At 38.0% G+C, this 72,089-nt stretch overlaps 1 protein-coding gene across 3 annotated transcripts; it reads right to left on the reverse strand.

The window, feature by feature from the left end:
* Nucleotides 1–10,593: 10,593 nt before the first annotated feature.
* Nucleotides 10,594–48,895, reverse strand: GNAI1 (G protein subunit alpha i1). Of its 3 annotated transcripts, XM_075144515.1 has the most exons (10): nucleotides 48,749–48,894; nucleotides 48,391–48,592; nucleotides 28,679–28,721; nucleotides 28,460–28,601; nucleotides 23,580–23,737; nucleotides 21,650–21,778; nucleotides 15,688–15,817; nucleotides 14,279–14,432; nucleotides 12,528–12,742; nucleotides 10,594–12,426 (listed from the first exon to the last, which is right to left on the reverse strand). In XM_075144515.1, the coding sequence occupies exons 2-9, from the start codon at nucleotides 48,506–48,508 to the stop codon at nucleotides 12,552–12,554; spliced, it is 1,065 nt and encodes a 354-aa protein (XP_075000616.1). In that variant the 5' UTR covers nucleotides 48,509–48,592; nucleotides 48,749–48,894; the 3' UTR covers nucleotides 10,594–12,426; nucleotides 12,528–12,551. The 3 variants fall into 3 exon arrangements, with proteins under 3 accessions (XP_075000616.1, XP_075000624.1, XP_075000611.1); XM_075144523.1 differs by having other exon boundaries at nucleotides 10,594–12,742; nucleotides 48,749–48,895; XM_075144510.1 differs by lacking the exon at nucleotides 48,749–48,894 and having other exon boundaries at nucleotides 12,539–12,742; nucleotides 48,391–48,623.
* Between the last annotated feature and the right edge of the window lie 23,194 nt (nucleotides 48,896–72,089).

The raw sequence follows: 72,089 nt of genomic DNA on the forward strand, positions 1-72,089 counted from the left end.
CTACTTTTCTAACCTATGCCTTTAAAGAAAGGCTCAGTACCTTTCCAGGCCATAAGGACAATGAAGTGCTGAATAAATTGTCTGTATCATATCACTGCAGCCCAGAGAACCAGATCTCAGAAATGGCTGAGGGACAATAGTGCAGTTTTGGAGATATCCTAAAGAGTAAGGCTGAATACGATTATCTCATATTCACTTGTTCTGCCACAGAGCTCACATGCAACTTAGCGCAAGAAATTTATTATAATGAATTAGGTACACCAGGAAATGGTCTTTGAGAGATTCTACTGAAGTCAATTTGGCCTTTGTTTTCAGTAATAGAATAATACCCCATGTCATTTCCATTAGTGGAAAAGAACTTCCAGTTTGTTCTTACAGAAAACACAAGACAGCACATTACAATGTGCAAAGGGTCTGTTTTACAGGTACAAGAACCATCCTCGCCTGTACTGTACATGGTATTGTTTCTACACTCATACATAATAAATAAAAAGCAATTGAATTAAGCACAAAAGTGGGATTTTAAAGTATATAGCAGAACTATTTAGATTCATTAAAACATAGTACAGGAAGTCTTGTTGCTAGTTGTTATATGATGCTATTGTTTATGACAGCATTTGGATCTAATTGCGTCAGACTAAATAGAGACCATCTTAAATGCCCACTGGATACCAAATGTCTTGCTAAAAAGTACTACTACTAAACCGTTATGCATCAGACAACATCCATTAAAAGTACTGCCATGTTAGAAGGTGATTGTTCACCTGACTTACTAGCCTGCATGGGGCTTTGTGGTCATCACAGGTAAGTCAGCATGATGTTAGCCAGTCATCCTCTAACCTTAGTGGAAGCAGAATTCAGTTGTGTGGGGTAGACAATGTTGAACACAAAACTCTCGTGTATGTCGGCCTCAAAACAACGAGCAGCACTGTCAGGTACATTTTACTGTTGTATTCTAGTTCCAGTAACATTTGCTAGTGTCCTGAGGGAAACTCCCTACTTCTGATGCTGTTTTTTGAGGGATGAAGTGTGATAAGTGTTCTGATGTTTGTGGTTTTTTTCTAAAGAGGATTCATACCCCTCTCAAGACCAGGCTAATCTCTCAAGCTTATCTACTGCAGTAAAATCCTATCCCACCGGTAAATCATGATGTCATCTGCACATGCTGCAGACTCCTTCGGCTGCGATTCACTTTGTGGAATGACTTATGTGTCCCGATTAACTGTGGGGAATTGAATCTTACCCATGTCTTATTTCCATGAAATGCTATTCCAGATAGTTCACCTCAAATGATCATCTATGGAAACAAAGCCAAAAGGATTTTCCATTCTCAGTTACAGTGGGTAATTTGTCTAGGAAATGAGGCAACTTCCAGTTCAGAATGAGTTTGTTCACTTCAAATGGGAAAGATTTAGAAAGTCTGGTTTTGGCAGTCCTCTAAATCCTCTTGTACCATCACCGCTTCATCCCTAATTCAGCATGGTTTCATACTGCCTCGGACCAGACCGACCAGCTGTGACTACCACCACTAAACCAGCAGCCAGTCAGGAGTTCTCTTTTTCCATCAGCAGGGTAACAGTGACTGAGAACTGCACTTTTAGAAGTACCAACCCCAGTAAAGCCACACATGATACAGTTGATAGTCGTGCACAAAGCACTTAAAACCACAACACAGCAAGTGCTCAGAAACATGTGTCAAAACCTCCTTTGATTATACATACGGCATAGAGTTCAGGAGTTGCATGGAAGACAGCCAGAGGCTGTGTATATGTCCATATGATCATCATATGGAGACTGTTACAGAAGAGAGATCTACCCGTAAGGATTATATATTGCTTTAAAAGGGCTTATTCTTTATCTTTCCATGTTGTGCAGATCTGACACTCTCTTTCCATCTGCTTCCTCTCCAGAACATTAAAAATAGCATTCACAACAGAGACGTTGAAGTCTTATTTTTCAGCTATAACAAATCCCTCAGCCACTGGCATCCCCAGCTGCTTCCTCTTCCCCAAGATCCACTCACTGCCTTTCCTGGTACCTCCCCCTGCTAATAAAAATCCCCCTAAATCAATGCATTACTTGGCAAGTGCATTTATTGTAGCCGTAGATAAATAACTAGAGGGGGAAAAAACCCTGTAAGTAAGTAGAAAGGTACACTGGCTCACAGCTTCATTCAACTACTCAGCTTTTACCAAAATCTGTTTCATTTTGAGCTAATGGCCCAAGTTAGGGTACAGAGAGATTTCAGGCAACCTGAAAAAGCCTGACTAAAAAATAATTTGAAAAAGCACTGAAACTTTCAAGTGGAGTCTCAAAACAGAAAAAAACATGCATGACATTTCTAAACTGTGGAGGAAACATTTAATCATTGTGGTCAACAATAATCGTTGCATCACCAAGACTGTAAGTACCTGTAGGTTTTTTTCTCAGTACCTTTAGCACAGCTGTAGTGCTACAGAACATGGAAAAGAGAGCAACACAGAGAAGAATTAAAAAAAAAAAACACAGAAGGAAAAAAACCCCATGAAATATTTAAACCCATAATAGGGCAATGAGACTAGAGCTGTAGAAGGATGGTTATTTGAGGCATTTTCCATATATTGCATAAGATCACGGCTCTGGAAGAAAGGCAGAGTTATGATGGAACACTTTGCAACAAAGACAGTATGAAATTTTTTCAAAGCATTACAAACTCCCACGGCCACAAAACTAACCACCTGCCTCTCGAGCTGAAGAGCCTCCAATAAGCAGCAGCCAGCTGAGATCTAAAGCAAAGATCCATTGAGCAAAACTATTCAAATACCCCACAGAAGTATTGAGCTCTGTCATTTGGCTCTTACTCCTCCATTATCTATAGCCTTTGGCATTGGAAGCAAATTCATCTTTGCGACTCAAAACTCGTTTTGATTATGCTGTTTCATAATTATCGTGCTCCACGGCATGCCCTCCATGTTGTTTGACTGCGATAAAAAAAAAAAAACAGATTTTAAAGATTAATAGATACAGGAAGGTAAATGACGGTAGCTTCTCACCATACTTCTCATGTCATCTCTCCTTCAAAGAAGTCAGCGCAGAGGCAGAATGCAGCACCACCGGGCACCTACTTAGAATACAAGTGAAGACCTGTGCTCATACAATGGCTAACAAAGTACCTTATTTTGGTATAATGAAAAGCTATAAACATCAATTTGCTGTGCTGAAAGCATAGAAGCCTGTATAGACACGTTAACTCTGCTATTTTGCCTTCCAGAATACAGCTTGTACGATAGATCTGCCTTAAAGTCCAGCTTACACCTCCTGGAACATTGCTAAGAAGATAAAAGTCCCCTAAGGAGTTAAGAGAGTTAAAGCAAAGAAGAAAACTGACTTCCTAGGAATCTCTTTCTGAACCCAGCAGTCAAAGACTAATGGCTCTAGAGCAGAATTCTCATTGGCAATGAGGCAAAGAAATGCTTTAGCAATAACCTTTAGTCAAAATCAAATCAGGTAAGGGATAACTACCTTGCAAGGAAGCTAAATTTCTGAATGAAGGCATGCAAAGTGTTCTGCTGTCCAGTTAAACTCCTCCAGTCCTGTTTCACAAGGGGATCGAGTGCTCCCTCAGTAAGTTTGCAGATGACACCAAGCTGGGCGGGAGTGTTGATCTGCTGGAGGGTAGGAAGGCCCTGCAGAGGGACCTGGACAGGCTGGATCGATGGGCTGAGGCCAACTGTATGAGGTTCAACAAGGCCAAGTGCCGGGTCCTGCACTTCGGCCACAAGAACCCCAGGCAACGCTGCAGGCTTGGGGAAGAGTGGCTGGAAAGCTGCCCGGAGGAAAAGAACCTGGGGTGCTGGCTGACAGCCAGCTGAACATGAGCCGGCAGTGTGCCCAGGGGGCCAAGAAGGCCAATGGCATCCTGGCCTGTATCAGAAATAGTGTGGCCAGCAGGAGCAGGGAGGTGATCGTGCCCCTGTACTCGGCACTGGTGAGGCCGCACCTCGAATCCTGTGTTCAGTTTTGGGCCCCTCACTACAAGAAGGACATGGAGGTGCTGGAGCGTGTCCAGAGAAGGGCAGCGAAGCTGGTGAAGGGCCTGGAGCACAAGTCTGATGGGGAGCGGCTGAGGGAACTGGGGCTGTTTCGCCTGGAGAAGAGGAGGCTGGGGGGAGACCTCATCGCGCTCTACAACTACCTGAAAGGAGGTTGTAGCGAGGTGGGTGTTGGTCTCTTCTCCCAAGTAACAAGCGATAGGACGAGAGGAAATGGCCTCAGGTTGCACCAAGGGAGGTTTGGATTGGACATTAGGAGAAATTTCTTTACTGAAAGAGTGGTCAGGCCTTGGAACAGGCTGCCCAGGGAAGTGGTTGAGTCACCATCCCTGGAAGTATTTAAAAGACATGTAGAGGTGGTGCTTGGGGACATGGTTTAGTGGTGGACTTGGCAGTGTTAACAGTTGGACTCGATCTTAAAGGTCCTTTCCAACCTAAATGATTCTATTCTATTCATTGATGGCCCCTCCTCAGTACGCTACCTGAATTCTTCCAGAATGAACAGAATATTCTGATTTTTGTCTATCTTTCCCTGGTCTAATAAAATCATGACTTAATGGAAGTCATCCATTAATTATTCTAGTCTGACCAGAAACAGCATGGAGGCAGAAAGGGGTTTTTGGTATTTCAGTCTATGATAATGTATTTTTCTGTCTTTCAATCTTCTTTTTTAAAAAGTGTATTAAATTGTTTACTAATCTACAAACCTCTCAAGTAATATTTCAGCTTTGGGAATGGAAAATTTTGAAGATTGTTGAGATGATTCAACATGATATTTTTTGGTAAAACTCTCATTTCATATTCTTTCCCCGTCCATTCTACCAAAAGGAAAATTTAAAAAGAAAAAAAAAAAGCTTTCCACTTTTAAATCCTTTTCACTTATAAATAGCTTTGCAATTCAAGATACACAAGGAGAAACGGAAACTGATGCAGAAAAGAATTGCAAGAATGAAGGACTAAAAAAACATGCGTGATACAGAAGGTCCCATCAGGATGAATCTATCCAGCTCAACAAAGAAACAGCTAAAGGATGACTAGATCAGTCTTCAAGTGAGCTCTGTAAGTTTTTCTTGTTTGATGGTAGTTCAAAAATAATTGATAAATTAATTTCAAATTGAATTAGACATTGTAAACTATTATAAATAAGATGGTATCTGGAAAAAAAGGTCTAAAAGGATGATTTTGTTACCATTCAAAGGTGAAGAGGAGGGACACAGCTGAAGTCTCACACAATGTAATATAGCTGGCTAGAGTACTCCTTCAGGATACAGGCAAATGAGTTCAGCATCTTCTTTGGTTCAGAGCAAGGATCTGAATAAAGGTCTAACTCTGAGATCTTCTATTTTACTCCATACAAGATACACACATTTGTTGCAAAAGAATGAATGATTAGGATTGGTAACTGATACATACAGATTCTAGCCCTTGCAGAAATGAGAAGTCAGTGTTATGTGAAGTGAAATAGATTTAGCAGGACAATGTAAAAATAACCATTTCAGAGTATTTACTATCCCACTCATCAGGGCACTTTTCTCAGATTTGAGCAGGCCAGATGTATTTCAAAAATCCCACTGAGTTTGAACCTTAGTGTCCCAGTTGCTAGCTGAATAGCCTTGCAACAGGATTACAGAAAATACTATTAGTGCCATCATCCCCTCACTTCTGTATATAGTAAGACAATGAGAAGTGCCATCTCCAAAAACCTGGCATAGATCTACTTCATAAATGAGTTTCTGAAATCCTGACATAATGTCATCATGTATATAAGTGTTATTGGAAGAATGCAAGCCTTGGTTCCCTAATGAATTTTTAATTTTGCAAATTATTTCCTTAGCGATCATGTCTTCCTCACTTCTTAGATGTACGAGTTTCATTGTGTTTTAAATACACTGAACTACATTGCATTTGTCAAAGGCTAAGAAAACATACACATTACCACATGCCAGTTGATAGGCGATCACTTGACGAACTGTTTTAACTCGAGATGCTGAACATTAAAGTGAGGCAAATTATCCCATTTCTAACAGAACTGCTCATTTCTTTCTGAAGTCCTATTGGAAGTGATGAAACAGCTAACTCCTTTTACAGCTTTCACTGAAAGTCAGTTTATGTAAACAACCCTTCTACAGCAGTCATCACAGTTTGGCCTCAAACGACCTCAATACTTGTGCTCTGGTAGTTTAGGGTCCTATATCATTGATACTATTTTAATATTTCTTTCCTCTTTTTCAAGGATGTCAACTGTCAATGTACTGGATTAAAACATTAGAGCTATCAGGAAGCACTATCAGTTCTTTGCTGCAATTCCACGGAAGACACAAATGCTTCATTCTGCCTCTCTTACAGCCTATGGAAGCATTGTATTTCAGCACTGGTCTCAGGAAGGCTCACACAGAGCACTTTGAGTGCTCCATTAATCTTCCTTTCACAGATTTACTGGGGGAGAAATGAAGTGAAATGAAATAGCTTGTCCCTTTCACTGCACTTTAATATTTAAAACACCATAAAATTCATTTAACAGCCTCAGGATCTTTTAGATCATCTTCGAGACTCTACAACACTAAAAATTCTGGTTTTAAAGAAAAAACTCATTCCAGACTAGCAAACTATTACTCTGAAGCTATATTAGCATTTTATTCTTTCTGGCATGGCTTTTAACTAGAGGAAGATAGATATTCAAGGGCTGAGAATCTGGATAGGACAAGATGTTTCAAGATTAAGTGTACAATATACCAACAACTTTCTCCTAGCAGCACCCAAATACATCATCTCTTCTTGTAAAATTGTATTAAACCCTGAGAGCATTCAAATACAAACTTAATAGACATCAGAAGAGCAGCCGCCTCCCTCTCCCTCCATCTCTATTCACTCCTCTGGGGAGTGCTCCCTCTCTCCTCTCCAGGAGAATCAGGGTGCCTCTTGCCTATTTCTTTTTGCTGTGTAGCTCACAACCCTTTTCCTCAATATTTGTAAGATCGGGCTGCCTGAGCCTTTAATACGCAAACATCTAACAGCCTCACCTGGGAAAGCAGTAAGTAGCTGAGCAACTGCACATGTTGTAGTTTGTATCTACGGTATCTTCCCACAATTACAGCTCCAGACAACAAAAACATACAAGAACATAGCAAAAAACTTCATGCCACATCACTCTCCCAAAGTTGCTTTCTTCAAATGTTGGACACAGCTGTGAAGTTCATCACCGAGTATTTTCTTTAAAGCTTTCCCAGAACATCAGTCTCATATGCCTGACTGACTTCAAACATCTTGAAAGTGTTCTTTTTGTCTCAGTACATAATACAGTTTATGACTTTCTTCCATCCCTTAAATAGTCAGAAGGCCAAAGACTGAGAATTTTATAAAGAATTAAGTTATAAGTAGAAAAACAAGGTAAACTAACAACATTTAAGCCAAACCAACATAATTTGGCTATGAAAGATACTGGCAGAATCTATAAGCAACAGCTTCAGAATTTGGTCAAATGTACTCAAATCTCCATGTGCAGTTTCTAACAAATTAGACTTTTTTTACAATAACATTTCTAGAAGTATGAAGGATTAAAACCGTATTTCTATTGAAGATTAAAAATAGTAGAAAGATGGTCATTAGAAACTGGTTGTGATGAACTATCCTTGCTGACTTACAGGTATCTTAAGACATAATACACAGGACAAAATCACGTTTTGAACACATGTTCAAATATGTTTGCTACAATAAAGTCACTGAATATAATTTGGATATGCTTTTTCTGGTTGTTGGTGTTCAGTTTTATATTCTAAATTACGCAGTTGTTAACGTCTAGTTTTTATTTATTTTAAAAAATCCACCAATAATTCTTATTAAAGAAATTTTAAGTCTTGGTAATTTACACCAACTGAAAGTTAATACTATTCTCAATGGAAAATTATCTTTGTTTTAATAACAAAGCTCTTGATGCAAGTTAGACAAAGTATTTTAAGTTTGTCATTTATGGAATCAAAACAGGAATAGCTGCATCTTTGTTTTAATCTACCAAAAAAGTCCTGGCATACAGGACTTACATACAAGGTCTCAGCCTTTATCAATAAAAACTATGCAACATTCTCAGGGTGACTTAATTTTCCTAGGATTTTTAGAATAAATTTCACCCTTTTTTTTTTTTTAAACACATTGTAAGAGAACCACTACATTGGAACAGATGAAGAGTGAGAATTTGTGACTATACCTAAGCATATTTTTTTCAGAGTAAGACGTTATGGTTCCTGAGGTACACTGTTAACATCCTTGAGCTTATGTGCAAAACTGATTAATTATTCATTTGTTTTAGTTTAGATGACTGCTACTTTATTCTGACAAACGGCCAAACCCTTCTGGAAGTATCTTGGTATCTATTTGAAATCTGTCTCCCACTCAGCCATTTCTACTGTACAGTCTCAAAGTGTATTCTTATTTTGTAGAAACAAGGACACTTGTTTGTAAGAGGTATTTGAGATGTGCTCTGTGTCATACTGTAACAACTTCTGATCAGACTGTGTATCACACTGGAAGCTGGAAGCCTAAAATCCAGAAGGGAGCATGACCAAAGATGGTGTAGCATTACACTATCCCATATGGATCTCAGCCCATTGACTGCACTTTAAAAAATAATCTGAATTATGCCTTAGTCCAAGCAAATTATTACTAAAAGAAAACTGCTCGATAACCCTGATCTGTGCTGTGTCAGGAAACAGTCATAAAGCCTTCCCACTACCATAAAAAAGAAACCACATGCAGCGCAAACCAACTAGGAACGCCTTATCGGGAACCACGACCAACTTTGAAAAGCACTGCTCCTAAATATGCTATGGATAAAAAGCTTGATAAATCCATTTTAAGTCAGCCATTTTTAAATACAGCATATTTTCATGACTTGGAAACATAACTGATTGAAATTCTGCTCCTAGCTTCCTCTATGTCAAAGCAGCTTCTTTGCAAGAACTCCAGAGAGAGAGCTGGAAATGGTTTTCTTGCACCTATGCCACTGAAATTTTAATATTCCTATTCTTCAGAGTCCAAAAAACATAAATTTTTGCAAAAACTACAGGCACTGATATAGCTAATGACTGGTAATTAAGTTACCCTTTCACCAGTCTCCTTCCTCATTCATAGCCTGTGAGTGCACTCTGTCACGGGCTATGAATTATTCGAGGATGAGCTGCTTTCCACCTCTTGTTGTACCTTCTACACTTTTTTCAAAATGAAATAGTCAAGGATTTGAAGTTTACAACCCTGGCATTACTCTTTGACCCACAGGCTCTTAGTTATTAATATGAAGTATAATAACTTCAAGAGACATTCACACGGTAGGATAGCCAGTATCTTGGTAGGGTTTCCTTTTTGCTTGATTTGGAACAGAAACTTATCCTTTCATTTTCCCCAATTCTAAACGCATACTAGCCATCATGCTGTTCAGCATGCTGCAGATTGATCTCTTTTGCTCCCTAAGGTTTTATGTAGAATTTAAATGATGAAGCTGCTAATTGCCTACATGGAAACAAAAATTGCAATCCAGCAAATGCTACAGTGTTCCCATGGTATAATCCTGGACCCTCTTTTAGTTACTAAGAAGTTACTACATTTAACATCAAACTTCCTCCGAATTCAATAGGTAGCATCATGAAGCCAGATACCAAATTTTCCAAACCACGCTTCCTCCCAGTTAAACCCCTTAATAACTACATGTTTAACTATGGCTGCATTTTACTGAGAGATTTCAGCCACAGACAATACGCTTACAAGACCATGGGAGCTGGAGAAGCCTCCATAACGTTATAATTCCCTACATATACTAAATTTAGAATATTTAAAATAATCTGAAGCAATATCTAAGCTAGTAGAGAGAGCTTCCTCATGTAAGGCTAGAAAAAGCAGTTTGCCTGGATACTTTGCATGAAGAAATGAGAGGAATGGAGAACTGGAAGAGAACAGAGGCTCAGGTTGCTGAGGGACAAGACTGTCCTTCTCAGACAGTGGCGGACCTGCAGGGTTTCCTCCATTTTCTGCTGTGCTCTGACTGAGAAGCAGCCTCCTGACAGAACAGAGATGGAATGGAGCCTTATTACAACTGCAGTGAAAACTAAGTGTGTGGCTCCCACTATTGCACATAAATCCTCCTGTAGCTTTTCCTAGAGCAGTGGCCTAGGCTAACAACTTTCATCTCAGGACAAAGATTGATCAACCAGTGCAGAGCATCTATAAGGAAACATACCTGCTGTCCACTCGTCAAGTCACAAAAGACAAGCTCATCTGCCTGGATGAGCAAGCGAAAGTATTTCACAATTTTGTTCTGTGTTAAGATGTAAATACTTCAGAGAACACTGGTTGTGAAATTCCAGAAATTCTCCAATTGAATGTGTTAGGAACAATGGTAAAGGAAAAATATTTAGGAATTAATCAATAATCATCAATTTATGCTCATTTTCATTTTACTGTTTCTTGCATAAAGTTTTTGAATTTACTCAACTTTGTATCTTCTCATTTTTACTACCTAGTTATCTCCACACGATGGATGCAAAAAGATTTCCATCAGGACATTTAATGAAAAACATTTTTTCCAAGCAAGGCACAAAATTTAGATTTATTTATGTAATTTGATTAATCCCAATTTTTGTTTTACATTACGTACAAAAACCAACTTGAACGTAGGTGTAAATACAATTTCCACAAAGTAGTTCAATGAGATTTAAAATCAGTTATGTATCCAGAACTGTAAAGCACAATTAAAAGCAGCCCAGGATATACAGATTGCTTACCATAACTGCTGAAAGAGCTCATAATGTATGAATATATTTAACAACCTCCAGTAATAAGTTATCTCCTTTCTAGTCTTTCATTTGAAACACATTTAGCAATTCTGTACCTAACAAAGGAAGCATTAAAGAATGAGAAGTGCACGTAAGTTTTACTAAAGCTATCTGAGGCCTAAATGAAACATACACACAATCAAAAATTAAATAACAGAACAATGACTTAAATATTTTGGTTGAACATTTCTAAGAACATAAATGCTAAGATAATACAGAAAAATAGCAACAGGTTCAAAGACTTATGGTGTACTGTAGCTGCCTGAAATATTTTAACAATTATAGAAAATCATATTTCCAAGTTCGGTACGTTTGTATTTTCTAGATGACATACATTTAGGACAACCATCAATGAACTTATTTACAAATAGAAGCTTATTCATTTTAAATTCTGTATAAAAAAATCAGTTTTGGCACTACCCATAAGGCAATGGATGATATGTACCTAAGATAGCAAATCACATATGAAAGCATAACCAGAAGAAAATCATATTCTTTAACTTACTATTTAAAGAAACTGTGAGACTTTAATTATAATTAAAGAGGAAATTAAAGAATCAGCATTTGCAAGTCAGTAAAACACCCTATCCAAAATACTGAAGATTCTTTTTATATGCAACAGGAAATTGCTTTAATCTGTGAAGCCACTATGCCATGTCTTGTGGGAGAACCTGATAGTTCTATGGTTATTAAATTATCAAACTAGTTTTACTACCAGAAAATAGCAAGAAGTTTAAGGAGAACATGATTTTACTTCTTAAGTAAGCAGACAAAAAAAATATTACTCTGAAGTCTACCCTTTGTTAACAGTCTATAAAAAAACACCCCAAAGATAATTTTGTCATTCACTCGACTTAGTGAAGACCACAGTTTCAAACTTTTTTCCATTGATATGAATGGTTTTAACAACTTCCTTTTTGCATTTCCATCAGCTTCAATGAGCCTGTTGAACCTTAAAATTCAATTTCTCAGTGTTGCCATGTTTGCACTGCAAAGACTGCAAGCCCAAATTTCATGAACTGTGGACTTAATTTACATTTAAAAAATAATCTCCGCATTTATCTTAAATTTATAAAAAGATTTTTTTCAAAACTTAAGGCAAAAAACAAGTTTTATTGGTTATGTTTCTTTAAATCTGAGCAGGTGTATGAGGCTGTTTAAATATCAAAAAAGCTAACGCCATATACAGTATTACCAACAAAAGTAAAGAATAAGGCAGCATGCAACCTTAAGATGAAAAGAAAATTTAATTTTACAAGATGTTTAAATAATCCAAAGGCAAAAAGTGTTTGTCTCCTCTAAGAGTATCTTCATAAAACATGGAAATTTTAGAGGACATCAAATTACTAAAATATTCCGTTCAACGTTTATACAAATACATTACTACAATTATAAGTTTACATACAATCAACTGACATCTCAGTGTTAACTAATTACTTAAATTTACAAGACAAACATAAATAAAGCTGTTAAAACAGGCAAGTACAGTACTGATCTATCATTCAGCACAATATATTTTGTATTTCTTTCACCTTGAAAAGAATCAGATTAGAATTGTGCGAAGTTGTTCTCCAAACCTAGAAATAAAATAAAAGAGAATTAAGTATATCTATGCAGGTTTTACACAGCACGGGCATATTCCAAATGCCTGTGTCCTGTTTTCAGGCATGTAATTTACCATTTAACAACCTTTTGTCTGTTCTCAGAAGAGGCCACAGTCTTTAAGGTTATTTTTAATAATGACATCAGTTACAGCATCAAAAACAAACTGCACATTTTTTGTGTCTGTGGCACACGTGAAGTGAGTGTAGATTTCCTTTGTGTCTTTTCTCTTGTTCAGATCTTCAAACTGACATTGAATATAAGCAGCTGCTTCTTCATAAGTGTTTGATCCTAGAAGGAGAAAATTGCTCACTAAGCAGGTTTCAAACTGAGAAAGAACAAGATGCATACTATATCTCTGAAGGAAGTGGTTCTCTGGAAATAGTTAACCTAAACCTGAAGAGGAGTAACTCCACAGCCACTGCTTTAAGACACCATAAATAAATCTTGAAGGAAACCTTTTGGACACATTTTTAAGAATAAAAACTATGGACTCGATTCAATTCCCGCTGCAGGAAGAGTCTTTCCATTTACTTGGCACATGGAGCAAGTCATTAATCACAGAATCATAGAATAGTTTGGGTTGGAAGGGACCTTTAAACATCATCTAGTCCAACCCCCCTGCAATGAGCAGGGACATCTTCAACAAGATCAGGTTGCTCAGAGTCCCGTCCAACCTGACCTTGAATGTTTCCACGGATGGGGCATCTACCACCTTTCTGGGCAACCAGTGTTTCACCACCCTCATTGTAAAAAAAGTCTTCCTTATATCTAGTCTAAATCTACCCTTCTTCAGTTTAAAACCATTACTCCTTGTCCTATCACAACAGGCCCTACTAAAAAATTTGCCCCATCTTTCTTATTAAGCCCCCTTTCAGTACTGAAAGGCCACAATAAGGTCTCCCCAGAGCCTTCTCTTCTCCAGGCTGAACAAATCCAACTCTCGCAGCCTTTCCTGATAGGAGAGGTGTTCCATCCCCCTGATCGTTTTTGTGGCCCTCCTCTGGACCTGCTCCAACAGGTCCATGATTTTCCTGTGCTGAGGGCTCCAGAGCTGGATGCAGTCCTGCAGGTGGGGTCTCACCAGAGCAGAGGGGCAGAATCACCTCCCTCGACCTGCTGGCCACGCTTCTTTTGATGCAGCCCAGGATACGGTTGGCCTTCTGGGCTGCGAGCATCACTGTTCCCTAGGTTAAGATGTTTTGTTTCCTTCATTCGAGTTATTCCCTTTCAATTTTTATGTTTTTTAAACAGTTTTGGGTTTTTCCCAAACTCAATTAAAGACATTTGGCATACATATTTCTCCTAAGCTTTTTACCTTCAATGTGCTACTTTCTGTACAATGGAATAGTCTGAAGTTACAAGGAAAATGATACATAAAAAGGCTAAGACTTGTTAAATGAAATCATCCTCTTTTGCTACGCATTTCCTGAATAAGCCACCTACTTCTAACATGTATGTACACTCCCTGTTCAAATAAACTCTCATGTATCCTCAGGGATTCCTGCTAGTGAACAAAATTACATCTAAGTTCAAAAATAGGAGGACATCAGAAAAAAGAATGGGCTAAATAAATTAGGCTGAAAAGAGTTGCAGCAGTAACATGTAAATGCTATCAGTGGACCAGCATCATTTCACCTGGTTAAAAAGATGAATCTGACTTAGCACTATTTTATTTGTGATCCATTAAAACAACACCCCCATCTTAAACTTTATTTCATCTAAATATTTTAGATACCTAGAGTTATTAAACTCCTCCTGATTTGTGCATCAAAAATGAGGTAATTTAAACAAAAATTACTTGACATCTGCACCCCCCTCCAATACCTGCATATTCAGGGTAGCAAATAGTGAGAGGACTCCTTTTGATTTTTTCTTCAAAAAGATCTTTCTTGTTCAGGAAGAGAATAATAGAAGTGTCTGTGAACCATTTATTGTTGCAGATACTGTCAAACAATTTCATGCTTTCATGCATCCGATTCTGTAATTGGAAAAAACCACCTTGTTGTATTTTATCAGACTTCAGTAGTAAAATCAGGATACATATTTCTGATTAGTTACAAATGAACCAGGTAATTACAAAACTAAGTTTCTAGCATACAGAATCACATTTTACCACAGGGAAGTACAAAGAGGCCAAGACGACTACAAAGAACACTTTCATGAGTAGGGTTTAAGCAACTACTTTTTCTTCTTTTTTTTTTCTTTTTCTTTTCCCTCATTTCCAAGCTTAAGCTGTTTAATATTTTAGAAATTTTTGGTGTGTTTTGACATTTTGCAGTACAGATATTCTACAAGAGTTGCTGAGTTACCTGAAGTTGTCTTATACTGATTAGATCTTCTGGAAATTGAAAATTAAATTCTGCACCTAGCTGAGATTCCAGCATAAAAAAAAAAAAAAATAGTTCTATAGAACTAGAGAATCAAGTGAGCAGGTTTTTTTCCCTCTTATCCTAATTTTTAACTCTGTAGAAAAATTATCCAACATGTAAGTACTTTGGCCAAGCTCCAGTCATTTGAGTAGCAGGATGCTAGCTATGACCTTCTTTGACTACATTTGACTTGAAAGGTTTTTTTGTTTCTCTTTCCTCCCCAAGCTATATTTTATAAGAAGTTGCAGAACATGAAGAAGAGCACAGAAGTTTGTTAATGATTCACACACAATAGATAAGCATCACCTTACATCACTCAGATAGTAAAAAGCATGCACTCTGTGCATACTGATACGGGAGGAGTCACACCTTGAAAGAGGAGAAAGGAGTAGAGGGGGTTGGAAGGGAGAAGGAAGGGAAAAATTTCTGCAACTAAGCAAAGAGATCAGGGAAACACATTTAGAAGGAAACAAAAACTGAAGACTGAGAAAGGAGAGGAAAACAAAACATGCGGTAAAGTAGAAACAGATACGTCAAGCAATTTCTTATTATATACTTCTAACATCCATAAAGAGACTAAAATGTGTATTATTGACAATCTATCCTCATTAATTTATGCATCCTTTAAAACTTGAAAGGGTGTAGCCGAAAAGAATAGCTGTCTCATAGTATTCCTTCTGAGAATATGAGGAAATACTCTGAAACCTGAAAGCATTAATTCTATCACCATTTCTCTGAGACCTTTTACACAAAACCCATACATCTTATAAAGCAGTAATACTCTAAAAGATGTATTTATAGATTTCCTTGCAAACTTATTTAGTTTCCAACAACTATTCCTTTCTTCAACATTAAGGTACTTGCCATTTCCTCATCTTCAGCCAAGACCAAGTCATAATCACTTAATGCCACACAAAAAATAATTGCTGTAACACCCTCAAAACAATGAATCCATTTCTTCCGCTCTGATCTTTGGCCTCCAACATCAAACATTCTGCAAAACAGAAGTGCAAAGCAGGGAATGAACTTTGGAATTTCTAGCTTTCTGAATGTTAACCAATAAAATCTGAAAGTATCAGCTCTGTAAATTAGATCACAAAATTTTTAAAAAGGCATAAAAATCTGCAACATTTATTACTATTTAATGTCTCAGTATAAAAAAAAACAATTTTAATAAAGCCTTAAAAGTCTTCCTATACCACATTTTACAAAACATGAGTGTGAGATGAAAGCTAAACAAACTGAGTATTTACAAATAATTTGTACTATATTTCATTAACAAAGTTAATTGTAATCTATAAAAAATAAAAATAGAGAGTTAGCTTTACTAAACATAAACTAGATGAAAGTGTTATTCAACCTTTAGCCCAAATGAACAAAAAGTCTAAAATAATAAAAGGTATTGAACAATAATATAAGATTCTTTAAGAGCAGAGTGGTATCTGTTTTAATACTTGGAAATAATGCAATACTAAGGAAGTTGGATACAAGTAACACTGACTTGATTATTGTTGGTTTAGTATTCGGAATATAAATATATAAAATCTAATATTCAGTGGAATCTCTAAATCCTGGTGAGTTTCAACTCCTCTCTCTCCTAAACCAAATTGCAACTTCATCTATTTTTCAACTGGCCATGTTTAAACGGGATTTTTTTAAGAGACACTAAAATTATTTTCAAAATTCTTTTAAAAGACAAAATAAGCATTACATAATAATAATAATAATCATTTTCTCTCTAATAAATGCATTTTTTGGAAATGCAGTTAAGTGAGAAAACTGAGCTATAAAGGCGAGTCTTGTTTCTTTTGAATTCTTAGCTTAGCAGAAACAGAGCAATAGGAAAAGACCACATTCCAGAACTTAAGAGCAGAGGATCAGCAAATTAGCACGGTATGAATGGATTTGCTTTTCTCTGCTATCTAAATGCTTTAAATGGCCATTTACTAACTATTATGGGCTACAGCCACTCTGAAAGACAGAACTTTCATTAGACATCATTAAATAGCATCCTGATATAATGAACTGTGAATCATGGGGGCCGGGGGGGACAGGAACCAAAAACCAAGCAAACAAATAGTGGTATTCTGAAATTAAGTAATATATACATCATAGGATCTTCTCAAAGAGAGAGAAAAGACTTTTTCCACCTGTCTCTTTCTTATCACAGAAAAAGAAGTTTGTTGTCTCAAATTCTTGCAATGCGCAAATATGCCACAATATTACTTCCCTCGCTATGTCAGTCAATATTCTATCATGCAAAAATTTTCCTCCTACTTACAAGCAAATGCAATTATTCCTTTTAAGAGAGGCCTGACTCTTGTCTTCATGGGTTTTCATAAGTTATTTTAACTTTTTTCTACATTGTCACAAAAAAACAGCTTAGAATTCAGCAGGTATAAAAATGTTCAAATGGGAGGAGGAAGAGAGAAGAGAAAGAACAGAGGACAGACCAGTTCCTACATCTCCATCCTCTTTGCTGTAAGTAGCAGAATGGCCAGCTCTATCATGAAAGCGTTATTTGGGTAAAAACATCATATGAACAGGAAGAGAAATCCAAACCAGAACAAAAATTGTTAAGATCCACAATTATAATTCTTGTAAAGATATTCCAGCATGGCCTAAAATCATTCAGAATTATATTAGTAATAAGGCTATTACACTGAGGGCTTTTGGTAGACAGTAGGGCATGTAGGGTTGAACAACAGCAAATCTCATTCTTTATAGGACAGAACAGAATACAAGACAGAAAAATTAACTGAGAAACTGAAGAAGAAAATTGCTCCTTTTATTTTTTGTGGACACAAGCTTCTAAGGAACATGAGAAATTAAATGCTTTATACTGATGGCAATACCGTAATATCAATCTGCATGGATCTCACCTAGTTCAGTAATATCTCATGGCACTGCTCAACGCAAAAATATTACTAAGATGGTAACTGAGAGATATAAGAAAACATGGCACAACTTGCCATATTAATAAAAAACTGTAGTAAAAAGTATTCTTTCAAAGAACAGCAAAAATATAAAGAAAACAGGTCTGCATAAGAAGCATTGTGTGATTTTGGCTTGTTCAGACTATGTTGCCAGCACGTATCCTGGGAAGGGAGGGAAAATGTAGAAGACAGACAACTACTAGAACATAAAAGAAGTGTAATTTCCAGTTTGTATTTGCAGATACTGATTTTAGCCAGAAATGTTTGCTTCAATTCAGAATAGCCTCTCTGCCAGTGGTGTATTTCACCAGTGATGTTTGTCTTTTTTTGGGGCTGTCATTCTAAGAGTGCACCTAACAAACTCCCAGTTCTTCATGCAACCATCTTTTTGCACTCATCTTTGAAATTTTTATACACTAAAATCTAGTGTCAGATGAAGTCTTGGCACCACAGTTTCACAGTGAACACCTCAACAGCAAGTAATAAGAACCTGATGGATTGTTTTATGTAATGAAGCTTCTTCTCCATACGATATCAGTACAAATACAGGCATACAGAAAAAAAGCCTATTTGGCACACAAAGTTCTTAAAAAACAATATGGCTGCTAGTATCTTTCAGAAAAATTAGCCATTCTGAACAGAGCAGTCTTAAAATTCATGAGCTTTCCATCTGCCCTGTTAGAGGTCATACTGAGGCCTGTTAGGTCACAGTCCCAAAAAACTGAAACACTCATAGAAGCTGCTTAATATGCAGATAAATTTTAAAAAGTTTTGAAAGCATGATTTACAGATTCCACCTTCCGATATGGGAGGGTGTGCACACAGGGTTGTGTGCAAGCCCATCTTTTAAGCACTTGCCTCAACTGCTAAAATTCATAGTACTGTCCATGGTTTGACTACTCAAAAGAACCATGCTTTGCTTATGCAAGGCAAGTCAGAGTCTACAATGAACTAGAAAGAAATACAAGTCAGTGTTGAAAGAATTGAAGTTTGTAACAGCTGAATCTAACCCCCCTTATCTAAAAAACGAAGGTGTTAGAGAAATGCTTTAATGACTTTCCATTATTTAAAGCAAGCAGACTTCTCCAATGAGATTACAAGGTGACTATGCCACATTAAGACAAATTACTTTACTGAACTAAATGTAAAGTATTAAAACACTTCTCCAGTTATCACTTTACTAAGCTACGTTACTTAGCTATATTAAATGGGTAGCTTTCTGAATGGTTTATCTGCAATTGTGCAAATTTAAGGACTTATGCAAGGTCCTTTCATTAGCACAGTATGTTTCTGAAAGCTAGTGTTGCCAGATTTGCTATGTTCTGCTTCTTTCAGACTATTTAAGCAAAGAACATGATTCCAGTACCCATACAAAATGTGATATGGGCCAAAAGGACACCAGGTATTTATTAAGATTGCTTTCACTTCTTTTTAAGGTTATACAAGTTGTTCATTCCAGTCTCCAGCCTTGCAAAAGACTCTGAATTTGACAATTTTTTTTTGAGGCAGGGTGAGTGTTTACAAAAATATGATACATATCTGGAAAGTCTCACATATTACACACTTATTAAAACCGACCTGTCTTTTTTATTATCCCCCTTTCCTGTCTTCCCTGGGCTGTAAGATTGTGGGGGGGGCAAATAGATAAAAAAACCCTACCAATTTAATGTTAGCGTACCACATGACTAGGTAAATTGCACTAGAAGGGATTCAATTACAGTTGTTATTTTTAGAAATCTTCAAGTGTTCTCAGTTGCTAGATATTTATTTAAAAAACCCACATTAAAAATAAGTAGAGAAGGAAACAAATTAGAAGAAAAACAAAGACCCTTGGCCTTCTGATTAAAACCTGTCAGAAACATAACCTCTAACGAGGACTGCTACTTGGATATACTGTCGTGCAAGTGACAATGCTCATTGCCCATTTAATGTTCTACAATGGAATAATGCCATCTTAAAAACATTTTAAAAATTACTCCTGTTAGAATTTAAAAACGAAAACAGGATTCCTTAAAAGTGTTCCTTACCTTCAGAGATATCTTTGAGGGGAAGTCTCCGGATATCACCCTATATAAATGCAAGTCAGCCACCTACTCCTACTTAGTTCTCAAATAATTAGTGATGGCTGTATCCACAGGAAGATATTTTGTACTTGTATACCTTAATAATTAATACCTTAAATTTTAGTCGTTACTTCTGTCAATTCTAATGCTAATGTTTTATAATTTTGTACTAAGATCTGAATTTCCGTAAGAATTTGTTAAATTATCAGAAGAACATTTCTACAAAATAAGGTGTTCTTTGAAGACAAAAGTAGTAAATAGACTCAACTTCTGAAATAGTCTATAGAAACAGGATGATGATTACTTGCTATTTACATTTTAGATTGAATCAATAATCAAAGCTATGTTAAGCGCTTTATAGAGAAGGCTGAAATGAGGCTCAACCTCAAAGAATCTAAACACACGCAGCAAAACAGGAAAGAAAAGATAAAAGTACACAATATTGCACAGATAGTCATGTTTATGTACCCTCACTTTGGTATAATCAAGCCTTTTATGCCTTTAGTTCATCTTAAAAGTTCATTTCAATGTTATGTAAGAGTATACTTCTTCAAGCCCTTCCAATAACTCATTAAGCCTATCTCCTAAGGCACCTAAAAGGCACCTAAGGCACCTGCTGTACAGGTGTTTAAATGTACAACATTACAGGCACTTCCAAAGGTCTGTCTTAAAGTTACACATTTTATAGACGTGTAATCATATGGTCCTTAAAATGGACTTTATAGGACTGTAATCATATGGTCCTTATAACAGTCCTAATAATCAGTACAGACTGGAAGTAGCTACCTGCATGCAAATTCATTGAGAGCGTAGCACAATTTAAACCCATCTACAACAGGGAACTCAACAAGAAACATTAGAATGAGTGAGAAAATGGGCAGCTCCTCAGAATACTGAAGACCTCTTGAGGCTTGGCTGAAGACTACTCTCCTTAAGTTTACAAGAGATTCATTCCCATTTACCAGCTATTATTTTATGGATGAATACGAATTTTGTATACTTAAACTCTAAAACAAGAAAACAAAATGTATTTCCACAGTACTGATGGCCCTGAAGCACCCATATTATACTATTTGCTATGCATTTACATGAAAAAAATATTTGCCATGAAGATACTAAACAAATATATTGTATAGACATGCTGACAACAGTCTCTGCACGGTCTAAATGCAGATGCAATGGGAGTTTTACTGAGTTTTTTTCTCATTCTTCCTGATCAGTAGGAAGTAGCATATTATTATATTTATACTGTCCTATGCTTTCATCATGAATGTCTCTGGACATAACATATTCAGAATATTAACATTATTTTATAAATCCCACACCAAAGAGAATATAAGCCACATTCTTACATCGCTAAATAAAGTACTACCTTAAAGTACGACACATATTTGAATTCAGTTCTTCAGGAAAATGGATTTACTGTTTCACACAACAGCAGCAAACATTTATAAGACTCCAGCTCTCCAACTTAATTTAAAGGGAAGAATCTGATAGAAGAAGAGCTATTTAACATAGCAGAAAATGGAATATTTTGAGATTTAATTTACATATAAAATATCTTTACAAAAAGTTTCCAATAAAACCAAAGCATTTATTACTTAATATCTGCATATTTATTCTGAGTTACTACAGGATTTCCAACGACTCCCACATCCCTTCAGAAAACTGAGCATGAGGAATTTTTTTCAGAAAAGGGGGGTGGGGTGGAAATCAAAGTTGTGGTTAGATTAGACAAATTTGTTAAATTACATCATTGGAAGTCCATCTTCTAGAATTTCACAGAAATTGTAACTGACAGATGAACACGTAACATGGTTTACATACTTAAAATGAAGATCTTTGAAAGTAAAGTGAGTTTCCACTATTCCTGTAGTTTTCACTCTAGTCCTGAGAACATCCTGTTGAGTTGGAATGTAGCTGGTTTGTGCGATCCTGTCCAAGTCATTCAAGTAACTGAAGGTAAAAATAAATACTGCTTTCAGTTATTCATAAAATAGTAACAAGATAATTACAAAGAATTACAGAAGTTCTAGGTCCATTCATTATATTGTGCTTGACTTTTATAAAATAGCTTTCTCTGAGATAAGACAAAAAACAAGACACATTATTCCCCTCAATTTTCCAAGGTTTTTTGAAATAAGCTTTAGAGACACAAAGATATTTCATCCTAGAAGAAACAAAACTTATGCAATTGATTCCACTACAAAGAATTCTTCTTTTGAAATCCCAAAATGCAAACATCGTTCCATGTACACCAATGTTATTTGCACTAACTAGAAGAACACCTTCATCTTTGTAACCTACTGAACTACAAGTTACTTTGAACTATAACCAAAGTCCAAAATTACCCTGCATTAGATAATAGGTAAGAAAAGAACAACTCAGTGTTTTGCCCAGAATTAATGTGTTTAAGAAAATGCTTAATACATAACAATTAACTTTCTATTGAGAATTTCTAATTGCATACATTGTTTACAATAGTATACTTTCATCGCCAAAATTCTTGCGATGCAGGCCAAAAAGCCCATCATTTCTAAAAACCATACAAATCTTATTTGTGCTTTTCCCATAGTAAATAGGGAAGACATTATGTTCTTCTTTCAGTGTAACCAGAAGTTAGCAATTTTAAGGATACAATTGTAGGGCTAGAAGAACAGTTTTCTTATGAAATTGGAGGCAGAGGTATCTAAAACAACAACATAGAACAGAGGAGGTTACCAGAGGAAAGTAAGTGATCCTCCAAATGAAGTGCTCCACATTGAATAAAGTTTATACAAGCGCTCTCTCTTAAGTCAAGAGATCTGTCATTGTGAGCTTAGCTTGTTGCCATCTACCCTCTGTACCCTTAGAACAACTTCAGCAAACAAATAACAATCATGCTAGAAGTATCAGTGTTATTTCAATACAATTTGATCACATTTCCATTCATTCAGCATGCTTATAATTACATTACTCCAGCTGTAGTCTTCTCACAGTTACCTCACCTGCATGTTGTTTATTTATGTACAGTTATTCTAAAGAACAGAAGTACCTCATTTTAAGGAAAGTGAAAAACAACTTTAAACACTACAAATTAATTCAGAACAATAAAGCTTTAAAAAATTGCCCTATAAGGCCAGTATCACTGCTATGCCATTCGTTACCATCTTACCTCTCCCTCAATGGACTCTTTTCTTTGACTGACTTACCATTACTTCCTGCTATGACATCTTATTTCTCACTCCCTTGATTCCTTACTACTTTATTTTTTAATGAAGTACCCTAGCATAGAAGACACATCCTGATTGTTACCTTTGCTCAACACATTTCTAACAGAGACTGTTAATTAACAAAGAAAATGTAGCAGTGTTGCACCATAGGAGAAACTGATTCACGAACATGAAAGTAGTATCCTTGGTAATACAGATTCACATCACATAATCAAGTTTCCTGGACATGTTCAGATACTGAACAGGTACCCGAGTCACGTTTTTGTAATAAAAACGCTATTAAAGCACCTTAAAGCAATTTTTGTCTTCAAGAGGGTGAAACAACTGGTCAGAACATGACTCAAATTCATAATTATACCACACTTCTTCCTTTCCAACCTTGAAGCCTAGTTGGAGCATTTTGACCCAAGTAGACAATACTTTTGTCCAGATACTTCTAAATTTTCCATCCACATGGGAGCAGAATTCCTTAAAAGATGAAGCTCCCCTTATATTCCTTTAGCTACTACTTACAAAGAGAATCTTGTTTGTCACATAGTACTTACTAGGCAGCAGAGTCATTAAGCTGGTATTCTCTAGATCTGTTGAAACAAGCTTGAACTCCACTGTCCTTCCACAGTCTCTTGATAACTCCAGCAAGCTCTGCAGTCATAAATCCTTCTTCTGCTGCTCCAGCTAACACAAAGAGTTGACGAGCATCATCCTTTAGGTTGTAAACAGAAAGTGGAGAGACAAACATTGAGGAAATACAACAGAAGTATTATCACCTAAGAACTATATTCAGCAAATGAGTTACTTTCTTAACCTGGTAAACGTGAATGTAACCAAGCAAAAAAACATGAAGGAAAACAATTAGGTTTAGTGTTCTGCATAGGATATTAATTACCACATTTTTCAACAACAGAAAAAGACTAGTAAACCCAATTTCTCATTAGCTGATAAAGCTTCTTCTGATCTGTTTATAACTTGAACTAAGCTTCTATAAACAGAAGTAGTAACATATTTTGTGCTCAAGTCTAAAGTTAACCTTATTTGCTCATTAAATACCACAAACTGAATAGAATGGTTACAATGCATCCTAGAAACCTTCAGAAATGCAGATGTATATTGATTGACTGAAGAAAACACATTAATCACTTAAGCTTCAAAAAACAACTTTCTTTGAAAGTGACAAATGATCATTTCTTCCCAAATCACGCATCAGGATATAGAAAAATACTTCGTAAAACCTTTCCAGATAAATCAGTTACAAATACCCATTACCTTAATTATTCTACAGAGACCACGTTTTCTCAGTAATGCGGTATCAAGCAAACATCAAGATTTTTAAGAGAGCAGATGCTGGATTTTAAGACTATATATAATAACTGCCTTTGAGAGTGAGACTAATGGAGTACAGGACGTCAATCCATCAGTGTCCTTTAACAGAATTTGACCAGTTGGCTACTTTCATCCAATTTTGACTGAGGAAAGAAACTTAAAAATGTTACACTTGTAAGGCATTGGAAAAAGAAGATAGCAGTTGGGTAGAGGAAAGAGATCCACATTAGTATTCTCCTGTAGGTAGCTGCTTGACCTTGGTTATCAGCTGTATGTGATCTAATGACAAGGTATGTCAGCCAGAAAAATCAGCGTATTTGTGGCTTGTAACTACTGCCCACAGCATGTACTGTTTGTCCAATAATTAAAAGAAAAAGAACAGATGATACTAGAAAGGAGGAAGGAGAAAAGAGAGACTTGGGCACATCAGCTGGGAACTGACAGTATTTCAATAAAGATGATGATTTAAAAAAGCAACATATAACGTTATTCTCACAAAACATTAAGTGAAGATACAGATGTAAATCTGCAGAAAACTCCTGTTCTGTCACCTTTGCTGTTCAAACAATAAGCTGTGAGAAACCCCAACATTTTCAGGATAAGCACAGAAAGTATGATTGTTCTAAAGATATTGTCCGCTGTAGACTTAAATAATCAAAGATTATGACAGCTAACAGGGAAATTGTTTACAGGTGGATTGAGTAATACTGATATTCACAGCTTGAAAACAAAAAGCTTGCAGTTCAGTCAACTCAAAGAAAACTTGAAGAGATTTATATATATCTATATGTATACATACGCAGTTATACAAATGAACTATAGATCTATAGTTCAAAAAGTTTTTTGAAAGCTAGAGTAGTTACAAATCTAAAAATGAACATTTGTCAAACAAATTAACAGAATACTGATTACCATACATGCCCAGGACAAATTGTGGACAACTAATAAAAATTCAATGGATTGCGCTAATAATTACATAAAAAAACAGACCAGTAAAGATCAAAGGGTTGGATAGTCAGATCTCACGGACTGTAGTTTGAGCAATATGCCTGCATAAAAGAAACCTGAATGACAGTTCTGGTCTTGAATATTGTTTGTGGATGCAAATGCCAAGGACCTACAACTCATAGAAGCAGCAGATCTTGAAGAAGAGCCAATATATTAAGACACATGATGGAAACAGCTTAGAAACTGACAGTCAATTTTGTCATGAATGATTACGTCATTTTATACTTGACATGGTCTGACTTTCAAACATACAATATTTACTGTTTCAAATAGCTCTCATCTCTACATGCTCTAAAATGGGGGAGAGGGGAAAGGGGAGCTGGAACAAGAGAATCAATTTCGACTTTTTAAAAGCCCAAACATTAAAATAAATGTGGTCTCTGTTACCCCCATACTTCCTTTTCTAAGGATGGCAAGTACTACAGACACCACAAGTAAGGTAGTATGCAATGATCAAGTCCTATTTTCATTATTAACCAATGCTAGATATTTTCCTTTAATTACACTGGAATAGGGCAGCTTCCTCTCTAGGTGTCACTATTTTTATACCAGATTTCATAAATGCGATAATGTAAAGAAACTAATTTAACCACCTCTCTAGCTAATTACAGCAAATCTCATATTCAGAAAATGGTCCATAGTCCTTTAAAGCACATTCACTAAAAGTCTCTCAAAACTTTAGTTTCTACTTTAGTACTGAAACGTCCTGTGAGACAAAGGAAGATACACCAGTCGTGAGATTGACCATTACTGAAGCTGCTGGTGTAAGCTGTGCTCCCTTGATTCAATAGCTTTAAAAAAAAAAAAACGTTCAACTCACTGCTTTACCATTAGTCTTATGACAGAAATAAGAGTATATGATTTTCCAAACAAACGTATCCCATTTAGAGTAAAACCCTCAGAAATTTCCCTCAGAAATTTAAGGAAAAAAATCTGAATGTTAACATTTTCATGTTAACATTCATGTAATTTTCATCAGGAGTTACAATTTTGAGCTCTTTTTTTTTGCCAAAAAAACGACAAAATTACAACAAAATAGAATAAAATTTAAAAGGCTACACTATAATTATCGAGGAATAGCCATACTTTTTTTTGTTTAAAGAGAGACTTTTTCCATTTCTGACTTAACAATTGGCAAAAATCTAGTACTGACATTCCATAGCAGTGTTGCTCTGAAAAAAGAATTTGAACCACCAAGACCTGCCTAAGTGCAGAGGGATGGACAGCTATTTTAAGATTATCCCTGACAAAAGTTTGCCTCATGATTTATATAGCTCTCTGAAGTTGAGAAACTCAAATGACTTCAAATAGATATCATATATAAAATAGCCCTCAAAATCTTCTTGTTAGTCATTTTATCTGCTAACATCTAAATTTACTCCTCCTCCGTTTTCTCCTAGTATGTATTTAGTAACATGAGTCTACCATCTGCCTCTTTCCAACATTAACTGCCAGACTCCAGAGAGGACTCCATTGCACAAATACTGAACCAACATGCAATAAGAAACTGTTGCTGCCCTGGAGAACTTTGGTCTTAAGGGAAGACAACAGCAAACACAAGAACAAATGTAGAGAGGAATAACCAACAAAAATGAAGCTTTTACTAGTTCTGTTTACAACTGAAGAGGTTTCAGGTAGAATTAACATATATACATAAAATAATGACTATCAAAGAGCACAATGAAAATTAACTAATAATTCACGACTGCCAATCAGATTTAGACTTCAGATACAACTTTATGACCCACTTCACGTAACCTTATGAATGTCTTATGACAACCATACATAATGCATTTCACAAGGTCACTCAAGGTATACTATCTAATATTTATAAATTGCTTTTTAAGCAATCAATAAGGCCTTGAACACAAGACTTTCTCATGAATGAAGAATTTACATACATTTCTTATTTTTCAAGACCCTCCTCTCCTCCCAAACTGTAATTCAACCTTAATGTGACAGAAGGAACTTAATTATGACAAAATATCCCTCTGACTACCTTACATACTTATTTCAATATATGAACAGTGAAAAAAACTTCCTCCATTTTTCCTGCAAGACAGCCATAATGTGGCTAGTTCCTGCTTCATAAACTATACTGGTGAGCATTCCATATTCTGACACCGATTTCTATGGAAAGAAAATAAAAGCACACATCCCAAACTAAGTTTCAATGCTATTAAGACTAACAACTTTGGTGATCAATTTCAGCACTGCAGCACAGAGTGGATTCCTGTAACCAGAAGACAAGCAAAAACATTTAAGCTAAGCATTTTATAGAGAGATTGAGAGCATCTAACCTCCTGATCAGACGTGGACGTAATCAGGGTCACCACAGGTAAGAGTATAGGGTTAGGACTGGAGAAACAATAAGCCAGAAGAATCAATTCTGCAGACCAGCTTCAATAGGTGGAATGGCAAATAAACCCATCAGAGGTTTGTATGTGGGACATTAGATGAAACGAGATGGAAAAGGTGCAGAAAAGCTTAGAAAAAGGTCTCCTATTTCTTGGGAAAAATTCTAAATCCATATGGTATCATGAAAAAATGGGATACCAGCAGCAAGGCTATGCCCATGTCTCTGCTTAGAGTAAAATAAAGTCCTCCATACTGGAAATGAGTATGAAACAGGATCAAACTCAGAGGTTGGAAATGTTTTAGGAACCGCTGTACCTATGACCTAATAGAGAAGTGCAGACAGTAGCTAGATGCCTACCTATGTTAAGGAATGTAAAAATGTCTAACTTAAATGACTTAGAGAACACAACAGCCCACAAGTCCATACAAATAAAGAGACATGACTTCATAGTTTGTTTTTCAAAAACTCCCTAAGACTCAGATGTTTAGTTCTCCAAATTTAGATTGAATTTGGGGGATTGTATCTGAACAAATAGTTGTTGTGATCAACCAAGTGCTGATTGCTCTGTAGGTCACCTTGCCATGTAAAGACCAACGGCATTTTAGTTTTCACTCAAACTCTGTATCCTACAACGAAGATTTTTGGATATCAAGATTTTTTCAGGAAATAGTAACAGACAAAAATTGTAAACGAATGGATATTTCAGCTGTATATCTGTGTGTGTATTTCAATACTCACAGCCCTGGTTGGATCACCAAAGTCTATCTTCAACCTCCCCATTGCTCTAATGATAGCAATAATGGACTGAATGGTGTTACTGTAGACAACAGCTTTGTACTGTTTACATTCTTCTTCTGAATAACCAGCTTCGTGGATAATCCTATGGAAGGAAAAAAAAAAATTCTCTATTCAAATAATAAAAAAAAAATCTCTATCATAGTATTTCACCATACTTACTTCATTTGTTTGACAATTGTGCTTTTCCCCGATTCACCAGCTCCTGAAAAACAAATGTGTGAAAATTCATTAGAGTAGACTTTTATTAATCTTTGAAAATACATTTAGTTTCTACACTTCAAATACCTAATCAATATAAAAACCTTCAATAGTTAAAAGTACATTTGTTACAAATTAATTTTTAATATCAAAATGTAAGTGTCTTGAGCTGGAAGTTTCAAAATCAAGACATTTTAAGAACAAATCATTCAGCTCTAAAAAGTCTTTGTTCTTCTTTTTACAGAAGTGAGCATAATCTTTACAGTCTGCTGGTGTTTCTAATGCAAACAGATGATCAGTGGTTCAACTTCAAAGGGGTCTGAAGCTCAATTCCTCTAATTGCCTTTTTAATCAACACCTAACCAAAAACCTTCTTTATAAATTCTTCACACTGTATTAATGGTCTTCAGCGTTGCAAATTAACATCTTCAAACTCTTCAGGGTTCTAGTCCTTGCAACCATCTTTTGGCCCTTGCAAGAATAAACCAACAGAGTCAGACTACTTTTTGTTGGAACAGATTGCATGAGGTTTGTCAGACATGCTGATACCATTCTCTTAACAAATCCAAAAAAAAAAAAAAAACCCAGCATGCTATGTTAAAATACAAAGCTTACAAAAACCATTAGTATGTCTGTCAGCAGACAGGGGAAAAAAAAAAAATGCAGTTTTTGCTGTCTCAACAACCTTAGTTTACTTTACCTCCACTTTCTTTACTCTGCTTCTTTCTCTGAAAAATTATGGAACTCTTAGAGCTGTAATCTAATCTCTTTAGACAGCACGCTCCTGGTTTGTCTGTGACTTGTGCTGAGTTCTCCCTCTTACATTTCCTCTTTCTCAATATGGTTTTGCAGAAGTGAGCACTATCTTAACACAGTCTACAGGTGTTTCTAATGCAAACAGACTACCAGTTGTCCAATTCCAATACAACCAAAGAAAACTCTCTTCTTTAGAGGTCACTGTGACCATGGGAAGCTACTGATAAAGGCTGTATTTATTAATCTTCAAAAAAGGGCAAGAAGGGGAATCTGAAACATTATGAGACAGTCACCCTCACCTTGATCCTCACACTAACTATACAGCAAATACTCCTGGAAGTCACTTCCTGGCACATGAACGAAAAGAAGGTGACTGGGAATTGTCAGCATGGACTTACAAAGTGCAAACTGCACCTAACTTTTCATGAGGAAACAGCTGCTTTTGCAGATGAAGGACGCCAATGGATGTCATTTACTTTGACCTAATAAGGCTTCCAATGCCACCTCCCATAGGATCCTTGTACCAAACTGGATAAATATCAACTTCAAGGTGTCTGAAAATCTGCCTAGACAGTCAGACTTAAAGGCTAGTGGTCAATGGTTTAAAATCTAACTGGAAGTCAGTTAGAAGAGGCAATCTTCAGGAGATGATACTGGGCTAATACAGTTTAACATCTTCACCAATGACCTGAAAGCCGGGATGGAATGCACCCACATCAAGTCTGCAGGTGACATCAGCCTGGGAAGCCAGGAAGTGGTCACAGTGTTGGAGAAGAGTGCTGCTAATTGAGAGGGTGCTCAACAAGCTAGAGGACTGAGCTGACAGGAATCTCTTGACAGTGAACAGAAACAAATGTGAAGTCCTGCAAGTGGCACAGAATAACCCATGCAACAATACAGACTTGGGACTAATGGAACAACCTTGCAGAAAACAACTGTGGGGATCAACAACCTGAAGAGTCAGTAGTGGGCCCTTGTGGCAATGAAGGTCAACCACATACTGGGCTGCTGCACTGCGTCTGGCTGGGATAGAGTTAACTTTCTTCACAGCAGCCCATATGCTGCTGTGCTTTGGATGTGTGGCTAAACCAGTGTTGATAACACACCAGTGTTTTTGCTGTTGCTGAAAAGTGGCATGCACAGCATCAAGGCTTTTTCTTTTTTCCATGCTGTCCCCCTAGCGAGTAGGCTGGGGATGGACAAGAGGTTGAGAAAGGACATAGCCAGGACAACTGACCCAAGTTGACCAAAGGGATATTCCATACCACATGATGCCATGCTCAGCAGTAAAAGCTTGGGGAAAAGGAGGAAGGGTGAACATTTGAGGTTACGGTGTTTGTCTTAACCTTTGTTTGTCATAATCTTTGGAAGGGTGGTTATGGTTGAAGAGTCTAGGGCACAAGTCTTCTGAGGAGCAGCTGAGAGAACTGGGGTTGTTTAGTCTGGAGAAGAGGAGGCTCAGGGAAGACCTCATCGCGCTCTACAATACCTGAAAGGAGGTTGTAGTGAGGTGGGTGTTGGTCTCTTCTCCCAAGTAACAAGCAATAGGACGAGAGGAAATGGCCTCGAGTTGTGCCGGGGGAGGTTTAGATTGGACATTAGGAAAAATTTCTTTACCGAAAGGGTTGTCAAGCCTTGGAACAGGCTGCCCAGGGAAGTGGTTGAGTCACCATCCCTGGAGGTATTTAAAAGACGTGTAGATGTGGTGCTTAGGGACATGGCTTAGTGGTGGACTTGGCAGTGTTAGGTTAATGGTTGGACTCGATGACCTTAAAGGTCTTTTCCAATGATTCTGTGATTCTTCCCACACAACCATTAGGCATGCTGAGGCCCTGCTTTCCAGGAAGTAGCCAAACATCTGCCTCCCAATGGAAGCAGTGAATTAATTCTTCTTTTTGCTTTGTGTGTGTGCAAGCTTTTGCTTTCCCTATTAAAATGTCATTATCTTGATCCATGAGTCTTCCTGCCTTCCTTCTATTTTCTCCTTATCCCAAGGGAGAAGAGAGTGATCAAGCAGCTGTGTGGGTGTTTGGGTTGACCCTGGTCAACAGCTACCACTGCTGCACTGGCAAAACTTCAATCAACAAGTTAAAGCTGTTATTCCCAAGCAGTTAGCATTCATGATGCAGTATCTGAGTACTACGTACTGTTCCCCTCTCAGCGCCTAGTAAATGAGATACTGATAAACTAGACAAAAACCAGTAGAAGGTCACTTAGTTGATTAGGAGGCTGGTGCACATGGCATACAAGGAAAAGCTACACAGAACTGGGCTTTTTAATCCTGGAAAGACTACAGGGGAAGGGGGGGGAGGTGAGGTGGGGTGTGTGTCTAATTGCCGTCCTCTCCACTTAAGACAGCTGAAGACAGAAGCAAACTTCTCAGAGGTACACAACAAAAAGATGTGAGGCATCAAGAAGCTGCAGCACAGGCAGTTTCACAGAAATGTAAGGGGGGGCAGGGAACCTATCCCCATGGAAGAGGTTAAGCACTGGAACCAATTGCGCACAGAGGAAGTAGAAACTCAGCCTTGGAGATCTAAAAGATTCAATTTGACAAGGCTCTGAGCAACCTTATCTATTTTGGTGCTAGCCTGGCTTTGAGCCAAGGGTTGAGCTAGACAACCTCTAGAGGTTTCTTCCAACTTAAAATATTATTTGACATCAGTATAACAGAATATTTGACTACTGTATAGTGATGCCTTTGGGATATTACTCCTATTAAACCAAATACATAGCTTCATGACAGGCTCAAGCCAATTTAAGACTGGCTGCCAAAATTTGTCCCACCTCCTCCCCAGCACTGCTACTGATGTGGCTAAACTTCCCTTCCTCCAACACAAAGTAGAATGAGCGTTAGCACCAACAGGAGCTAGTGTGCTGCAGAATTAAGTAGCTAAGGAATAGAGTAGGCCTGTCAACATCAATCTAAGATTGCTTAATGCCATCTTTAGCTAATGTCTAAGTAAAAGACTTATTTTTTATAAACCTGAAAGTTTCTTTATAGAGTAGAAATAGTTCTCAAGACTCTGAGCTGCCATGGAAGTTCAGTATCAGTATAATATAAATTGAAAACAGAGACACCAGCACAAAAGTGATTTGTTATTGTGCCACCTGAAGCATTTGTAAACCAAATTAACACTTAATCTGTAAATACCTCATTATGCATTTAAGCACAAATAGGTGACAAAAGTTTAAAGATTAGCTTTATTAATTACTATAATTTGCTTTGGGTTAATATTTTTATTCAAACAATTTGAAGAAAGTATATACCCCTGCATTCAACAGCAATTTTGGAGATATTAAGAAATATTACTACAGCATTTAATTTACATAACGTTGTGAAGTGCTCTTTCTGTTAAAAATTCGCCACATTTGACTAACCAAGCAGGTCAGTGTCAGGGCTAGTCACGGTATCAAAATTTATTTCGTAATACACTTTCTGCTCAGTTTTTCCCCGAGTCAAATATGCGTGTTTCTCTATGGTATTAGAAATCACGTGTACCAAATACCTAGAATTCTCAAAAAACATAACCACAAAGACTCATAATACATATGAAAAAAAAATTAAGTCATTTATTACAGAGTATCTAACATCAACAGTGAGTTCCTGGAAGATGCATTCCCCTATTTTATTTAACGGAAAATAGAAACAGTTGTGTTTGGTTTGGGTTTTTTCTTTAACTGCATGCTAAAATGCCTGCAGCTTGCCTAATAATCTTTGCAAAGTATGGAAGACAATTACACCTTACTCATTGTCCCATACCAAAAGGAGATTCGTTATATTTGTATTCCTGAATGCAGAGCTCAGCCAGGTTTTCTGATGGATGCATTTGTAAAATTTCCTCCTTTATCTCAGTGTGAATACAGCAAAATGAGAACTAACTCTGTTTTAGACAGTTTTAGAGAGGAGCAAGCAGTATTAAATATTTCATGTGACAGCTGCATATAAAATGTCAGAGCTAGCTATACTGTCACAACCGAACCCTACCCAAATTTAGACGGACTTGATTGTATATCCCTCAATCATCTAGTAGAGGATGCTATTTATTGCCTACTACTTAAGCGTGATACTTGATTTCAGCTTCACTACTGCCAATAATTTGAACAGACAGTCTTATTGGCTCAGTTACTATTTATGTATAACATAAAAAATACTAATAAAAAGACATGACAGTTCTGCTCAGACTAGAAAAACAGCAGTGTATCAGTTCCGACTTTGAAAGAATGATGGGTATTTTTTGTTTGCTTAGTTTTAAATGAAAGTCTAAGCTAACTGTTAGGTCATCACTGACAAAAGAAAGTTTTAATAACTGATGAGTATTTTCATCTCTCTTGCACCCTTTGTGTCCTTCATGTGCTCCTCAGAAAAACAAAAAAAAAGGGCAACACATCCTATGAAAATCCAATTTAAATCACAGAATTTTAAAACTTTTATTCACATAGTTCAGTAGGAATATAATTTCAACTAAGTCTAATACTCTTATTAGACCTGCTTGCCAGAAAGCAGGTAGATCCTTATGCTTCATTATGCAGACTGCCAAAATGTGGAAGCAAAGCATGTCCAACTTAATCATCACAATTCAACACGAGAAACAGCAGAACCACGTTTTCCACCATAGATTCTACTATAATCTGAAGGGTCTTCTGCCTCAAAGTTTAGTAATCGGGCTCTACCTTCACATGTCAATACTTCCACAGCTAGTACTGGTGCTATCCAAAGCAGTCGTTTACCTGGATCCAGCACGAGTTACGATAGCACTCAGTGAATTCATACCTAGCACATAAACTCAGGCCTATGACTAACCCTACTGTACCATCCATGGCACAGTTAATCTGAAGCTCAGCTAAATAAGAGGGACTAAATTTGTATTATAATTTTTCTTTCAAAGCCAACTTTCAACTTCGGAAATAGAGAGAAAAATCAAAGCATCTTCATGTACAAAAAACCAACTAAAAAACCATTTAACAGATCAACCTCACATATAGTATTCTGAAGGAACTGAGTAGGGGTAGCAAAGCTCAATAAATTTAAGAAACAGCTAAAGCAGTATTTGATTCTCCAAGCTGCTATTTGGCCAGTTACACAAGAACTTACTAAAAAATATTAAAAAGACAGACTTGGTTGGACTCAATGATCTTAAGGGTCTTTTCCAACCTAAATGATTCTATGATCCTATGACTCACTACTATGAAATTGTAGCAAACGTCATTTTAGACAGATTTAGACAGACTCAATATTCTTTTACTTTCCAAATGGAGCAGGTCTGTGTTTAAAAAGAATTGAAATAAGTATTTTATAATTTGATTAAAAATAACAGGTCAGCAAAAACGTTACTTTAAACTACTCATAGTGTCTCATGATTTATTATCCCACACACTGCCTACATAGCAAGCATTCCAGAACTACAAATTTCTGGAACAAATGTTTTATGCACCCAAGCATAGAAACTGCTGTTTGTAAGTGCTCAGATCTTAATAGTAACATTTATAACTTGTGAAGCATTTGCTAGTTGCTACTGAAGAAACTAATCAAATACCAAAATAAAAAGCAATGCAAACTTCAAGTTCACAGTATCCCTTTTTGGAGGACACCAACTGTCAAGCACAACAATTCCTAATAGCACAAATATACTCCTCGCAACACTAACACAGAAAAAATTGTAGACTAAATTTTGGGGGAAAAAAAACCTACATTAAGAGAAGAGTTAGATAAAAACTGAAGAGTAGAGCAGGGATGGCTTTGAACCACCAACTAAGTCGGACAAAGAAACAGAACCCACAAACAAGTAGAATAGTCTTGTATGTTGCTAGAAGAGAGTTCAAGTATGGACAAGAGTAATCAATATAAAACTTTCAATGGATGCTTGTCAGCTTTTCAGACTGTAAAACAAGAGACTTGCACTGGATTAACTCAAACATAGAGACACAGGCAAAATTTAAAATAAAACACATTGACTGGTAAATTGTTGGATTCACCTACTGTAAAGTCTTCTGTCAGATGTTAGTATCTCATGGCAGAAGGCACAAGAAGAATGGTGCCTGTTCCTCAGCTGCCACTGGTCACAGCACAAGCTAAATGCCCAGTGATTTCTACTGTTTCTGCTATGGGGCCAGTAATCTCTTACAAAAGCAAATGGCAAACAGATAGCTTGGAAGTATAATCTCTTAAATTTATCACCTCATGACACATTATCAGACATGAGACTTAAACTAGAATTCAAGCTGCTAATCATTGTTACTATATTCAAAATACACCAATGCTAGTACAAGAAACCCACAGTGGAAACTTGTTGCTACACATCCACTAGATAGGTCGACCACTAAATGAAACATTCTCTGACACTAGCACCCACACCGCTGTATCTCCCTGCAAAATTTTTTTTCTTTGTCTTGTGTCCCCACACCCCTTTTTTGAAGCCACCCAGCAGTTACGCTTCTCATCCACCACCATCTTGCATTCTCCTAATTCTGGGGCCGCTGCTGCCACTGACAGAGTTTATGTTCCTTTTCCCCTTCCCAACTGTTTTCATATAGTCAACCAAAGGTTGACAGTACTCGTTACTTATAAGGTGGCATTAGTCTTGGAATTTCCATAGCTACTGGAATTTGAATGTGCCAGGAAACTTTGAATGAGTTAAGAAAGAAGCTGTGTGAATAATATCTGGAAGAAAACATTTCAGTAACTTAGCAATGTAGTAATACAGTGTGAATCCCAGATTACATCACTGGTTGAAACCACAGGAGTGACAGATTCTAAAATTATGACACTGACTCAGATAAAAGATCTGAGATAATTCTCAAGGTTTCAGTAGCTGCATGCTGGCTTAGTTCTACAGAAGAAGCACCATTTAAACCTACAAGCCACTGTCACTTTTGTAAATTCCCCTAATTCAGAATTAATTATAACTCATTATTTCTTTCTTAGGTCTTCAGTATTGCTCTTAGTAGACGTTTGAAATCAATAGTACACAACAAAACAGTCAATATATTATATATAAAACATCATTTAAGAAAACCGCATGTTACCTTAAGAAGCAATCGCATATTAACTCACGTTAGCGTCCCGTGTGTTTATCAGGTCTAGACCTCCAATAAGCTGCTTTAATTTTCTTAGATACCTAGGCTATTACTATAGTAAACACGTAAGCAATTGATGAAAAGACTGTATTAATTAGTTTAGTATTGAAACAACGAAGAAAAAGTATGGTTTTATATTCAGTATAACCTCTGGAATGCAATGAATTCTGAAAAATAAAGCTTATGGTGAAACAAGCAGAGTACACACTCCATTTCGCAAACCTTAAGGTAACTTTTATTCACAGCTTTATCTTTAGAAGTATGAATTGAGTTTCCAGCTATTTCAAATTTTCTATTAGTGCTTCGTATCTTTTTATGACAAAGGTTTTATGAAATCTTCTTTTTTGATGCATGTGATAAGCAGACACCTTAGTAGAAATTTTTTGCTATGTGCCATTTTATGTACAGCACACTTGAATGCATGCAGCTTTTGAATACAAATTATATCTAGCTCTTCAAAACTGTTCTTATATTTATATTACTCAACTGTTTCAAATTACTGGCTGTACAGCTACTGCTATATAGTAGGAACCCTTTTATCATTATGTGCATCGCTTATACTATAACCATATTGTGGACTCTGTCTCACTATAAAGGAGAGCACCAGTACAATCCAAGTGTCATATTGCAGAAACTCTGTGAAACATTCAAAAGGAAATATAGTACCTTGGAATTTAATCTACTTTAAAAAGACATATCTGTTGAGAATGTACCAGAAATCTCTTAAACAGTATCATTGCCTTACAGAGGGACAACGCCGTTGTACTTTAAACTGAAGCATTTTCTTCAGTTAAGATATACGCATAGCTTCCTTTGTGTGAGGTGCCAAACCCAGTAGGACCGTGACAAGCTGAGACTCAAAGATTTGGAAATAAACCACTTACTTATGCCAGAAATTAAATAAGGGAATGGATGCACATTTGGAGATACATGCTTGCTGCCTGACAACTATATGTCACACCACCAGCGGCTAAAACGTTTGTGGCTCCAGGTTTATCAAACATGTCAATACTGACAGCAGCTTGGTAAGATTATCAGTTGACTACTTATATGTATCAAAGGCCAGTCTCCATACTACTACCCTCTAAAAGATTTGGGAATCTCCTCAAAATTCAAAGTCCAGAAACTTGTTAGTGTTTCTAATGGAATTTCACTAATAGCAAATAACTGATCTTCTCTTCAAAATTAAAATAAGATTTAAATTTGTTACTTAAAAAAATTAAAGTGGTTATCATCTTCCATACATAGTAGTATGCTCAGAAACAATCACTACATAATTTGAAATCATGGTATGAAAGAATATGATGAAAGACCTTTAAGTGGCCTTTTACTGTTCACTGAGCTATAAATATGGCGTGCAAAGATGGTAGGTTCAGTGACCAGAGAGAACTTCTACTACTAAGACGACTATCATTAATCACAATCAAAGATACTTTACAAAAAATTCCCCACTGCAACAGAGACATACTTTATGCAGGTTATTCTGGTGGAGAGATACAACAAAATAACTTGGAATTCACAGCATATTTTCATCTCAGGCTCCACTTGCAATTCAGAACAACACTACTGTTGTATTATCTACAATTGTGACAGATCCCACTGTCCGTGCTACCTCATATTACTATGTAACTCTACAGAGAGTTGGGAAAATCAGAAAGCAAAGTGCGTGCATTCCTATCAAAATAGGAAAAAGATCTCTCATGTAAATCCCAACTGATTTTATTCAAAGCTCTACTTGTCATGTAACACCACGGCATTATTTGCAAATGAGGTAAATGGGTACTGTCAAAGTTTATACCACAGAAAATGCAGTTATACTAAAAGTTAGCCCATTATTTTAAGAGTAGTGCAATAAACTTTAGTTCACATAAATTCTCAGTCTTCATCCACGCCTAACTTAACAGTGTTTTTCGTTTTGTAGCTCAAGGATTAAGATCCACAAAAATAAAGAGAATAAGCATATTGACAGTTGACCTAAATTCACTACAAAGATCTCCACCTCCACCAAAAAATTTTAAGGACTTACAAAGTGACACAGATTGAAATATTACATGAAAAGATGTAGCTATCCAGACTGATCTTTTTCAAAAGCAAACGTTTTCAGAACTCTTATTTGTATTTGAACCAAGAAAGAAAATTCACATGTATACTCAACCATACTCTTTTGTTACATGCACATGCATTTTCCGCACAAAGCTACCTATAAGCAGAATATTATTTGTGGTTAACAGTACTAAAGCAAAAATCTGGCTTTGTTGTTGTTGTTGTTGTTGTTGTTTAAACAGACTTTGTATTTAACTGGTCTCAAATTAAACTGAGAAAGCTTTCAAGTATATAAAAATTTCAACCCATTCAAACAGGCAGTTGCACCCAACAAGTCCAGAAGCAAAGAATACGACAGATACCTACATAAGTAGCAGCTTGTCAGGCCTCAGTCAAAGCCCAATCTAATCTAACCCCAAAAGGTCCTATATTCCAGAACAGTAGACAGAGAAAATAACCTAAGTTGTCCTTCATCTAGGAATTAAATGACAGCCTTTACTAGCAAACACTGAGGCACTAAAGCATATTAGAAGAAATCCCTGTCAATGTCTTTAAGAGCTTTAGAAAGCATATAATGGTTTTGCCAAGAGTTTACCGGATTTACTAAGGATCAGTAACTGAATCTTCATACAGCTGAGGAATCCACTTTCAAAACGCTTCAAGAAATATTTAATGCATCAAGAATACAGACAACTTAAATGAGACTTAGCAGCTTACGTTCAGTTCACCCTTGTACAGTACATCGCTGGTTGATTCTGAAATCATTGAGCATTCAAAATAACATTTAATTAAATAAAATCTATAAATGCTCAAGACAATTGTCTTGTTTACTCCCAATTTTGTTATTGCAAGACATTTATCTCCAGTCATAGCAAGTTTTAAAACTGCATTCCAATATTACATTCACACAGTATTCTGGTTATAATATTAGTACAACTTTACTGTTTTAACTGGAGACTAATGTCTCCATTCTCCTCTCTACTGTTTGGACACTGAGCTGGCAGTTATGCTTCTTGTCCACTACCATCCTGCATTCTTCACAAAGCGCTAAGTAGAAGAGGATTCTTCCTAGTCAAGCCTACTATCTATAAATTAGAATAGCATAAGGAAACATAGGGCTGAGATTCCTTGGACTTGGAACGAAAACAAACTCCTATCTCCATTTTCTGATCAAGCGCCCTAAATCAACACACTCCTTGAGAAAGACTGGCACTAACTCCTATTCCAGCAATGTGGTTTTAAAATAAGTGGGTTTTGAATACAGTTTAACACGTCTATCAACTGGACCTCAATTTCACATTACTCCTAATCCGATTCTACAGTAAATTGTGACCCAGAAATTAGAGAGTCCTGTTCTGCACCCATTTTCCCCTCCACCCACCGCTATGCATTTCCAGTACTCCATCTGCATAAGGCATGTATTTCTGCTCCTCATCATACTTTTATTCAGGTCCTCACCAGACCATTATGAAATACCAGTTAAATTGACCACTCTAGCAGCAAACTAAGTCCAAATAGGACAGCCAATTTGACTATTAAACCAGCACAAAACCGAATTAAGCATTTAAAAGTGCCAGGGAGAGGGCAAAACCACTCAGCTAGATGCTGCAAGAGCACTCTCCTTTTTAGCAACAGAGCTTCTAGAATGGCTCAACTGCTTATTAGACAACATGCACTGCTTATCTCCAGCATTCCGACACAGATTTAGAAAGTAGGCAAGAACCTCTTGAGTTTTACTGGAAATTATTAAAAAAAACCCCAGAGATTCAGAACGTCCTTACAATCGTGATGGGTAACAACTCATATTATGAGCCAAACAACTACAACAGCTTGATCCATGTAAAGAACCAACATATATTTGTATGCAAGAAACTATTTTATCAACTTTGCAAAGGGAAGATGGGATACAGGTAACCATTTGATTCCAACAGTATTTTCATTTCAAGAAACAGACCATATTAAACTCTAGTAGATATTAAGAACTATAAACCTGCTTCACAGCTTCAACAGGAATTTTCATTACAGTACATTGATTTCTTCTTTAAAAGCAATCTGTTTAGAGAATGATTGTAAAGACTTCCTGTCCGTTCTGGTTGCCTAGATACTGTTATATTTCACTAAAGATTTAATCAGGTACCTTTGCTAAGTATATTACACACTTCAAATGCAATGCTACATTTCTAAAAAGCATATATGAAAAAGTAATGAGGTACAGCTTATTTCATAAATTGAAGCACTGTATATTTGAATGGTGTTGATTCCTTTAAATAAGTAGGTTTTTGAGAAGTATTTTCTGTTTTCAGTATCAATTTATATAGGTACATTTAATATTGCAGTTTACATGCATCTCTAAATATAAATATATAGGGCCCATATAAACATACGGATATATGTCAACACAACTACTTGATTTATTAAGTTGATACCTAAACATACAAGAAATTGTGTTATTCAGAGCTTCAATGACCCTTCAATTACCAAAGCTAGGAAAGGAAAGCAATGTATTTGCCTATCATATGCATAACAAAAAAACCTCTTATTTAAAGAATTGGTTCTCAAATGCTCTATGTCAATTACCCCCATCAATTGAGATCCTGAAAGAATGATATCAAGCAAAGTTTTAAAAAAATACACAGAAACACCATTTTCAAGGAAGGGGCTAGACACCAATTAAACCAAAATGAAATGGAAAGTCAACATTTGACCTGAACAGATAACATACTTTCAAATGAAGGAAAAATGCATACGGGTATCTGTGACACTAGGTGATTTTTAGGCCATTTTCCTGGGACAGCATAAACAGATATATGATACTTTACCTCCTGTTACATATTCAAGCTATGGATAATTCCAAAGATTTTGAAGCTGCCTCCACAGCTTTGCAAATTCCAAGGGTAAAGCCATGATGACGGGAAAGATCTTCCAAATCCCCAACTCTAACACTTCTTACAGCTACACTGTGAAAGGGTTATGAGCAGTCACAAATATGGATAATTAGTCTATGACATCATATCATTCCTTCATTTGCCACCCTGATTCTCATTAAGAAATCTTATTTTGTCTTGTCTGCTCACACTCAATGGACAAGGAGAACAAAATATGTTTAGCATTAAGAAGAGATGAGTTCAAATCTTTTATTGCGAAAGCATACGTTCCTAGTACACAAAAGCATCTCAGCAAAAGGTTTATTTTTGTCTTAATTGTCTAATAAATTTCAGTATCTTCGTTATCCTTCCACTCAGAAATGTCACTAAGTTGAGCCACTTCAAAAACACTGCATTTTTCTGAATAGCGCACTCAAAACTTCTTGCTCTCACAAGTTCAAAGTTCTGATTTTTCTAACTGCTCTCTATATACCTTACTGACTTAAATACTTCTTGGATACAGAATCTCTCAGGTGAAGCCAACCAAGTTCCATTTACAGAATAACAAAACAGTAATTTACACAAAGCCTGAGGTAACAGTAGGACACTGAGCAAACAACGGCAATAAATAGAACAGCTGACCTCAGTAAAGCTGGACAATGACTAAGACTCAACCTCAGAATAGCAAGTTTTCATCAATATAGGTTCTCCTATATACATCCTGAAAAAAAACTTTTAATAGCTAATTATCAAGTCAGTTCAGATCTTTATTTCAGCATTCCCATGGCAGAAAAACTTCACACTTAACAGAACATCTTAAATATCTCTTTTCTACTTCCAGTTTTCTACCTTGACATTTGCCAGATAGCATATTACCTATTACAGGAAACACTGCAGACATCCATCAAGCTCAGCAACAAAACTGACTTCAGAATTTCATGCCCTCTGAAGCCAGACTCATGGCTTGGTTTCACAATATTTAGCCAGACTTCAGGATGTGCCGACTCCTCAATTCTTCCTTCTCAGAGGACCAAAACAACGAAAGGGTAAGATGTGGCAGTGAAAGAACAATCCACTTTAGCGATATGATTATATAAATCAGCACAGCCTAACTCTTTATAGCACAAAGCCCGAGTTCAAATTGTGCCAACACAACTGTGCAAGGAGGTATACTGTAAACTTTAGTTGTGAAGTGAGTTAAAAATAACTTCACAAAAGGTTAGCTTAAATACACGATCATTTTGGTAATATAATCTACAGGACTGAAGTAAACTGTCATATCAGCACAATGATGACACAGTAAACTGTGCTGCCAGAAAAAGTAGGAAGAAACTAATTAAGTCAGTGTATTACAGAACTTATGTGCAGTCTTGAGGCACCACTGATGCTGGGAGTGAACAGCTTACCAAAAAGTACCTTACCAGAGCTTTTTTGGTCTCTAATTCAGGAGGGGGAAAAAAAAAGCAGCATTACATTGTTTTTAAAAGACAACTTGAAGGAAAATCATTTTTTAAGCTTAACATGTTTTCTAACTCTTAAAATAAAATGTAAAAAAAAAGCCTTAATGCCTGATGAAAAAGCTAAGTTCAAGTATTTTTTATATATCCATAATTACACTTTTTAATCATGAGACAAAAAAGCAAAGTCATTACTGGTATCATGACACAGTACAAAACGTACAGTTTCTCTTTAGTCCTTTCTAAAACAACATACACTGAAGTAAGTCTTTTTTCCTAAGAATGTTAAAGAATTAAAATCATAATACAATCATAAATGGTGATTTTATAAAGAAACTTCCAAAATTAAGATTTAAAATAATAATGCACAGATGACCTGAAATCACTAAAGATAATTTGTACTGTAGTCAAGAAGTCTATACATACATTAAGGACCAATACTATGTTATCAATTATTACACCAACATTCAAATAGAAAGAGACAAGCATAAAAGAACCCAAATTGCAATTATACAAACACAACCATAACTGAATGGCTGTGTTTTCTGCACACCCATGAGCCTCCTTTCACAAAAGCAAGGGGGATTATTACACTATGGGAATCTAGTAATTTTGACTTTGTTCTTTGAAATTATTGTTATATTTAGTACAAAGGCTTGAGGATTTCATTGACTTAACTACAAAGTCAGATATAAAAGTCCATATAAATAACATCCTGATTGCCAGAGTCCAATTGTACCATATTAAAATGCAAGGGAGTTCCTAGTTCAGAACTCCTGCTACATCTTAGCAGACAGGCAGAAAGTTGCGGGGGGGGGCAGACAGGCAAGACCAACAAGCAGAAAAAAAACCTAAACCCAAACATTAAACACTTATTTAAAAGCTGTTTTGTGATACTTAAAAGAAGAGGTGAACTTTGTAAATATCTATATAGTGTCTCTGAAGGTGAGACAGGAAATACTTTGTCAGAGATGTTTCAGACTAGGCTGACGTAACTTATAAAGATAAGGTCAACATCTCTGAAACGTGCAATACTTGTTTGTGAAAATAAGGCTTTTTTGAGAGCTCCCGTAAGTTCAGGCTTCTAAAGTCTTTTTTGTCTGGAGAGACAAAAGAATACTCTGGAAAGAGAATACTCTGGAGGAAAGGCAAGAGAAGTAATGGTACAAACATGTATGGTTTTTTTTAGTCCAATGTGCAGTCAGGTCTGGAGGAAGGCAGGTATTGCCAGGGACGGCGAGGACCGTGCTGTTGAAAAGATGAGTATCCAGTGGGAGTCAGTTGACTGAGCAGACAGAAAGATGCAGTTCTGTAACAAAAGAAAAGCAGCCAGAAAAAGATGCCCAAGATGTGAAGATTTAGAAGAACAGCCAAATAGAATTGTTCTAGTTACTGCCTTAAGGAACAAGAAGAACTGCAATGAAAAAGAGCAGTACTCTGTCCTTAGTTAAAAAACAGGTATCTTTAAGAACGTGACATGCCAGTGATCCAGTACAAATCACAAGGATCTATTCAGGAATGGAAAACTGGCTCTGTTGGTCATGAGTGTAAAGGTATCCATTGAACTTAAATCTGCAAACGTGATTATCCAGAAAGAAGACAGATAATTACAGTTGTCAAATATATGGTCTGTGACCTCCTGGATCCCAGGATCCACTCCCTAAAGAATGTTTAAGACCTATCTATTGCCTTTTTCATTCAAGATACTAAGAACCTGAACACTGAATTTGCTATATTAGGTGAAGAATGTGATAATCCACAAGACAAAGCGCTAATCCTATAAACTCATGCTGCCAGTTTGAATGTATTCATAAAACCTGATGAGTTAACCTCATACCAGAAGGCTTTCCACTAAATGAGGTACTGCCTGTTCTCCTGCAGTTGGCATAAATTCAGTCTTATGTGCTTTAGCTAATTCAACAGAAATGTACTTGCAAATCCACACCTGATCTGGATCACATGTATATTAATGCAGCACACAGATCGGTCACACAGAACCATCATCTCCCAACATGAGTACAATTACGTTCATTCTGCAATCATCACTGGAATTTTTATTTGTTGAACACTAAAAGTTGAGATGAGGAACCATGGAAGAGAAAAACAACTTGGGTCTACTACTTTCTCTACGTGGAAGCCAGCCAAAATATACATTGCTTTTCAAAAATCTCGCTCACACTAAGTATATGAGCTTATCTATAAGAAAAAACAACAACAAAAAATACAGTAAAACAAAATATTACTTCAAACAATTAGGAAACAGAAGTTTAGGAACTGTCAACTTGACACAAACATTAAAATACTTAAGGAAAAGTACTTCTGTATGTTAAATTTTTATTGTTGGACTGCACTTATAATTTTTGTTGACTTCCCATGAAATTTAAGTATTTCTTTGTCACACATTGATTGAAAATAATTTTAAATGAAAGAAGCTCATTTAATAATTTTAAAAAATAAAATTACCAAGTTCCATGTATAAACAAGCATTTTCCATTTGGCTTACAAACTATATGCTCAAATTCAGCTTACTTCTAATAATGAGGATGGTGCTCAGGAATTTTCCAGAAAAGGTTCTCCTGCTGTTGGGATACCATGATGAAGTGCATAGAATTACAAGGTTAAAATACTGTTATACATGGATAATATTCAGAATCCAGTATTTTTATTCCAAATGACCTGCAGTCAAATTTGTGCAAAATGACGCACCAATTTACAGATATCACGAAAGAAGTTAGATAATCCAGGCCAACAGTATTTTTCACAGCTTAAATATGTCTGCTTCTTCCTAGAGACAGGACAACAAAATATAAATCTAACATGGATCAGTGATACTGTTCACAAAGTCATGGTTTAAGTACAGCAATGTCACATCTATCTCTTTTAATTAAATCACTGCAATTTCCTGTTTTAGAAAAACCTTTAGAAAAGCATATAATGGAATAAATTAAATTTAAAGGCTAGAAATAGACTGATTTTATAAACACATCTTCCCTCAACTGAGCATTCTAGCTCAAGCTTCAGTAGGATTCTCTAATCACCACACAAAAATATACTTTTTACGGATGCTGGAATAAATCTGTCTTATCAGATCAATAAATATACAGCTACATGCTCTTTTTCTACATAAGCAAGGTATTTTAGATGCCTCTCACACATTGTATTTTCCTGGCAGCAGACCACAATTTGTACTTTTCCTTTTATTTCAGTATCTTTTTAACAGAACAAGCCCATAAATAGATGTAGGAGTACAACAGAGTAGATGATAAACTATGACATATGGGCTGAACAAGCAATTGGGAAAGTGAGCAGTGAGAAGAAAGTGACTCTAGTGGAAGTAACTTTAAATAGTTTTGCCATCAGATAAAGCATTCACATAACATTGAAGACATCTGACACAGTTGCAAGGAAAAGTAACAGAAAAACTTTCATTCCAAGACATGTGAAATACACAAATGCATCCATGGGTGTATATACAAAACCTCATTCTGAGTTCAGTAAACATTTAGATAATTTTTGTTTAAATAATGATTCAAACACTGGTCCTAAAAGAAGTTAGCCTGCTAGTTTTCACACCTCTTTTTAATAGGGGAAGGGGAAATATTAAACCAACTGAGCTACTGCTCAGAACACTATGAGAACACACATGTATTTGAGCATTTGTTCCATATCCTAAGATTTCATGAGATTCCAGCAGAAAAATATACTTTCCCCAAAAGCTTTTCTGTACTAGAAACACAGAATTTATAGTATTTTAAAAAAAAAACCTCATACCATGGGACTTTATACATAAGAGCATTAAACTGAAAATAGTGACAAAATTCATTCTCAAGTTTAAAGCATCTTTCTACAGATGTGAACTTTATCCATATCCACAGAATATGATGAAAGATATGAAGACGACTACCAAACTATATGTCCTAAAAGTTCCATACAGAATGGCAAAATACTGAAAAATCATTTAAAATGCCTTGCCAGAAGACATAAAGCATTACTTTGCCACCTTCAAAAAAGATGGTAACATCTTCTGCAGTATCGCTATTGATCCCATTCAGGATAACCTTTCCATGCAACAGTCTGAGGATTCCTACAGGACTAGATACCAACCGAAAGCCTAACACTTTCTGGAAAACAAACCAAAAAGAAAAGTCTTAATTGTTTCTCTTACAAGTGAAATTTTAAATCTATAAACACATTTTAGGACATTTGTTTTTCTCATACTAGGTTTGTTTCATCTCTTCATCTACACACGAAAGTGCTTCAGTTTCCTGCACCTTTCTGGAGCTATTTTAGAATTCAGCAACATAAAGAAGTTATTTAAGATGTCTACTACAATGTTTGTAGTGAACAGAGCACTATAGACGAGCAATCCAGCAAAATCAATGTCGAGGGGAGTGAGAAATTGGTCAGTCGTTTAAAAAGTTTGCCTGAAACTGTAGCTCTGGGAGGGGAAGGGCAGCACCAGGAAAGCTGCAACTCAACAGCTTTTCAACCCCGGATTAGAAAGATACAGTCTGGTTTAGCTATACAGCACGTACTGCAAAACTCCCTACAACATTAATACAATACAAATCTTGCAGCATTCAGCTGTCTGCAAGTTGCACAGTAGTTTTAGTCCTGCACAAAGATTATTCTAATTAAAACCCTCGCTTCCTTTTTTCTTGTATAGTAATTTTTGAAATAATCTTACCTTTACATACAAGCCTATCACTTAAAATATACAAAAAAGCTAGCTTCAAGTACTTGTGAGCAAAACTCAAGAACACAGGAGAGATTATGTGAGTAACTATATTAAACATTTAGAACCCCCATCAAGGTTGTACTTCCCGTTGTAAGATTTCAGCAACAGAAGCAACTTCTACAAAAATAAAACAGTGCAAAAAATTAAATAGTGCTTTGCCTTGTGTTCCTTTGATGCGTTCTGCATCCTTACAGCAACAGTTTTGGAGGTGTTCGGCTCTACAAGAAACATTAAGAGCAAACATCCTCCAACCTAAAATTTCCTTCCTCTGAGCAGAGGTACACAGAATCCACGCCAAAAGTTTGAGATCTTATCCCCTCCATACGGAAGCTAGGTCCCGCTCTAAATGAGGGCCCCGGGACAAACTACGCCGTGCCGTTTCCCCAGAGTAGCCCTGCCTCTAAGCCCGAAAGAAGCCGAAGCGCCCACCTGCGTTAACAGGCTGCTGTGACTCCTCTTACCCCGAAAACTTTTGAGGGGCCCACAGGAGACACCCCACTACGGAGCGACGTTACTCTGCCACGTTACCCGAGGAGGCATCCCACCGCCCAGCCGCCCTCCAAGCCCGAGAAGTGGGGCCCTCTCCTCGGCCACCCTCGGGCGCCCCTTCAGCTGCGAGCTGGCTCGGCGGGCACCCGCCCCGCCCTCGCGTACACAGGGGCCCTTACCTCAGGGCTGGGAGGCGAGGGGGCACCTCACCCCAGGACCGGGGGACCCTCACCTCACGGGAGCCCTTACCTAGGAGCAGCAGCTTGACCTCCCTGGCCGCCTTCTCGCCATCCTCCCGCAGGTTCCTGTCGATCATCTTGCTCCTCTCCACCGCTGCCTTGTCCTCGGCGCTCAGCGTGCAGCCCATTTTGGGAAGGGGCTGTTTTACTTCGCCGGGGGAAGAGAAGCAAAGGAGCGGCGGGGTTTCGCGCCCGGGGCCGCCGGAGAGGCGCTGAGGAGGGAGGGGGAGTGAGCGCCTCCCTGCTCTCTTTCTCCTTCCCCCCCTCCCTCACCTGAAACGCAACGGCGGCGTAGGCACCGCACGCCGCGTTCACCTCACACGCAAGCAAGCGGAGAGAAAGAAAACGGGGGACGGGGGGAGGCTTGCCTGAAGCCGACCCAGGGGAGCGCGGAGAGGGAGACGGCGGAGGGCTGCTGGCGGAGGGCTGCTGGCGGAGGCCACGCACCGGGGGCCGCCCCGCGCCGCCGCTGCCGGCCGAGAGGCTGCTGCTCCCGCCGCCGCGGCCCTCGCGCTCCCGCGGCACCGCGCCCGCCCCTCCGGAGGAGCTCGGTCGCGCGCACCGCCCACCCGGCGGCGCGGAGTGGGGGGGAAAGGGGGCGAGCGCGTGCACGGCGGGAAGGGCGGTGCGGGGCGACTGCGCGTGCGCACGGCATCAGCGAGCCGTTGGTGGAGGCGGGGGGGGGGGGGTACCGGGGGGCACAACAGAACCGAAACGTGAATGAGGTTAAAAACGGGTGGGGGGGGAGGCGGGGGAGGCAGGGCAGGGCAGGGCAGGGCAGGGCAGGGCAGGGCAGGGCAGGTTCCCTCGGCTTGGGCTGCGTCTGCGTGACGCCACCGCGCGCGAGCCCCGGACACCTGCCAGTGGCGCGGGGAAGCCGTTGAGGGCTCGAATTCAAACGGTTCTGTGCGGGAGGTTCCATTCCTCGGTGGGGCGGGGGAGCGCCGGGCAGGGCTGTACCAACGCCCGCAGAGGCGGCTGCGATGTCGCCTGAAGCGTGGCGGGGAGCGGGAGCTGGCGGAGGAGGCCGTTCTCCTCAGTCACGGTCCCGCCTGCCGCGTGCTCGCTTCCCGCCGCGTCGCTGCCGAGATCCCTCAAAGGGCCACGGGGTCCAGCCCCCACCCGCGGCGCTGGGTGCTTGTGGGCGGCAGGGCGATCGTTCCTTCAGGAGGGGGAGGCCAGGAGGAGGCTTGGAGGGGGCCTGGGGCAGCAGCGGAGCTGTCTGCCCTCCTCAGACGCACCAGGCAGCAGTATCTTTTCCCCCACGAAAAGAAAGTCAAACGAAACGATCCCACCCCACGGCTCAAAACTACTCAGTCAGCTTTCTCTTCGTGTGCCTGGCGTACTTTCTCAGAGCTCGAGCGCAAGGCTGTCTGCATATCCACATCCCATCGGTGGGTTGTTTTGTTGCTTGCTTGTTCTGTTCTTTAATATAAAACCCCTAAGAAAACTACATGCAATGTCTCCAACTTTTTCCCCCCATGCACAAGTTGAGCTGTTTGGATTGCAAAAGAAAGATCCTATTACCTTATAATACGATCACACAAAAAATCGGGTTAGAAGGGACCTCAGGAGATCATCTGGTCCAACCTCCTGCTCAAAGCAGGATCAGCTGAGCTTCTGCGTGACTATACACTTTTCCCCCCACCCCCCAACTTGTGGGCATAATCAGTTTTAAACAAAGGAGATTTCACAGAATTTCTTAGATAAACAGCCTTCACATGAGATAAAACTTTGTGAATCTCAAGAAAGTTTCAGTCAAAACATCTCATAAGACACAAGGATCTACAAGGCAAATCTGTTAAATTAAGGTTCACCTTCCTCAGTGAGTCCTTAGCATTTTTTGTTTCTATAGGATCTCAACAATTTCTGGCCCCAGAATGAGCTTGAAAAGCACAGAATTTTACGGTACAGGAGGTGTTTTAGCATTCGAGTACAAAGACTCAGCTATTACTATACTTGGTAAATTACAAGTTTTTTCTGTAATACTTATCTTGAAGGAAGAGTGTATCAAATGTTCAGTTTTTATAGGATGTGTTGGATTTTCTTCTTTACAGGGGTCTTTGAATGCTGATGCTGAATAAACTGTAAGTAATGATGTAAAATGAAGTAGGTAATGCTCAATTAAACCGTGACTTAAATAATTTTAACATTTTCTGGTTGGTAAGCATGCACTCAATCCTAGCAAAGTATGGTATAAAATCCTTTCTTAAACCCTGAACAACATTAACTCTTAACACTTCATAAGACCTCTGAGACATTTTATTTGGCCATCTTCATTCTGCTACCGCTGTGGAGAATGGCTGGGCAGCTGAGAGTGTGACTTGCTTCTCTCCCACCAGCCATTTGCCTCCTGAGTTGTTCATGTATGCAGTCCATTTTGTGTTCTCTTGTGCAGATTGCCACAATGGTACCATGGGATAAAGAGTTTTTACAAAGCAGTTCAGCTCACATATGGGAACCTTGTCATGTTTTAGGGTTCCTGGCATTTCCTGTGACAAAGTGGCAGAGGTAGTGATACAGGCTGCTGCTCAGGAAAGAATGAAGTTAGGGGAGAGGAAAATTAAGCTTAGGGATAGTTTTCTGATTTGGAAATAAAGGATAAAGAATTATTTTTGAGATAAACAACACGTGGTTTGGATATTGGCAAGTGAAAGTGTGCAGATTAAGGGATAAAAAAGTAGTAAGCAGAGATTATGGTAGATGGAAATATGTGATACTGAGAGAGGTAGATGTTATAAGAATGGAGATACTACAAGTAGGACACTCCAACTTTGCATGGATTTTGTTTCATTTAATCATGTGTCTAGCACACAGATTTTTATTCTTTCGACTAAGAGTGTCTGCTACAGTTCTGACTCTGCCCTTCTTGCCCTTTCAACACTGTTACTACATCCATAGGTGAAATAGGCCTGAGTTCCTTTTCTTTTTATCACCTTGTAGCAGGAAAACAGAACTGTATAGTATTTGCTTTTTTACACATTTAGGTAGTCTTAAATATAAACAGATTTGATTCTCTTTTTAGTCCTATTTATCTTAAAAACAATCTATTTCATAATTAGGGACTTTTCTACTACCTTTTTTCTATTAAAATCGTGTGGATAAGGTGTACCTTTTTGTACACGGACAACATTACCAAAGACAGGGCTACTCCTGAAGATCTGCTTGCGTATGTTCTCTCTGACATGTGTGTTACTTGTGTTGAAATTTGCAGGCAATTTGAATTGATTTTTATTTTTACAGGCGCAGAAGAAATACTCATTGCAGCTTACATGTGATTCACCAATAGTATTTCTTTAGCATAATAAAAGATCTTTTCAACAGTGTTCACCAATGTCAGTTGTTTAGTTCTACTTATGGAATAATGGCCCAGGTCATAAATTATTATATTCTAGAGTTACTTTGCATCAATAGAGTTACAGTGCTCAAGAAGGCTGAAGAATGATTGTGCTAACTATTATGGGCAAAAACCTCCCAATATTCAGAACAAAGTTTGTCAGTGCACTGCTTTACAACAAATAATGTATTATATGATGTTAAGTTGTAAAGCAGTGGAGGCCTGAATCTACATCCAGAGCTGGTATAGATCTGTCCGTGGTGGCAGAGGTTCACTTCTGGTGTCTTGAAGTATTTTCTTATAATCTAAAATATTCTACTGCGTAGTAAAAGAAACTATGGTTAAATAGTTAAATATAGTCTGTATTTGGGAAGTACACCATCTATCATTTTTATTCCAAAATGTCAGGAATGTGTTTGCTCTAACACATTGATCAGAGTTGCTTCACAGCAGTATGGTTATATAAGATAGTGTATTTCATCCCTATAGTTAGAATTATACAGCTTTCCTCTTCATCTGACAAGTTGGGAGATTGCTCAGAAGCTGTGTGTGTTTTGCGGCCTTGTTCCTGACAGAGGATTATTTCAAGAGATTTTGTTGTTTTGCTTGCTTTAACAACAAATAGCTGTTGTTTGGTATGACCTCCTTTTGAGTCCCCATCACCTGCTCTTGGGCTCATTTTTCTATAAGATTATCTTTAGCTGCTATTGCATCAGCTTAATAGATAAAATTTCTTGTGTTTGGTGTGGAATATACAGTGTTGTGTGGGGATAATGATCAGCCTTCACCTTTCTGTTTTGCTGTTTTTCAGATTTTAATTTAAATCATGTGATTCAGCCACCTTACTTGCTCTCGTCTTTAAGTAGACACAGTACACAAAATCACATATGAGAAATTAAATATAATTGTTATGAAAGAAATAGAGAATAGTGGGAGAGAATTTCAGTTTCTATCTTTGGAAAAGTGAATAGACCAAGGTAAAATAGTTTCTGAATAAAGCACGTAACTATATGTGTAATTATAACTCAATGCCTAAGCAAAAATAAAATTTTATCTAATTCATAATTTATTTTTGTGCTAAAAAATAAAAGTGTTACCAAGATTCAATGCAAGGTATCTTCTTCCATACTACTGTTTCACTTTTAAAGTGTGTAGATTGCATTTTTGCCTTTAGCCAGCTTCTTGACTTTTTTACAGTTCTAGTAACGTCCATTTTTTTCCGGATTAACTAGGGGCCTCCCATATGATGCCATGGTCCCATGTGGCACCATATCTAAATGATTACCAGTGGAAGGAAGCTGTATTACACTATTTGAAATTTAAACTGATGAACAAATGGTAAAAGAGACATCAAAGGTACTTAGCAAATACAAATCCACTATATGAAATAAATGTCAAACGCTCCTCTGCCCCATTGCTGAGTCTTCTCCTGGCAAAATACATTCAATCCACCTTCAAGGACCTCTGGATTACACTGTATGCATACACAAAGCTGATTCTTCTCTCACGTTAGTGTGATTAATTAATAGATAGTGTATACTTTAGATGTTAATTAGTTATGATAATGTCCTTATTCAGCAGTGTCACTAATGACGGGGCAGACCTCAGATGTCACGTGCAACACCTCTGTGAAGGGCCTTTCTGAGTAAGAGATTTTCTGTGTTTAATTCAAAATGAAATTTTTCTTGGAACCACAAAACATGTTCAGTTTTAAAATTTCCTAATGCCGTAGCTGAACAATACAGAATTGATTAAGCTGTAACTTGGTAGCATACTGACACCAATACTGCTTGTTAATATGGACGCAAGCAATTGTCAGTGCTCCAAGGTGTATATTGTGCAAGGATGGTGCTGTTGGGAGGGAGAGGAGACGTATGTCATGTAGGTCAGTGAGTGCTATGCACGACCTGGTACTCACTGCTGCCCTGAAATGCACAGTGAGGATTCTGTTAATTTTAATGAAGGCAGTGCTAATTATGCTAATGTGGGAGGAGAATCAGCTTTGTGTATGCATACAGTGTAATCCAGAGGTCCTTTGGTGGACTGCATGTATTTTGCTAGGAGAAGGCTCAGCAATGGGGCAGAGGGGAATCTGACATTTAATTCCTATTATGTTAACCTTTCCAAAAGATGAGGTTTCCAACAAGTTGTGCAAGTCTGTAATTGATGATTTCAGTGTTCAAAACACTGTAGATAAGTCCTCTGCTAGAATATGACAGAGCCTGGAGCAAATGTTCAGTAAGGCAGATTTCTTTTTGTGCAGTCTGCATGTTTTTGAAAGATCGTCTTCTTAGATTTAATTCTGAATAGTTATGGCAAAAACCCCCTACATAATCTACTGTCCGTTCTAACCCTGAGCTGCAAATTAACTAATCATGATACGGACTTCGTAGCATAAATAAACAAAAGAAGAACTTATTGAAAAACTGAGCATGCTACTAATAAAGATTACCTTAATTTGTAAGAGAGAGAGAAAGAGGGAGACACACACACAGATACATATTTGTTTCCATAGTGCTAAGAGGCCAGCACAAAATCCTCTAGAACTTCAGAACATTATGCCTTTAGTATGCTCATAGCGGAAACAAATTATACGTAAAATAAACCACAAAAAAATCAGGTAAACCTGTAATATTATGAAATACATGTCTCTTTGGGATGTGGTCTAGGTAGTTATATTATTCTTTGTTCCTTTGTAGGTATGGATAAATTTAAATTCTTTCATAGTAGGTGTGAAACAACACTGTGAACCATTAAGTGTTGTGTTTATAAATGTTATTGCATGTGAGTAAAAATTAGATACATTAATATGTATATTCATGTGCAGTTGTCAGCAAAAATTACAGGGTGGATATCATTCTATTTGTGTAAAGCTTTAGTAAATCTTTTTGTAGTAACTTTCAATTTTGAATTGTAGGAAGTAAGCATCAGTGTTTATGCAAAAATATCCATTAGTATAATGTTTACTCTTGCAATGCTAGGTCATCATAAGTTAGTGTCTTTTTAAATGAATTTAAGATAAACATCTTTATTCAAGATCTGTAAAAGTATAGTGAGTGAAACAACTATGTAAGACGTTACACTGAACGAGATATTCCAGAAAATTGCATATAAATGAAAAATAATTTCTTAATAAATGATCCTTTTTATTTTTGCAAACATTTATGTGTGGATTATGGCAGTAATCTTTCCATTTTAGAATGTTGCATAACTGCAAGTACTGAACAACAATACCAAATAAAATAACTTTGCAATACATATCAAAGTGGGTTTGTCCTTCTCTTCCGCAGGCACGATAACATAAAGTCTAATATCAGACCTTGGGATTCTATTACTGTGACTCTATAGGATTCTCTTGATTACAAGAGATAGGGAAGGAACAAAGTAATAAAACTACCTATCTCCTTTCAGTAACTATTACTGAGCAGCAACATCAAGCAGGTCTGAAGGAAGGCCTTTGCCATGGTTTTATGTTTACGTGTAGGCTGAATCTTCCACATGTTCCTGTTTATTCTCAGTCATACAAGGTCTCAGATTCAATTTGGAGTTATATTTACATCTATGCTTGCTTTTACTGTTAGCTTGTACTTAGCTTTGAACTCTGCTGCTTCTGAAGAAGGGCCTGTGTGCCCTAGAGCTTGTCCTAGCAACACCGGTGGATGTAAATAAAAGATATTACCTCTACCAAAAAAAAAGTTAGTTTTAAGCAGTTTATTAGTAGCACAAAGTTCACGGTTCAAATCCTGGCTATACCGAAGTCAATGGAAATGTTACCATTACTATTATTTTACTGTTACTGTACTATAGTACAGCCAGAATTTCTCTTGGAACTGCTCGAGTGCTTCAAGTTATACATGTGTTCAAGTGCATTCCTGATCTACAGCCAGGGTGCTCAGCATCTTTCAAAATTAAGTCTTACGTAGTTAGACAGATTACACTGACACTGTGATGCAAAAACATTGTTTTTACTGGGTAAATGAAGAATGTAATCATAACTTTTTGTCTAAAATCTGATCCTAAATGATTTGGGAGGAAAGATACAGTTTAGGCCTTGAAATTGTAACGTGTAAGTTAATTTCCATCTCCATTCAAACTTTTGTGTTTCTGTGGACTGAGTAATTTTCTCATTTAAGTTTCTCCTTCAGTTGCCTGTAAAAAGCAGAACACTTCCTGTCATCACAGAGATGTGGGTAAATATGCAGGATAATCTCTAATGCAGTGGGCAAGATGGGTTGTATTTTGTTGATTTATATGAAATGAATAATTACTCAGTGGAAAACAGGTATTAGCCTCATTACAGGAAATGGCTGTTTCTAATGCTTTTTCTTCATCTTCCGACCAGGAACAAGTAAACCCAGCCCATAGTTGGTTGTATTTCAGTGCTCTTATGCTTGCCTTGGCATTTGCTTCACTTTTATATAAATATCAAATTAGTCCAAGTTGCCTGGGTAATGTTATTCATTCTATTGTTTGTTTACATGTTCAATGTCCTTAAAGCTTGTAGTAATAATGGGCTGCTAACAACTAGACTAGTTCACTTTTCTCAATATCTGTGCAGCATACAGAAAATCAATGGTTGCAAAGTTATTAATTTTTAATTTTCATCGTGAATTGAATACCATTATGATGTTTAGTTGAATAATACATTATGTCTAATGGCGCCTGGTATTATAAATTACATTTTTAATATAATCTTCCCTTTGAAAACTGAGAAGTTTTGCCTTGGAGTATTCTGTTGACCTGTTTAAATCTCATAAAAAAAAATCACATGTAGCAGAGGAGGATTCTGACAGAAGATTTTTTTTTCTTGAATAAAGTTTGTAGAATCAATTGTGTTAACAGAATAAAATCAAGTCACACAAACAATGTTTTTTATAACAATGCAGTGTTGAAACAGGCATAAAATCTATTTGTAAAATAACAAGAAAATATTTTCACTAATACTTTGTGTTAAAATTGTTATCGTTAGCAATCGAAATAATATATATTAGCAAAGTACTGTCAACATTATTAATACCAAATCCTAGATACACTGTAATGAAAGAAGAACGCTGTCATCAACATCCGTAAGACTTGGTGGTAACTTTGGATTCCACAGTGTTGAAGAAAGCGGTAAAAGAATCCAGAAATAAAAACCTTGCTTAACAAAATAATTTCTTCTCCTCTCCAGTGTGCAAAAATAATTCTTCCTTGTCTGTGTCACGAGATCACCTGATTGAATAATCTGGCAGACAGTTCTATGCAGTTTATTCCGTCATGTTGAGTTTTAGCTAGTATATCTAGGCTTTATTCCCAAGAAAGTAGATGTTGTTTTCAGCTTCTCTCATGAGAGGCATTTGGAAGATGCAGATATTTCCCTAACTGAAGCAGAACTATAAAACTGCGTTGTGAGCCTTTGCTGCAAGAATTTGAGGAACCCAAATTAAGAAAACTATGTATTGATAAAACTGTCTAAGGGAACAAAAACAGGAAATGTTTTTAGATGAGAAAGAGCTATCAGGAATTTAAACAGGAAGGACCGAGTACTGTTTGTTACTGCAGAATGCTAAAGCTGTGTGCAGAATGACCATTGCCCTAGTGATTAGAGCTCTAGCAGAAACTCAGTCCAAGGTCAGGCAGTCCAGGTCAGCAGCGCGAAGTGGTCCACAAGGTACTTCGCTGGTTAAAAAAGCTGAAAATGGAATTGGAAACAAGGGAGTCAGAAGTCAAACTATCCCCTAATTAATAGGACCAAGTTGCAAACAAGAATTATGATCAGAAAAAGACCTAGGGCACTCTAAAGAAAGCAAAGTGTTACAGCCAGGGTCAGAGAAGCCAGAGGCAAGCTGTGAAGTCAGACGAGCAGTGAGCTCCGGCTGGAGCAGAGCGGTACAGGGCAGGTACAGTAATCGGGAGCGGATCACGAGTGGAGGTACAGCAGGTGCGGTGCGGGCACACAGAATGGGTCATTATCTGCAGGACAGGAAGCCTTGAAAAAAAGGAAGATGTGGCGATGGTTTACATGCCATCACGTTAGTGTGCTTTGTGGTGTGACTGAGAGCCACGTCCCACGGGTGTGGCAAGGCGGGTGGGCTACGGGCAGGCACTTGGGCGGGTGGGCTCGCAGGGCTGCTTATCTGGCACTCACTGAAACTTGTCAAACTTGAGAAACCATTGCAATTCTTAGCAGCTCCTTTGCTGATGGATAAGAATTACTACATCGATGAATAGCTGCAGTTCACAAGTTTCCATAGCAGTCCCTTCGTCTCCCATGGGTGGGCTGGGCTGGAGCCTGAAGCTCTGGTTTCAAAGCAGACCTGCAAGCAATGGCCAGTTTCCCCCCAAAACTATGTCTTAGGCTGAAACCAGATAGGTAGTGAGCAAAAGAGTTTGGAATCCACAAACTGCATTTTTACCAAAACAAACCAAAACAATCAAACAACCAAACAACAAAACAAACCACAAAAAAAAAAAAAAAGAAAACCTTATAACATTCTCATAAGTTCTAAACTGACCCATTTGGTACGTTTCCTTCATCTTAAATAAGCCTTCTCTCTGACTGATCTACGCTTCCTTTGCATATTGGAGCAAAATAAGAGTAAGTTCCATCACAACCCTTGTTTTCGCTAGACAAAGTTGGCATGAGTTTGGGCAATACTGTGCTTTTTCATTTCCGGAGATATTCTGAAGTATGTTCAGTTAATGTAAAAACAGTAGGTTTCTACAACACATTTCTGTTCCTACAAAAACGGATCTGATGTTACTGTATTATCTATTAAAAAGTAGTAACAAGACGATACATATAGAAATATTACAAAAAAAAAAAATTATATTAACATTGAAATAGTGCTGCTGAGATATGCCCTGCTACAGTAGGCTGGTCAGCCTGAGCCAACATAACAGAAAACAGATACACAATTCACTTCCTTATGAATTAAAACATAGGAATAAAATCAATTCCAATCAGCATTTCACTGAATTTTATTTTCCAAAAATAAATCTTTTTAATTTTTTGATGAAAACCTGTAAGGTTTTTGACTAAGTATTCCATGGCGTTCCGTGACAGATTGAAAGTGCAGCAATATGCTTTATCCATGATTCAGACCTTAAAGATATTTAAGAGAAGTGAGCTGGCAGATTTTTAAAATGTATATGAAAAATTTGTGTCTTTATATAGATATGTATTTTTGTCACTTGTGACACTTATGTCCAGATTTTCACCGATCGGTGGGATTTGTAGAAGGGTTCTGCAGGAAACAGGACTCATTTCTGTTCTGTTCAACACTGTGCTTGATAATTTTGAATTAATTATCATACCATATCTGGTAAAACTTGCACAGGACACACAGGCCAACAAAACGTTAAGTAATGATGAGGCTAAGGCAGTTATACAGTAACCTAGAATGATTGTAATGCTGGACCCTGGGCGGAAAAAAAAGGGATGTTTATATAGCTAAACAAACAAGTGTATGAAGAGGCAATTTTACCTCTTCTTGAAGTTTTAATGAGACCGATACTGAAATACTACTTACAGAGCTAGTGTGGATGCACCAAAAAAAGGAAGTTGAAAATCTTCAGTCGATGTACAAATCGTCATGAAAACGCCCAGGGAGAATTCTCTCATAAAAAGGATGAGGAGCGTGAGCAGCGGGGGGGCGGCTGCCCGGCCCGGCCGGGAGGCCCCTGCGGCAGGCACGGCGCGTCTGCCTCCCGCCGCCCCGCGGGGCTGGGCGCAGGGCAGTCGCCCGCTGCCGGGCAGCGCGCCGAGGGGACCGCCGGGGCTTCCTCCCTCAAATGACAAGGACGTAATTTAAGGGTCAGTGATACATGGAAAATCAAACAAGGTAATCCGGTTTTCAGACTTCCTTAATGTCAGTATACCTGTGATAAAATAATTTAGGAATGAACTGTAGCAAATCTCTTCTAATTAGAGATTACAGATTGCCTCAATGTGATCTCGCGAAAGATCCCACAAGTGAAGCTGATTCTCAAAACAGCATGATTGTCCCTTAGTTAAACGAAAGCTGTGTGACAGATAGCCGTGTTACAGAATTCTGTAACTTGAACAAAAGGAGCCTTTTAATTCATTACAAAACGTGGTGGAGATACCTGGCAACTTTCATGTTCCTTTGAACTCCTTTTTAGCTCATTGCTGTCCTGACGGCTGCTGGGCCTTACAGTTACAGTTCAAAGCCTGAGTTATGTTACTGATTAAAAATCACCTAAAAGCCGCTGGAAAAGAGAAGTATGGGCACGTAAGTATGCAGTACAGGTCTGTCTACCGGGTTTGCCAAGCCTTTTAGTGGATCTGGCTGCTGAATTTTGATTCTTGCTTACTAAAGTTTCAGGTCTTGGTGACCGGCAGAAAAGAGAAGCTGGTGTTGGCATTAAAAAATCACCTTTGTAGTTATGTTATTGTGCAGAGTAGTCCGACTCTTCAGTCTCTCATCTGATATCTAAACAGGACAGTGTATGTAATTGATAAATACGACAATTGATAAATATGATGGGGAGAGAACAGATAGCGCTTTCCAGGCATGGCTCGTGGGTGAACATGCGATGCGAAGACGTGACGTGACTGTGGAGATTACAGAGACGAGGCACTGACAGCAAGTTGATTGCACACAGGGAATGCCCGCACTGGGCAGTGGTCTGGAGCAACAGCAAGAAAACCACTTTGCATTACTGTGCTTCAGGGAGGGCTTACAAGGTCAGGCCTGCTGCGGTACCTTGCCTGAACGGCAGAATCGGCTCCCCAGCTCCTCTGGCTCCTCAGCACGGGTTGAAAGTGTCTGTGTGGCCCAGACACCCTCTGCTAGTGTCCACACCACAAAACAGTAGTGAACGTTCATAGCTCGCTATGCCCTATGTAAGGCCTTAATAAGGGAGCAAACAACCCAGATTTCAGAGACGAGGAACAATAAAGGGATCACAGAAACATGGGGGTTTTCTCAGGAATAAGTGTTGCAGTACTGGCCACACCAGCCTAGCCTATCCAAATATAAATGTTATTTTTCACACCAAACTTTTTCATTTTAACTTCCTCTTTATATGTATATATATTGTTTATTCAGAAGCATGTTACAGCTTCTAGTGGGTTGAAGCAGGCAGTGGGGTATCTCTCTATTCATACATTTTTGCTTTTTAATAGGATCTATTCAGAGCAAGACAAAAGCCTGACTGAATGCTGGGAGAAATTTTGTATCATAGAGTCATTTAAATGTGAACTAGGACATTCTCTGGACAATTACATGAAAACGGCAAGTGACCCTCTGTACAATAGTTGCTTTCAACATGATCCAAGGCCAAGACAGGCTTTTGACAGTTACATAATGCAGATGGGTCATGATCAGCCAACACAGAAATGTTCGGCATTGTGCAAAACGAGAATCACATTTGGCAAAGTTGAAACCAAAAAAAAAGAGACAGACAAAAAAGCTTTCATTTTCAGTATGCTGATCAATTTTCTAATTAATAATATTCAAATTTAAAAACGTTTATTTGTCGTCTGAAAGCTAAATACTGATAGGAAGATTGGGAAAGGCTGAAACAAGAAATCTGGGAGGTCTTCAAACTTTGACACACCCGTTTGCAAAAACATCTGTAATTTATTGTAAATGGTTTATGAAACTACAGATCAGTGATCATATATGCTATTGATCTATATGGAAAACATGTATGTTTATTTAAAAATATTTTGCTATGCCTCTAAAATAGCTATAGACTAATTTAGTTACAGAACTGAATTCCAGAATTCACAAATCCAAATCATTTAGCTCACTGCTAGCGTCCTGCCACCTCTGCTTTTCTTCCTGCTTTTTCCACTGCAAAAAATGTTGCTTAGTACTTTGTGTTAATGCTCATTTGCTCTTTCTTATGCCAAAACTGTAATTTCACAGAAAAATATTAACAATATATCTGAAAAAATACACTTGCATCAGTAAACACCACATTGCAGCAGTGTGAATTTTCTCTTCACCCAATGGTAATAAGGTCTTAAACTATATGGAATTGTGGCATTTCAGTGTACTTAATTTATACTGTAAAAGTCAAAGGCTTTATAAACAGATGTATGTATCTCTCTATATAAAAATAAAGTACACTAAGAAGTCTTATATGTATATATATATATAAATCTGCTGCAGGGGAGCTATAGCACAAGCTTCTTTGCTATCTCTACTATTATTTTTCACTGTAGCCTGAAGAAAAATCTGTTGATATTAAGGATAATTTATGGTCTTCCTTTGCATTCTCTCATTCACTTCCAGGATGAGACGAAGAATGTTAATTACTGACATGCAGGAATTGTAGTATCATTTCAAATTAATTAACCTTTTGTGGTATCCCTTCTTTCAGAATAGTTGGCCCCTAATGTTCCCCAGCAAATATTCCAAAATACTCGTATGGACAATCACGTAAAAACAAATCGATGAGGAAACTTTTTTGTAAATAAGGCTAGTAAATTGTTTGTTTATACAAACTGGTGTTGCAAATATTAGTATCTTGATTTTGTGTGACTAAAGACAGTATTTTATTATACACTCTGATCTTTTTTTTTCCTCCTTAAACCTCCTTATATCCACAAAAATACTTTATAGTAGTAAAGAAGTGAATTATAAGTTGCATTAAGAACAAAATTTCCATATCTGCCCTTAGCTTCCTGCTTTTAATATGTATAAACTGAATTACAGTGGAGAATTTTATCAAGAAGCAGATTTTTATGCTAAATCGTAAAAAAGGTCTCTATTACTTGTCATGCAGTCTTTTCTGCTTCGAGGCTAGCTAGTTTTGGTTACTGCTTCTTTTTGTTGAGATGTATGCTGTCAATCTGTGGAACAAGTATACAAAAGGCTGAATCTGAGAAGAGTGAAAATTAAATTTGATTCAAAACAATACGGAACATTTAAAAAGTGTTGTTTAATAAGAAATGTTTTTATAACTTAAGTTGTCAATCTCTGCTTGTTACCAACATGATTGTCCTGAATTTGATACTAATTAATCTCTTGAGGCTGTATTTTGTCTGAGCTTTTTTCCCAAAGCCTAGTTAGGTAGGGAATTATTCCAAAATACTTCCATCTCTTAACACAGTAAATATGCAAAAATTTAAGCTTTAACTCTTCCATGGAACCTTCCTTACTATTAAATAACAGCAAAGATAAACCATAATTTGATCTTCTTGTTAAAGGTGAATTGTTTCCAAATTCTCTTTCTGCTCTTCCAAGTTAATTTCCTCCTCATGGACTCTTGTATGCTAGGGAAACCACATCAACAAGTAGAGCTACATCTTTTTGCAGAACCCTGGTACCTGGTCCTTAACTGAACCAGTGCATCATCTCTGCATACCAGTGTAGAATTGTGGAATGACAGGTCTTTGATAGTAAGGAAATGTGTTCATTATCAAAGTAGTATTGAATCAGTTCATTGCCAAAAACATATAAAGAAGTCATAAAGCAATCAAGTACTGGTTGACAACAAATAGTCAAGAGCCTGAAAGATTAATCATTCCTTCTTTAATTTTGTTTAATACACTCATTGATTAGTAAAGACTTTTCCAACTGTAATATACCAAAATCTCATAAAATTTGGTAGAACTTGCATGAGAATAAACTGAAAGATATAGAGAGAAGAGCAAGGTTTCCTCCAATCTGTAGTACCTTTCAACAGAAAGGATGTAAGATCTTATTTAGACCCTTATCTTGATCCCACTGAATTTATAATGAATATTTAAAGAATTGCAGTGAACTTCAGATAATGTTCTTGCTGCACAGAGTATCTGATAGTGGGCTTTATTTACCTCAAGGCAAAGCAACAGTGCAAGCTTACAAATATTTAATCCTTTCCATTTAGTTTGGGTGAATGAACCTGTATAGATGGTAAGGGCCGGAAGGAGGATGCGGGGAACTACAGGCCAGTCAGCCTGACCTCGGTGCCGGGGAAGATCATGGAGCGGTTTGTTTTGAGGGCGCTCACGAGCCATGTGTGGGACAACCAGGGGATCAGGCCCAGCCAGCACAGGTTCATGGAAGGCAGGTCCTGCTTGACCAACCTGATCTCCTTCTGTGACCAGGTGACCCGCCTAGTGGATGAGGGAAAGGCTGTGGATGTGGTCTGCCTGGACTTCAGTAAAGCCTTTAACACTGTCTCCCACAGCCTTCTCCTAGAGAAGCTGGCGGCTCATGGCTCAGACAGGCGCACTCTTCGCTGGGTAAAAAACTGGCTGGACGGCCGAGCCCAGAGAGTTGTGGTGAACGGAGTTAAATCCAGTTGGCGGCCGGTCACGAGCGGTGTTCCCCAGGGCTCAGTACTGGGGCCGGTCCTGTTCAATATCTTTATCAATGATCTGGACGAGGGGATCGAGTGCTCCCTCAGTAAGTTTGCAGATGACACCAAGCTGGGCGGGAGTGTTGATCTGCTGGAGGGTAGGAAGGCCCTGCAGAGGGACCTGGACAGGCTGGATCAATGGGCGAGGCCAACTGTATGAGGTTCAACAAGGCCAAGTGCCGGGTCCTGCACTTGGGTCACAACAACCCCAGGCAACGCTACAGGCTTGGGGAAGAGTGGCTGGAAAGCTGCCCGGAGGAAAAGGACCTGGGGGTGCTGGTTGACAGCCGGCTGAACATGAGCCAGCAGTGTGCTCAGGTGGCCAAGAAGGCCAACGGCATCCTGGCCTGTATCAGAAATAGTGTGGCCAGCAGGAGCAGGGAGGTGATCGTGCCCCTGTACTCGGCACTGGTGAGGCCGCACCTCGAATCCTGTGTTCAGTTCTGGGCCCCTCACTATAAGAAGGACATGGAGGTGCTGGAGCGTGTCCAGAGGAGGGCAACGAAGCTGGTGAAGGGCCTGGAGCACAAGTCTTATGAGGAGCGGCTGAGGGAACTGGGACTGTTCAGTCTGGAGAGAGGAGGCTGAGGGGAGACCTCATCGCGCTCTACAACTCCCTGAAAGGAGGTTGTAGCGAGGTGGGTGTTGGTCTCTTCTCCCAAGTAACAAGCGATAGGACGAGAGGAAATGGCCTCAAGTTGCGCCAAAGGAGGTTTAGATTGGACATTAGGAAAAATTTCTTCACCGAAAGGGTTGTCAAGCCTTGGAACAGGCTGCCCAGGGAAGTGGTTGAGTCACCATCCCTGGAGCTATTTAAAAGACGAGTAGGTGTGGCGCTTAGGGACATGGTTTAGTGGGCATGGTGGTGTTGGGTTGACGGTTGGACTGGATGATCTTAGAGGTCTTTTCCAACCTTAATGATTCTATGATTCTATGATTCTATGATTCTAAATAAGTATATCGTTTAATAACACAGCACCCTTGCTGTGTTTTTCAAAAGTAGGTCTTACGATGCTGGCCGAACTTCACTTTGGGTCATTAGCCTCCTCTTAAATTTCCCCTGTGGTTCTTCCTAGTTGGAAAATGTTATACTTCACTGACATTCTTTGGGGCATAGCTTGCTTTTTCCATATTAAATGTAACTACCTTTCCTATCAATTTTCTGTCTGTCAACCCTCTTTGGCTTAGTTGTTCCACCCCATTATTATATATAAAACTGTCTGCCCCTACTGTCATGTTTCTACATAATGTTTAGTTAAGGCTCATGCTAGACACCAGACTATCCAAGGTATAGCCTAAAGCTCGCTGTGTTCTGAAGAACCATCCACACTTAATTCACTCTATAAATAATAATACAAAATAAAAAAGACTTCAAAAGATATCATTACTATGTTTCAGCTGCTATCTAGCAACATTGCGATCAGCGGTAAATTGTATATTGCTCAGCTTAGTTCTTTGTAATAAACTCTAAATGTAGGGTGCCATTTTTGTTAATACACAAAGACTGTTCGAACATGGAAGCAGAAACTTGGATAAACCAGAAACAGAACATCCAATCCCTTGGATGACATTCTTAACATACACATACAAAAATGTATTCTTTTTCATAAGTATGGGATTAGTTGTGAACGATTCAAGAAAAAAGATGTATACTAACTGTTGTCGGCTGTGGAGAGAAGGTGAACTTTCTTGGTATTAACAATAGTGGTGTGTTGTAAGAAAAGCTAAAATGATCAAAAAAGATACGGCAAAGGTTTGTGGGAGAAAGAATCCTATTCACCTCTTATCTTGGGAGTTTAACCAAGTGATTTCCCCCCACATTGTGGGAAGGACAATTTGTAAAGGCCTCTTAAGACTTGTAGTGTAAATGTAAAATTGCATGAGGAAAGCAGCCTGATGAGAAGAACACGGTATTATTAAGTTAATATTGTTAATGATTATAAAATGTGAGCAAAGCCAATGTTAAAGTAAGTCAAGTTAAATGAAAATTTGCAAATGGCTGATGAAACATGAATATGGAAAAAATAATGCACACAGTGATGCTTTCCAAAAGTGTCAGAAATGCTATATCCCCTGCTGTTTGCACTCCTGAAAGAATTCAAATGACACCTTGCATCTAAAATCACAATTACCAAGCCTCTCCTTTTGCTTCTGTGCTGAGGAGAAGAGAGGGATTGCTATGGAGACAATATATAGCTAATAGCTGGAGGGTAGGTGGAATAAATTCAATAAATAAACAGTCACAGCTGAAAAGAAGGAATGAGGGTTGACAACCAAGTCTGACAAAAAGCTTCTGATTTTATACTGAAACTTTGAAAAGGATGTAGAAATCAAATACTGTCACTAAAAACTGATAAAGCCATTGAATCAATCAGGGAAAAACATCAGGAAATGATCTGTTCAAAATGAGAAGCTAACAGACAATCATAGGACCTTTTACTAAACTCTCCAGCTGTTTCTGTGGCTTTGAACTGGTCATTTATATTATTGCACTCTCTAAGCATCAGATTACTATGAAATCCCTCTAGGTTTCCAGCCCGGGCATTGTGTGAACGCTTGCCCTCTCTATTTAGCCAGTTCGTTTCTTCCTGTGCTCTTAAAAACAGCAAAAAGCTGGGCTGGTATGACAAGCCAACTCCAAGGGATGCAATCAAACAATCTTACAAATCACCTGCTGATTTTAAAAAGCAATTACATGTCTGAGAAAGGTCATTAAATAATGCATAGTATGGCAAGTGACATAGAGTTACGTTAATGGAAACACTTAGCACTGTTACCATGGTTAGTGAGAAAAACATGTCCAAAAGGGGCCAGTGCTGTTGACTGCCACTATTGATTCCAGAAAACCTCATTAGTTCTGCTTCTCAACAAGTTATGAAATACTGGAGAAATGCCTGTCATTGTTCTTCTGTCAATTAGAATCTAATATAACAAAAGTATAATCTGGTTTTTGTTACCCTATCTCTGTTCTGTATGTAGCTCCTGCCCACATTATATTATTTACTATTGAACAACAGAAATATTTTAATGGTGGGAAAGGAGAACTCTGACTGCAATTGTTACCTTCCAATAGTCTTTCTGTGTACCTGGTCTGGTTTCACATCTTTTGTTGCAGAGCCAGATCATAAATACTTTTCCTTTAGTGACTTCTTCCTTTTCAATCAGATGGCTTTTAATCATTAACTTGTGCAGTTTTATGCTGCCTTTCCTGATATTCACGACCTGGTTCTGATTCTGTCACTGGCCATGTCTCACGTCCTAGAAAATGAGGAGGGTCTTTTTGGGAGGGGTGGGGAGGAGGAGGAAGATGGAAAGGCTGAAGGGTTTTTTTGCTAGAGCCCCAAATTCTACACATCTCGTCTGTCCCAGTTATTCACCCAAACCGTAGCTAATCGCATGACAACTTTGTTAATTTTTGCTGTTATTTGCAAGAAATTAGCTTTGTCCTTTTTATTAGCATATAGCCCGAGTTCTCCAAGTTCATTTGAGTTCCTCATTACTCTTCTGTAAAATAATACAAATTTTTTAACAATTTGCAAATACAACTGACAGAGCTATGATTAGAAGATGGTGTTCAGCTCATTTTTCTCCCTGTTGTCGCCTAGTATCCTTGTAATCAAACGTGGCTGGCAATGAACTGTAGCAGTTGAGAAGCTGACATACATTAACTTTTGCTCCTCCTATTGCAGATGCAATAACATACTGCAAAGAAACCATAGTGACGCTGAGGGCAGTAATACGCTGCCATGACTAGATCCAACAAATACTGTTTACCAGAGAAACTCGTGAGCTATTCATTTTAATTGCTGTCATAATTGGTGGAAGAGAGCAAGTGGCTGTGATTAGGTTATGGAGAAAGAAATAGGAGGGATCATAGCTGGGAAGCCTCGACTCTTACTGCTAACGCATCTTCATTTTGATGCGAAAAGCATCAAGAGGAGCTATATTACTCAAAGCCTCTTTTACAACATATTGACATATAGCAGATGTGAACATGCATTGTCGAATTCTGTATGTAGAGAAATATAAAGAATCCTCAGATTCCTCCAGGACCATAAAAGCTAGACGTGCACAGTTCAGTGAACCCTGATGTGCAACAGTACTACCACTATTCTCTGACTGCCACCGGTCTATCTCAGCCTACTCTTTCCGTCTCTCCGGGGCAGCCCACTGGACGTCGCGGCAGCACATGGCTAGTGCTAAGTTACTTGACCTGTTCTCGGTTCCGTAGGAGTCCAGAGAGAGCACCATAAACTGGCCACGTGTTAACCTTCTCTTCACCTAGGATGGGTTTGGAGTGCATGCCGCCATCCGTGCTGCCGCAGTGGTTAAAGGTAGAGCAGCCACATCCAAACTGTGCTCCCATCACTCATTAAGATTTTTTTTTTCTTCTTATTTTTGCTATCTAGAAATTAGAGACCTAACCTAAGCAATTTATCTAGTCGGTGTTACCTCCATATAAGCGATGGGAAAGATAGAAACTTTAGAAAGACAGTTTGTCTCCTATTGTAATCATTTTGAGATTAGATGAGTCACCCCTTAGATTGATCAGTCCCTCTACACTGATTACAAAGGAAACCTATATGACTAGCCTAGATTACGCCACTTTTCAGATGATAAGAGCTTGGACACAGGAATCCCACGTAACCTGAGCGACAGGAAATTGGTTGAAAAAGTACTTCAGTGAAGGAAGCTGAAATATAGGACTGCATAGAAGCTAACAAGTAAAAATGTAAGTAGTAAACTAATAGATCTACATGTCATTGTAGTAAAGTATTGTAAATGAGTTTGTAGTATAATGAAGCTTTGTTACGAAATGCCATATTATACCCCAGAAGTGGAGTCATTACCTTGTGTGTTGAAATTCTTGTATTTCCACTGAAAAAAAACCTCAAAATTAACTAATGTCTCAGTATTTTGTATTTTTATTTATATGCACTGGTAATGTTCTAGAATATTTTAATGGCATCAAGCTATGGATGGCAGTGCCTAGGCACAAAAACTGTGAGCAAATTATCAACGGTAAAAATAAACAGAATTCCACTGGTGTAAGTACAGCAATAGTGATTTATGCCAATTGTGATTTTGAAGCTATATATTTTGATGGAAAGCTTTGAGAAAAATAATTCCATAATATAAAAAGTGTAAAGAGAAACCTGAAAACAGAAATAATTCACTCCATTTAACTGTCCAAGATGAAACACAATTGCATCTTTTCTTCTCTTGTGCATTCTTATTTATAGTACACAGTAAACTATCGAATGGAAACAACTGGCATATTGTGTAGCTTCTAACAGTGACTGACACTAGTTCAAACAGATGATCTTGACAGCATGCCCAAAGAAATGGTTCAGCTTTACAGTCTAGAAAATGTTGTGTTTCTTCTGTGAACTGAGTGCTTACATGAAGCATATAAAGATACATTTTTTAAATTAAGAACATAGTCTTTATTTCGTTGTGGCTGCATTGTTCAAGCTTGCGGCCCCACAGGGAGGAAAAGCAGTACTCAGAGAAATGAATGGAGTGCTGATTGCACCTCACTGTTCATCTGAAGTAGCATGAAAACTATTAATACAGCTGGAGTAGCTGACTCAATCCCATGTTTCCATGTATTCTCAAAGAACGATATTAGCTGCCAGGGCCTAGAGCAGGAGGCATGATTGAATCCTGAGGCTTCCCAGCTGAGGCTCTGTGAACTCTCTAGGTCTGCACCAGAACTGGGGCAATGTACAGGCTGCAGCTGTGGGCTGGCCGGGGATCAGGCTTCTGGGCTTTGTGTGAATGCATGGGAACGCAGAGGTCCCTGATTTCAGGGAGTAGCAACTCCACAAGCAAACTATGGAAATAAATTCAAGATGCCCCATGTATCAGGTTGTATCAGGATGTTGTAAATTTTGTATCAGATTTATATGTTTGTACCAAAAGTGTGAGAGGTGCCCAGTCTGGAATGCTACCAACAGTAGAATGGAAAATTCAAGACTTCTGGACTTCCCTTTCTCGTGCATTATATTTATAGGCCATTGACTTCCTCTATAAACATAAAATAGTTTGGACAAACAAATCATGTTTGGCAAGCTCTATAAAAACCCTCATTTGCTCAAAGCAATTCTAGTCAGTATAAAAGTGTGTGAATAGATCAAATTCTTCTGATAGTTTTCATCCCAAGTGTCTGAGTTAACATTTATTCTTTTGATAATGGTCCCCTTCAGTCACAGGGACGAGGAGTCCAAACATTGCGTTGTAACAGGCTGCAGCCCAAACACCTTCATAAAAACTATGTGGACAAGGTGTGGCCTGAAAGGTGTGTTGGGTTTACAGTAAACTAACATGATCAGCAAAAGGTTCTGCATGTGACCTTGTTGTTTGGGACAAACCGACAGCTGCCGTAGCTTATGATTCCTATCAGTTTTGTAAGAAATGCTGTGTCTGTGATACGTCTAAGTACAAATTTGACTTATTTTAAATGAATAAATATTAACTTCTGCTGGAATACTCACTCCAAAATAACTATGAAATGGTGCAATATCACATATTCTGACATTTCAATTTTTGAAAGCATTCAACTGTTTAATAAAACACTAAGGGACGATATTTTGTGTTCACATGCAGTGTTACATTAGCTATGTGCATTTAGTTATAAACACGAGTATATCTATTAAAATGATTCGTTGTGATAATTCAGACTATGAATCACTTTCCGACAGCATGGGAAGTCTGTACTAGCTGATGTGCTGTTAGAAGGGCAACCAAGTTGTCCATTACTGTGCAGAAGTGTGATGCATTAATGGCACGCACAAAATGCAGTATAGCCTAAGGGGAAGCTTTTAGGCGGCTGTGAACTAGTTATTCCTGGGTCTCAGCTCCGCTGCTTAGTGGATTTGTGACTTCAGGACTCTTTCTCACTCTCTCTGACCAGCTCTGTACTAATTGGTTTTGCTCAAAACTGCCTGTGGTTGCTGTCAGCCTGACAGCTCCAGTTTTGGCAGCAGGAGCTGGAACCTTGTCACCTCTGAGGCTCCGGTGACCACTGGCAGCTGAATCATGCCTGGTTCTGTAGACCTGCTCTGACAGGGGGCCAAAGCTCAGACAACTTCTACAAAAATGACCTAGTGATAAACACGGTGTGTTATATCGGACAGTGAAGTGTCCAGAGTGTATCACAACCCCTCCTTTCTGTCATTAACATAATTTCAGCGTAATGCACGTATGTTCTGCTGGCCCCAAGAGGTCAGCTGGTGTTAGGTCAGATGCTAAATAAGAGTGAAACCTGCATTTTCGGTCTCCAGCCTTTATAAAGATATGGCCTGATTGGGATTAGAAGAAAAAGAAAAATATCAGGCCAAGTCGTAATATAATGACTACTATTTTTAGGAAGGTCAGTACTTTATTTCATTTACATTTTTATATTCCAGACTTTTTAAAAAGATAATCTTTTATTCAGTATGCCCACTCAAGAGAGAATAGACTCCCCGTTAGCATGTCCTAATTAAGAGGCTTTTCTGCTAGATTACAAATGTGACTTTTTAGCCTAATTATGTACAATAATATTGACTGATTTAGCTTTGCATCTGTCAGTGCAGTCTTTACTGCACCCTCATTCCCTTGATTTTCTGTGATGTGAGTACTCCATAAATAACACCAGTTCCTCTATTCCTGCGACACAGCCTGCCTGGGGCTAGTTAAGTTTTATCAATGTTTGGGTTGTTTTCCAGTTTGTTTCTCAGAAACGTACTGGCAGAAATATACTGGCAAGTGTGGCAGATATGCTGCAAATAATTTACCTACCATGCCACAATCATGTGAAATCTCTTCATCTTCTTGGAAAGAATTTTGGATGTATATTGAATTTGAACTATGGACTCTATAACATCGCTTGTATTTCTGCAGAAATGATATGCATTTATCAAACCAGAAACTGAATGTTACTCATCTGTGTCCTGTCCTCTGACTTGTCTTCACAAGAAGACTAAACATGGATCTTACTTCTTTGCTGTATAAATGTGTATTTAGGCTTTGGAATTAAATCCAAAAATATAAGAAAAAAAATCACGGAAAAAAATTGTTGAGTGTTA

This window comes from Calonectris borealis, chromosome 1, assembly GCF_964195595.1.
Source record: "Calonectris borealis chromosome 1, bCalBor7.hap1.2, whole genome shotgun sequence".
Taxonomy (NCBI): domain Eukaryota; kingdom Metazoa; phylum Chordata; class Aves; order Procellariiformes; family Procellariidae; genus Calonectris; species Calonectris borealis.

Bases quoted from the DNA above. Each gene is read 5' to 3' on its own strand.
- GNAI1 (XM_075144523.1), bottom strand. From the start codon at position 48,508: ATGGGCTGCACGCTGAGCGCCGAGGACAAGGCAGCGGTGGAGAGGAGC. The intron at 28,602-28,678 runs GTAAGTATGGTG...TTCCTTCCATAG, and splicing joins ACAATTGTCAAACAAATGAA to GATTATCCACGAAGCTGGTT. The intron at 15,818-21,649 runs GTATGTAAACCA...TCTGTTTTGCAG, and splicing joins TTCAAAGATCTTCATTTTAA to AATGTTTGATGTTGGAGGCC.